This window comes from Thalassophryne amazonica, chromosome 23 (assembly GCF_902500255.1).
Source record: "Thalassophryne amazonica chromosome 23, fThaAma1.1, whole genome shotgun sequence".
Lineage (NCBI taxonomy): Eukaryota > Metazoa > Chordata > Actinopteri > Batrachoidiformes > Batrachoididae > Thalassophryne > Thalassophryne amazonica.
Genome location: NC_047125.1, coordinates 27533734 through 27605822, shown reverse-complemented (window position 1 = coordinate 27605822; position 72089 = coordinate 27533734). Strand labels below are relative to the sequence as shown.

At 40.4% G+C, this 72089-nt stretch overlaps 3 protein-coding genes across 6 annotated transcripts in view; 2 read left to right on the top strand and 1 right to left on the bottom strand.

Annotated features, from left to right (window-relative positions):
• Positions 1–20984, top strand: part of LOC117505473 (broad substrate specificity ATP-binding cassette transporter ABCG2-like) — a 37486-nt gene extending 16502 nt beyond the window's left edge. Inside the window, exons 2-19 of one of the 3 annotated variants that reach the window (XM_034165138.1) lie at positions 985–1052; positions 1176–1294; positions 4131–4190; positions 4262–4376; positions 4999–5151; positions 5285–5442; positions 6428–6530; positions 6643–6691; positions 6766–6855; positions 8790–8888; positions 9250–9395; positions 9816–9898; positions 10020–10109; positions 11090–11214; positions 11388–11542; positions 12360–12449; positions 19704–19762; positions 20657–20984. In XM_034165138.1, coding sequence (XP_034021029.1) covers positions 996–1052; positions 1176–1294; positions 4131–4190; positions 4262–4376; positions 4999–5151; positions 5285–5442; positions 6428–6530; positions 6643–6691; positions 6766–6855; positions 8790–8888; positions 9250–9395; positions 9816–9898; positions 10020–10109; positions 11090–11214; positions 11388–11542; positions 12360–12449; positions 19704–19762; positions 20657–20804 — 1899 coding nt within the window. In that variant the 5' untranslated portion in view covers positions 985–995 and the 3' untranslated portion in view covers positions 20805–20984. Of the gene's footprint in view, positions 1–970; positions 1053–1166; positions 1295–4130; positions 4191–4261; positions 4377–4998; positions 5152–5284; positions 5443–6427; positions 6531–6642; positions 6692–6765; positions 6856–8789; positions 8889–9249; positions 9396–9815; positions 9899–10019; positions 10110–11089; positions 11215–11387; positions 11543–12359; positions 12450–19703; positions 19763–20656 lie in introns of all 3 variants that reach the window. The other 2 variants (XM_034165139.1, XM_034165140.1) reach the window with 2 other exon arrangements.
• Positions 20985–28730: 7746 nt separating this feature from the next.
• txk (TXK tyrosine kinase) lies at positions 28731–47552 on the bottom strand. Its single transcript, XM_034165143.1, has 16 exons — positions 47272–47552; positions 43156–43204; positions 42935–43016; positions 42514–42645; positions 42376–42440; positions 42144–42203; positions 40037–40091; positions 38399–38478; positions 38191–38315; positions 38033–38107; positions 34156–34327; positions 33855–34071; positions 33560–33624; positions 31290–31408; positions 29739–29896; positions 28731–29496 (listed from the first exon to the last, which is right to left on the bottom strand). The coding sequence occupies exons 1-16, from the start codon at positions 47282–47284 to the stop codon at positions 29425–29427; spliced, it is 1539 nt and encodes a 512-aa protein (XP_034021034.1). The 5' UTR covers positions 47285–47552; the 3' UTR covers positions 28731–29424.
• Positions 47553–48770: 1218 nt separating this feature from the next.
• Positions 48771–69321, top strand: tec (tec protein tyrosine kinase). 2 transcript variants are annotated; one of them, XM_034165136.1, is made up of 18 exons: positions 48771–48863; positions 52075–52274; positions 54767–54871; positions 56904–56985; positions 58837–58965; positions 60465–60517; positions 60603–60793; positions 62584–62649; positions 62783–62837; positions 63034–63116; positions 63228–63361; positions 63511–63585; positions 66292–66463; positions 66542–66758; positions 67049–67113; positions 68240–68358; positions 68578–68735; positions 68885–69321. In XM_034165136.1, exons 2-18 carry the CDS (start codon positions 52137–52139, stop codon positions 68966–68968), a joined length of 1926 nt encoding a protein of 641 aa, XP_034021027.1. In that variant the 5' UTR covers positions 48771–48863; positions 52075–52136; the 3' UTR covers positions 68969–69321. The 2 variants fall into 2 exon arrangements, with proteins under 2 accessions (XP_034021027.1, XP_034021028.1); XM_034165137.1 differs by lacking the exons at positions 67049–67113; positions 68240–68358; positions 68578–68735; positions 68885–69321 and adding an exon at positions 66891–66968.
• Positions 69322–72089: the final 2768 nt, after the last annotated feature.

The window sequence follows — 72089 nt, the reverse complement described above, 5'->3', positions numbered from 1 at the left end:
GAAAACCTGATAAATATTCAGAAATAAATGAAATGTGTGATGAATGTCAACTTTAATGATAACTGATGTGAAAACTGGGTTCTATTTACATGTGACTTTCTGGAATAAAAGTTGCACCACAGTATAATTTGCAGGACCTCAAAAACTATTTCAAGAAAAACGTGAGGTAAAGTATGAGTAATTGCATTTTCCAGTCATTTGTGTGGTATTTTAAAATGGCCTGTAGACTTACAAAGAAATTATTATCATTTTTATGGAATAAAAAAATATAGCTCACATACTCACTTTTGTTAGAACTAATTTTGTGTTGACATGCCAATAACAAAGGGGGCAAGTGGCATCAAACATTACATCTATTATAACTCTGGGATGCCTAAAACCTTTGCACAGTACTGTACATTGGTTATATTTATAGTTATTTATAATAAAGTTCACATTTAGACTGTAAAACATCAAAGCTCAACTAGATTTCTTTGTCATAAGGGATTGATAATGAAATGTTTGGCATCACTGCCATTTTAAAGTATATATCGGTAACAGAAATTATATTTTACTCCCTAATAATCACTCCCCAAAAATCAGTATCGGTCAGGCTTTAATATGGATGCACTCTAATCCTAATCCCAGTCCAATTTATATGTATAGTTATTTATAATAAAGTTCACATTTAGACTGTAAAACATCAAAACTCATCTAGATTTCTTTGTCATGAGGGATTGATAAAATGTTTGGAATAACTGCTGTTTTTATGTATATATCGGTAACAGGAATGATATTTTACTCCCTAATATCACCCCCCAAAAATCAGTGTCAGTCAGGCTTTAATATGGATGTATCCAAATCCTAATCCAAGTCAAAATATGAGTACTTCTTGTACTTCTGGACTGGACTATGTTTTGGTGTAGTAAAAGCATGAAACATATGGAGTGTTTACCATCAATGCTGGCTTTGATCTCCAACATTTTCTCAGCGTTTCCTCTTCAGGGAGGTGGAGGATGTCGAAGAACCCAGTGATCATGGAGCTCGGCCTGAAAGCAGCCTCTGAACAGCAGGTGCCTTCCTACTTTTCTTCACTGACGCTAATTTTAGCAGCTCGAAAAGTCAGGGATGTGAAGTTATGCCGCCCATGTGCCTGATTTTTTTTAAAGTGATTTACCTTTTGGGTCCATGTCCAGTCTGCAGGTCCATCTGGTGCCACCGTTAGTTTCCACAACGTCTGCTACACAGTAAAAGTGGGGGGAAACCGCCTGTGTTGGAAGAAGGCTGTGACCAAAGACATCCTCATCGACCTCAAGTCAGTAGCCTCAAGAATCAGAGGAGAAACTTTGATAGAAACAAGAATAGATCACAATGTGTTAAAAGACCTCAATCTTCTTGTAGATGGTCAATGTGAGGACATGAAAGCTCTCATCAAACGCTTTAATGTACAATATCAAAAGGAAGGAAACTCTGTCCTTTGTCTCTGTGTATGCACACAACCTAAACCAACAAACACACACTTTTGAAAACTTCTGAAACATTCTCATCCAACAGACCTGAACAAACATTTTCTTTAAAGCTGCAGTGTGAAGAATTTAAGGACTGGAATGGAATATAACGATAATTACCCACAACAACAAATCAATGTGTTTTAATGTACGATAAAGGAAACAAATCAGGAACTGGCAAGGGCAAAATGTAATATGTAACCTCACCACTAGATGTCACCAAATCTTGCACAAAGTAGCCCCCAATTTATGACAACTGTGATGTTGGAAAATATGCAAATCAGTTTGCAGGTTTGCCGATATAGCTTACTGTATTTGTGTGTGTGTGTGTGCGCGCGCACATGCGTGCACGAAAAAAAAATGACTCTTTGGATGAACTCAATTCAATTATGTGCAGGATTTCCACCTAATAAATATATGTAGCCCCAACTCAAATAAAGCACATCCATGGAAGATAATTTAATTTAGTTGGGACTACATATATTTATTAGATGAAATCCTGCACATAATTGAATTGAGTTCATCCAAAGAGTCATTTGTTTGTGTGATACACTCAAAAAACTGACCCATTAGATTGGATTCCATCTAATAAATATATGTAGTCCCAGCTAAATTAAATTAAATTATCTTGCATGGACCTGCTTTATTTGAGTTGGGGCTACATATATTTATTAGATGGAATCCAATCCAATAAGTCAGTTTTTTGAGTGTATCCCACAAACAAATGACACATTGGATAAACTTCATTCAATTATGGGCAGGATTTCCATCCAATAAATAAATGTAATCCCAACTCAAATAAAACACACCTATGCAAGATAATGTAATTTAATTGAGTTGGGGCTACATACATTTATTAGATGGAATCCAATCCAGTGAGTCAGTTTTTGAGTGTATCACACAAACAAATGACTCACTCGATGAACTCAATTCAATTATGGGCAGGATTTCCATCTAATAAATGATCTTGCATGGATGTGCTTTATTTGAGTTGGGGCTACATATATTTATTAGATGGAAATCCTGCACATAATTGAATTGAGTTCATCCAATGCATCAGTTTTTTGAGTGTGTGTGTCTTGGGTTTTGGATGGTAGGCAAACCAGCAACCGGATGGACCATCTATCCGGTTGCTGGCCTGCCTACCATCAAAAATCCAAGACAGTTCCGCGGTGTCATGGATGCGGTGAAGCACAGCACCAGCACACACTCCTAGACTTGGCGTGTGTGTGTGTCTAGAGTTAATAATCGTCATATCGCTGGTATTTTATTATTTGCTGTGTGTAATCATTGACCAGTCTGTGTCAAAGGTGGAGACCACTTTAAACAGTAGAAGATCAGCTGACTGTTATGTGTCGACGCGGGTTGAGGAGCGGACCTGCGTCAGACAGGACCCAGCGCTAAAAATAACCAGAAAGCGGTTCCAAACAGAAACTATTTATTATACACCTGTGCTTAAAAGTGTAAACATAAAAACAACGTCCCTCTGGTGGAGTGATCTGCGGCTCGCTCTCCAGCGCCCGCAAGGATTAAAGCTGGCGCTCCTGGACTTCCTACCACCGCCAAACACCCCCCAGGTGGACATGACAAACTGATTCTCTGTGAAGCAAAGAGACGGTGAGGTAAGTCAACAGATACAACTATATCTTCCAATAAACACACGCTGTCAGCAACACACTCAGGTCAGTGTCCTTTTTTACTTTATGCAAATGAGCAGCTTCTCACAACAAGTGGAGGATCACTTATCCTTCACGCCACAGCAGTGAGAAGCAAACTGCGCAATTCTCTTCACAATTCCAGTATACTGTGTAACAAAACACCAAGTTACTATCAACAATTACTCAAACACTTAATTACCTTTCGTGTGTGCTGACAGCATGTGTCCTCACCCCTCCCTGCTTTACGGGCTCGATGTGTCAAAACCCAGGCGCGGTCCTCAGCGTCTCACAAACGAACGTCACAAGGTCGAGTTCCCGGCAGTTCTGCTTGAATCACACATGACTTAAATGCAGAACGCCATCCAATTATCTGCTTCAGCTGCAAGTCGTCCAGGTTGCACGTGAGCACCAATCACAGGTGCTTTCCATGATGTTGATGAGGGTGAAGACTCTTCAGCCAGCACCTTCTTAACAGACAAATCAGCCCTCATGCCACCTGGAGAGCAAAGAAAAGAAAAGAACACCAAAACATCCAGCTACGCCCCCCCCAACACACAACACTGACAACACATCTGGTGTCTCATCTGTATCTCTGACTTTATTAAAAAAATGTATTTGCCATATTTCATAACTAAAAAGTACCCGTTGACACCTTTACAAACATTTTAAGGCTGTGGAGGAGAAACTGTGGATTAGCGCCACTGCGTAACCAATAACAGCTGGCTCCCATATCAGTGTGGAAGTTCAACATTTGGTTTGTTGGTTTGATGGAATTTTGTAGTTTCACTCTCTTTTGTTCAGCTTCATAACTTTGCACTTGATTCATTTTAACAGCTGTGTTGTACCACCAGGGGTCACTGTTGAGTACAGTTTGAGGACATTATTTTCTAGTATTGATGCAACTTCATATTCATTCATTCAGATACTCGTACATATTAGTTTTACAATGGTGGTGAGAGAAAATCAATCATCTTGTCTATCTCAGTGGGATCATGAAGCCCGGACTGAATGCCATCATGGGAGCGACTGGAAGCGGCAAATCATCGTAAGTACCGAAGATTTACAGCTTCAAGTCTTCTGTTTGCCTATTGGCCTCAAATGATGACTGTCCATTAGGTTCCTGGATGTTCTGGCAGCCAGAAAGGATCCTGCAGGCCTGTCTGGAGAAGTCCTGATCAATGGAGCCCCTCAGCCTCCCAACTTCAAGTGTCTCTCTGGATATGTTGTGCAGGTGAGACTGATAAGATGATGGACAATAGCGACCTGCCGTATATGTCGATTTTGCTGCTGTCGTTGGAAAGTTGCTAACAGAATTACAGCGGCTTTGATGAGAAGATGGGACTGACTAGACCAAAACAGCATTTATGACCAACCTTCAATGCTTTTTGGGGGAGTTCATTGAGAACTTTGCCTAGGAGCAAATGCCATGTATGGTCTGCAAACAGGGCTAGGGAACATCTGGATTGAGAGAACCTCTGTGATCTCGAAAAAGAATTTCTCGACAGAAGCACTACGTTCCATCTGTCTTGAAACACAATTGCTGCCATCTTGGCCTTAGACCAGGATTAACAGGCGTAAACTACCTCAACTGGTTGGTGTACATTTTAGTCCTTTAGACAAAAGTTAGATAGGTCTAACTTGCCAAGTCTGTCCCCATAGCATCCCTCCATTTTAGTCTTTAACTAAAGTTTGAGTACTAAAGTCTTTGCCTCATCTCCCTTAATACTACTGTCTACATTAACCAATCCCAGCACATCAAGGGTAAAAAATACAGACTCTTATGACTCTGTCCTACCAAACACCATGAAAGCTAGTTTGAATAAAAACGTTTGGTACCATTTCCCTGTTTGCAGGAAGATGTGGTGATGGGAACTCTGACGGTCAGAGAGAACTTCCGCTTCTCAGCGGCGCTGCGTCTGCCGTCAAGCATCTCTCAGAAACAGAAGGAGCAGAAAGTGAATGATCTCATCCAGGAACTGGGACTGAACAAAGTGGCTGATTCCAGGGTGAGTGAGGGGAAGGAGAGGGAGAGGGGTAATAAAAAGCTTTTCCATACTTGGGTGAAGTTTTCACCTCTGCTCAGATCTGAGGGCTTAGATCTTGTTTTAGGGTTATGTTTGAACAAACGTGTTTGTTCAGGTTGGCACTCAGCTGATTCGTGGGATCTCCGGCGGAGAGAAGAAGAGGACGAATATCGGCATGGAGCTCATAATAGACCCGCCTGTCCTCTTCCTGGATGAACCCACCACGGGTCTGGATGCCAGCACAGCCAACTCTGTACTGCTGCTTCTCAAAAGGTGCCATGGGAACTCTCTCCATACATGATCTTTTGTTGTCTGGGTTAGCGTTACCTTATAAAGATGTTTTCTGACCGTGACAACATCAAGGATTGTCAAAGCAGATTTTGGTGGTTAGTGTAATTAACAGTTTTCACTTGCAGGGTGTAGCAAATATAGTATGTAAATATCAGTGGTGGGCACAGCTCGGCTAACCGGCTAATTAGCAAAGCTAACTTTGACGTTTGTGGATAAGCTTTTCAGATTGTTTCGTTTTATCGGACCAAATACCTTCCACTAAATTTAGTTCTGCTCACTTTAACTCAGCTAAAAATTTGATTTAGAACCCATAAAATATGCTCCTGTTGGAGATAACTGACTAATCCAGTGTGGCCTCATATTCAGGAAGAGTTGAAGCTGTAATTGCTGCCAAAGGTACATCAACAAAGTATTGAGCAAAGGGTGTGAATACTTACGTACATATATATATATATATATATAATTTTTTTTTTTTTTTGGGGGGGGGGGTATTTTTCATAAATTTGCAAATAAATAATAAAATAAATAAATAAAAAACTTTTTCATGTTGTCATTATGGGGTTCTGTGTGTAGAATTTTGAGGGAAAAATGAATTTACTCCATATTGGAATAAGGCTGTAACACAACATAACATAAATGTGGAAAAAGTGAAGCGCTGTGAATACTTTCTGGATGCACTGTAAATAAATACATAAATACTAGGACTACTTGAAACTAACAGTTTGCGTGATGGAAGAGATCGCAATGACTAAAAATAATTCCAACAATTTATAACAGTACTTGAGTACTACATTGCATGATAGAGAAATCTTGAAAGGTCCTCTAAGGAGGTATTGTTCCCTCAGAGTTCTGACCCAAAGTCCAGCGCATTGGCTCCATAAAGGTCCTTCTGTGTACAAGATACTTCAAAATGTACTTGTAGTGTGAAAGATACTTCACAGACCTAAACACACGCTTTTTCCTACAGGATGGCAAAGCACGGACGCACAATTATCCTGTCCATCCACCAGCCTCGATACTCCATTTTCCGCCTGTTTGACCGCCTCACCCTGCTGGTCAACGGAAAACAGGTCACCAACAACAACCCTCTATAAACATGATAGCTCCAAGCCCCTTGGTCGACACTCCCAATTACTGAATCTGTTATGATTTGTGGTATGTTTTAAACGGTTCTGTTTTCAGGTTTACCATGGGCCGGCACAGAGTGCACTGGAGTATTTCTCAGACATCGGTAAGGATTGAATTTCATTCCACGTTTCACCGAACATGAGCTTTGTACCTGACTGTAGAAATCTCGTTTCCAAGGATACGTCTGTGAGCCCCACAACAACCCAGCTGACTTCTTCCTGGATGTTATCAATGGAGACTTAACTACCATGGTCGTGGACAAAGAGGGTCAGTCCAAACATGTTTGTATTTTGAAAAAGACAGAGACAATTATTTAAAAAATGACATTTAAAGAGGAAATTTTTTAAACAACTTACTGCGTTATAAGAGAGGATTTCTGACTATATATATATATATATATATATAGTCAGAAATCCTCTCTTATAACTCTTATAAGAGAGGATTTCTGACTATATATATATATATATATATATAGTCAGAAATCCTCTCTTATATATATATAGGTGTCTCAAAAAATGTACCCAAAGTATTTTGACAGCACAATCAATATTCAACATTTTCTGCTTGACCACGTGGCCGAAGTTTTCCCCAATGCACTGTTTGTAGGTCAGTCTTTCCTTTTTGATGTTTTAACCCTTTATCTTTTACACCCAATGATCAATGTAACCTCCTTGTCTGAAGAAATAAATCATCCGTCTCCAGTTTTCCAGAGAACCACCTAGCAAATTCAAGTCTCCTTGTCATTTGCTGGGGAGTTAGTTCACTCTGAGACTGAATTTTGTGTGGAAAGAGATGCAAGCCAGCCCTTGGGATGTGTTGCACAGAACTCAAAGATTTTTGTTCTTTGAATTAGGTTCACTGTACCATTTTTCCTGTACTTTAATGTCTTGCAGAACAAACTTTAGGGTTCCTGAAATGAGAAAGACACCATTATTTCCCAGTAAACCCATTCCCTGGTATTCATATTTCATTGTACCGTACTTTTGGGTACATTTTTTTTGAGGCACCCTATATATATATACAGTGAGGAAAATAAGTATTTGAACCCCCTGCAATTTTGCAAGTTCTCCCACTTAGAAATCATGGAGGGATCTGAAATTTTCATCTTAGGTGCATGTCCACTGTAAGAGACGTAATCTAAAAAAAAAAAAAAAAAATCTGGAAATCACAATGTATGATTTTTTAAAATAATCTTTTTGTATGTTACTGCTGAAAATAAGTATTTGAACACCTGTGAAAATCAATGTTAATATTTGGTACAGTAGACTTTGTTTGCAATTACAGATGTCAAACATTTCCTGTAGTTTTCCACCAGGTTTGCACACACTGCAGCAGGGATTTTGGTCCACTCCTCCATACAGATCTTCTCTAGATCTTTCAGGTTTGGAGTTTCAGCTCCCTCCAAAGATTTTCTGTTGAGTTCAGGTCTGAAGACTGGCCAGGCCACTACGGAGCCCCTCCTTAGTTGCCCTGGCTGTGTGTTTGGGGTCATTGTCATGATGGAAGACCCATCTTCAATGCTCTTACTGAGGGAAGGAGGTTGTTTGCCAAAATCTAGCAATACATGACCCCATCCATCCTCCCTTCAATACGGTGCAGTCGTCCTGTCCCCTTTGCAGAAGAGCACCCCCAGAGTATGATGTTTCCACCCCCATTTTTTTCTTTAGATTATGTCTCTCACAGTGGACATGCACCTAAGATGAAAATTTGAGACCCCCTCCATGATTTCTAAGTGGGAGAACTTGCAAAATTGCAGGGTGTTCAAATACTTATTTTCCTCACTGTATATATATATATATATATATATATATATATATATATATATATATATATATATATATATATATATATATAGGGTGCCTCAAAAAAAAAAAAAAAAAAAATATATATATACACACACAACACACACACACACACACACACACACACACACACACACACACACACACACACACACACACACACACACACACACACACACACACACATACATGCAGCCCAGCCTATGGACAATAATTTAACAATAACTTGGATTTGGACTACTTCCTGTTCAGGTATGCTTGGTTTTAACCCAACAGTTTTTCTTTAGATCAAATGAAACCAGAAAATACGATGAGTTATATTTTCTTTTAGGAACTTAAAACAAATATTTAAACTTTTTGACAAAGTTTTTGTTCAAAGTTTACCTTTGATGCTTCCAGACTTGGAGCTCGACCCAAAGTCCAAGCAGGGAATAGAGGATAAACTGGTTCAGGAATACAAGAGCTGCAGCAACTTCAAACAGACTGAAAGAGAGCTGGGTAAGTAGTCATGGTTTGGATCCAGCCCTGGTCCCTGTGGGAAAAGGTAAAAATTACTAATTAGAAAATGTGGAGGTGGCTTTCTATGACCTATAATCTCTAGTATGAAGATGGTGCCAAATTCTGATGAGAGAAAAGACAAGACTTTTACAATTCTGTGATTGCACGTAGGGCATACCTTGTACATACAACTGAAAGGTATATCTAAAATGAGGAATCTTCCAAATGATATTGGGCAGGATCTGTAGGTACCGCTAGAAGGCACAACAAGCAGAATCAGCTGTGGCATCACTTTATGCTGATGATCTTGTGGTATTATGCTGACGAATGTGTAGCATTTATAAACTCTGTTCACTTCTAGAAAGGATCATTTATGGTAAAATGTCAGCTGCCTCCAGTCCCACCAGAACCATCACCTACAACACCAGCTTCCTAACACAGTTCAGATGGGTCTCTAAGCGGATGGTGCGCAACCTCATACTCAACCCTCAGACCTCTGTCGCACAGGTAGGAAGTAAGTAAATAAGTAAGTAAAGCTTATTTGTATAGCACCTTTCCAGCTTAGCTTGAGACACAATGTTTCTAAGGCGGACAATGTTCCGTAAATGAGAAAAACATGATTGCACAAGACGGGTAACATGTGCATCAAATTTGAGATCCTTGTCAAATGTAACACCCAATTTCTGACTGCTGACTGAACAAAAGAGGATAGAGAGTCAAGGTTCTTAATCACTGAGGGAACAAACTCCACAACACCATAAAGGTGTCAGTCATGTAGCAGCCCAGCATTACCACATAATCTGCTTGACCATGTGGCCAAAGTTCTCGCAATCGAGCTAGTTTCGCTCCATACTGTGAAAAACCATCTTGTCACCACATTTCTCATACCCACTTTCACTTGCTCTTCTGTGTTTTTATTTTCTGCAGCTGGCAGTAACCCTCTTCCTCGCTCTGATCACAGGATTCATTTTCTTTGACGTGCAAGAGGATCGGAGCGGAATGCAAAACAGGTTCTTGGGTCCTCCTCTAGCCTTTGTCACGTACCAAAACTCTGGTGGATAAAGTGATACTTGCAGTTTTTGCACTTGGTCAGAATGTGTCCTGGATCTTTTTTTTATTGTGTGTTCCCAGGATGGGTGCGCTATTCTTCATCACAGTCAATCAGTGTTTCAGTTCCCTTTCAGCTGCCGAACTCTTCATTGCAGAGAGAAAACTTTTCATGTGAGTCTGACATGACTGATGTAGACACAAACACTGTCCAACTCTTCAGATCTTGTCAGAATTGACAATGTGGGAATCCAACCCAGTCTCACGGCAGTTCGTGGGACAAAGTTGGGTTTACCCAGGCTTTACTGGGTGAACAGACAAAAAAACAGTACATGGAAAAGTAGTCCAGAATCAGTAACAGTATCAGAAACATTAGGCAAAAAAAGGTCCAAAAAAACCAAGCAGGTAGTCAAAAAAACACAGCAAGGCAAAAACGGGTTGAGAACAGAGCAAAATACAGAGCTGGAAGCGAAGGCATGAAGTGCAACAATCTGGCGGGGAAGTGAGGGAGACAAGGGGTTTAAATACAGGGAGTGATGAGTGGTTGATTGAGAACAGATGTGCAGAAAAGTTCCAGAGAGGAACATGGCAACAGGGAAAGAACCACCCACCACCAAAGACTCAAGAGACAGACAAGAGTGAGAAGTGACACTAAAACCCAAGCAAAAGGTAACAAACAAATCCAAAACAATACAACATATATCCAAACCAATAAAATACCAAACAAAACCCCACAATCCTGACAGTAACAGGGGCACAAATTCATTTTGTGACAGAGGGCACACAATGTGGTGTGAAGGGGGGGCATCTGCGGGGGTCATGGCTAACATTTGGGGCGGGCAGACACTTACACTATGGTTATAGTTTTTCAGTTTCAGTTCAATTTCAATTTATTTTCATTTATATAGTGCCAAATTACAACAAAGTTGCCTCAAGGTGCTTCACACAAGTAAGGTCTAATCTTACTAGTGGTAAGGAAAAACATACACAATATAGTTAGAGTTACGAGAAGGGGAAGAGTATAAACAGCAAAATAAAACTAAAAAACATGTCACGAAAAGCAGGCGCTTTGTGTGACGGGGCATGAAAAAAAAAAAGTGAGACCAGGTTGGGGAATCCAGATCAGGTTTATGGATCAGTTTCTCTCTCTGCAGTCATGAATACATCAGTGGCTACTACAGGCTCTCCGTTTACTTTCTGTCCAAGATGCTGTCTGACATCATCACGCTGAGGACCATGCCCGCCATCATCTTTAGCTGCGTGACGTACTTCATGATTGGTGGGTGGAGACAGTTACTTCAGGACACATTTTCAGATTGAAACATTTTGTTTACCCTATGCACAACAAGCTTATTTACTTTCAACTCTGATATGCAGTTGGCCTCGGGGCCTAAGTAGGATTTACTGTGAAAATAAAATAACCTTTCATGGCTAAAAAAAGTTTGTGTTTAGGTCTGAAGCAGACAGTCACCGCCTTCTTCTGTTTCATGTTGAGCGTGATGCTGGTTAGCTACACGGCCACCTCTATGACTCTCGCCATCTCAGCTGACCAGACCGTGGTGGCCATCGCCAACATCTTCATGACCATCACCTTCGTCTTCATGATGGTGACTCACTGCCACACCTGGTTATGATCCACATGGGTTTTTGTTCAAATCATACAAGTTACTGATACAGAGTGCACAAAAGAATAGCTCAGGTCAGGTTTGGGCCATGCTGTTGCTGCATCGACCATGTCTTACAATGTCCCAGGTAGTCCAAAGGTCCATCCTCCACAGCCAGGTGATTTGTGAGCATTCCTTTGGCCTTGCAAACCAGGTAGACAAGTGGGATAGAAGCTGGACTACAAATATGACTAAATTTTGATTCCTGGTTGTGGTACCTGTCTGTGTCTTTGGACAGGACACTTCTTTTGCATTGTGCCAGTCCATTACTGGTACCCATTTATAGCTGGGAGGTATCCAGGGTTAAGCACGGACACCAATGACCCTCATAGCCTCACGATAAGGCACCTGCATGCTGGATTGCACTACAGTGTCCATGTGCAAAAGCCACCAGTTGTGTCTTCAGTCACAGCAACAGAGATGTCAACATTGCCAAGCATCTTTGTCCAATGAAGTCAAACTCTTCCCAGATGTCTCAGTGTCAAAGGCCAAGGTCCCAAAGATACGAATGTCACTGTCAACATATGTGACTCTCTGAAAAAGTTCAACACTTTCACCTATAGAGACACGTTCTTGATGGATGACCCCCCAAGTACAGGACTCTTCGTAAAAACACTTCACCAGTTCTGGCACAAGAACCAAAACGAATTCTAAAATACAAATTTTTATTTAAAAAGGAAAATTGTACAGACAGTTTGAATTATTTGTCGTGCCTTGAATAACAAACAAATTAAATGTCTTAATTTCTCAAACTGTTTAGATCTTTGCAGGTTTACTGGTGAATCTTCCCTCCATCGCCAGCTGGCTAGTGTGGCTAAAATACTTCAGTATCCCACGATACGGCTTCAGTGTACGTAACTTTTTCACTCTGAAAATCCAACTTAAGTTATGCTTACATTGGTCTTCCACAATGTCAAGAATAAATGTTTATAATTTGATCAGCCTATAATCTGTTCAGACATCAATACTTGACCCATAAAAACTGTCTAAGAGCCCAACAGTTTCATTTAATGATAAATGACATAAGAACATATGAAGAAAATTATAAAACATTCCAACTCGGACGTCCTGACTAACATACCAGTCTGGTGTAATCATTGGTCAAGTGTGTCACAGTATCCATAGATAAATCAAATCAAATCAAATCAATTTCATTTATATAGCGCCAAATCACAACAAACAGTTGCCCCAAGGCGCTTCATATTGCAAGGCAAAGCCATACAATAATTACGTAAAAACCCCAACTGTCAAAACGACCCCTGTGAGCAAGCACTTGGCGACAGTGGGAAGGAAAACACTCCCTTTTAACAGGAAGAAACTTCCAGCAGAACCAGGCTCAGGGAGGGGCAGTCTTCTGCTGGGACTGGTTGGGGCTGAGGGAGAGAACCAGGAAAAAAGACATGCTGTGGAGGGGAGCAGAGATCAATCACTAATGATTAAATGCAGAGTGGTGCATACAGAGCAAAAGAGAAAGAAACACTCAGTGCATCATGGAACCCCCCAGCAGTCTAAGTCTATAGCAGCATAAACTAAGGGATGGTTCAGGTCCCTGATCCAGCCCTAACTATAAGCTTTAGCAAAAAGGAAAGTTTTAAGCCTAATCTTAAAAGTAGAGAGGGTGTCTGTCTCCCTGATCTGAATTGGGAGCTGGTTCCACAGGAGAGGAGCCTGAAAGCTGAAGGCTCTGCCTCCCATTCTACTCTTACAAACCCTAGGAACTACAAGTAAGCCTGCAGTCTGAGAGCAAAGCACTCTATTGGGGTGATATGGAATTATGAGGTCCCTAAGATAAGATGGGACCTGATTATTCAAAACCTTATAAGTAAGAAGAAGAATTTTAAATTCTATTCTAGAATTAACAGGAAGCCAATGAAGAGAGGCCAATATGGGTGAGATATGCTCTCTCCTTCTAGTCCCTGTCAGTACTCTAGCTGCAGCATTTTGAATTAACTGAAGGCTTTTCAGGGAACTTTTAGGACAACCTGATAATAATGAATTAAAATAGTCCAGCCTAGAGGAAATAAATGCATGAATTAGTTTTTCAGCATCACTCTGAGACAAGACCTTTCTAATTTTAGAGATATTGCGCAAATGCAAAAAAGTAGTCCTACATATTTGTTTAATATGTGCATTGAATTACATATCCTGATCAAAAATGACTCCAAGATTTCTCACAGTATTACTAGAGGTTAGGGTAATGCCATCCAGAGTAAGGATCTGGTTAGACACCATGTTTCTAAGATTTGTGGGGCCAAGTACAATAACTTCAGTTTTATCTGAGTTTAAAAGCAGGAAATTAGAGGTCATCCAAGTCCTTATGTCTGTAAGACAATCCTGCAGTTTAGCTAATTGGTGTGTGTCTTCTGGCTTCATGGATAGATAAAGCTGAGTATCATCTGTGTAACAATGAAAATTTAAGCAATGCTGTCTAATAATACTGCCTAAGGGAAGCATGTATAAAGTGAATAAAATTGGTCCTAGCACAGAACCTTGTGGAACTCCATAGTTAACCTTAGTCTGTGAAGAAGATTCCCCATTTACATGAACAAATTGTAACTATTAGATAATATGATTCAAACCACCGCAGCGCAGTGCCTTTAATACCTATGGCATGCTCTAATCTCTGTAATAAAATTTTATGGTCAACAGTAACAAAGCAGCACTGAGGTCTAACAGAACAAGCACAGAGATGAGTCCACTGTCTGAGGCCATAAGAAGATCATTTTGTGTGGGCCGCTGAAGAGGAGGTACTGCTGGCCCACCACCACCAGAGGGCACCCTGCCTGGAGTGCGGGCTCCAGGCACCAGAGGGCGCTGCCGCCTCACAGGAGCAGCCGGGGTGACAGCTGACACTCATCACCTATGACAGCTGTCACCACTCATCTGATCTGCATCGGTATATCAGCAAGACGTCATCTCCACCTCTTTGCCGAGATATCGTTCTACCGAGGAGGTAACGAACTCAGCCGTTGTGTTGTCTTTCAGACAGTGACTTTGTTGCTTGTGTTTTGACAGTGGTTGGTGAGTACTTGCAGCTGGAGACTGTACTGAACCTTTTTTTGATAAGTACTCACATTTTCCTGACAAGAGGTGGAGGTGGTTTTTTTCACCATCCGTGTTGCTGGGTGCAAACGCACCCACATCTAACTGTTTTTGTTCCTCGCCAGCAGTACCAGATCCGACAAGCGGAGGCAGTGGCCATCTGGGAGTTCGGGACTTGGCAGCTCCAGTATCCCCGGGGTTCGGTGGCGGAGGAAATCGTGTGGTTCCGGTTCTGCTTTGGACAGACGTCTTCTATCTTCGAGCCTGCCCACATGACACCTTTGTGAATTGACTTTATTATTTTCTATTGTGATCTGTCGTGCTTGTTGTGCTTATTTCACAACAGTAAAAGTGCTATTTGACTTCCTCCATTGTCCGTTCATTTGCGCCCCCTGTTGTGGGTCCGTGTTCCAACACTTTCACAACACATTTGTAACCTTCACTAATGCTGTTTCTGTACTATGATGAATTCTAAAACCTGACTGAAACTCTTCAAATAGACCATTCCTCTGCAGTTGATCAGTTAGCTGTTTTACAACTACCCTTTCAAGAATTTTTGAGAGAAAAGGAAGGTTGGAGATTGGCCTATAATTAGCTAAGATAGCTGGGTCAAGTGATGGCTTTTTAAGTAATGGTTTAATTACTACCACCTTAAAAGCCTGTGGTACGTAGCCAACTAATAAAGACAGATGATCATATTTAAGATCGAAGCATTAATAATGGTAGGGCTTCCTTGAGCAGCCTGGTAGGAATGGGGTCTAATAGACATGTTGATGGTTTGGGGGAAGTAACTAATGAAAATAACTCAGACAGATCAATCGGAGAGAAAGAGTCTAACCCAACTACCGGCATCACTGAAAGCAGCCAAGAGAACGATATGTCTTTGGGATGGTTATGAGTAATTTTTTCTCTAATAGTTAAAATTTTATTAGCAAAGAAAGTCATGAAGTCATTACTAGTTAAAGTTAAAGGAATATTCGGCTCAATTGTTGGGAAAGTGTAGGTACACGGACCCACAACAGGGGGCGCAAATGAACGGACAATGGAGGAAGTCAAATAACAACACTTACTGTTGTGAATGGGCACAACAAATGCAACAGATTACAACAATGGACAAAAAGCCAAATCACAAAAGGTGTCGTGTGGGTAGGCTCGAAGATAGGAGACGTCTGTCCAAAGCAGAACCGGAACCACACGATTTCCTCGCCACCAGACCCCGGAATACTGGAGCCGCCAAGTCCCGAATTCCCAGGTGGCCACTGCCTCCGCGTGTCGGACCTGGTACTGCTGGCGAGGAACAAAGGAACAATTAAATGTGGGCGCGTTTGCACCCAGCAATCCGCACGGCAGGAAAACTACCTCCACCTCTTGTTGGAAAAGGAGTCTGTTATACAACGCACAAAAGTCACAAAAGGTTACTGTCACACAGTTAGCTGAGAATGTTACCTTCCAGGTAGAACGATATCTCGGCAAAGAGGTGGAGACGTCGTCCTGCTGATGTACCCCTGCTGATCAGATGATTGGTAACAGCTGTTGCAGGTGATGCGTGACAGCTGTCACCCTGGCTGCTCCTGTGAGGCGGCTGTGCCCTCTGGTGCCTGGAGCCCGCACTCCAGACAGGGCGCCCTCTGGTGGTGGGCCAGCAGTACCTCCTCTTCTGGCGGCCCACACAACATCAATAGAGCTCTGACTCTTTGTCAGCCTGGCTACAGTGCTGAAAAGAAACCTAGGGTTGTTCTTATTTTCTTCAATTAGTGATGAGTAGTAAGATGTCCTAGCTTTACGGAGGGCTTTTTTTATAGAGCAACAGACTCTTTTTTCCAGGCTAAGTGAAGATCTTCTAAATTAGTGAGACGCCATTTCCTCTCCAACTTACGGGTTATCTGCTTTAAGCTGCGAGTTTGTGAGTTATCCCACGGAGTCAGGCACTTCTGATTTAAGGCTCTCTTGTTCAGAGGAGCTACAGCATCCAAAGTTGTCCTCAATGAGGATATAAAACTATTGACGAGATAATCTATCTCACTCACAGAGTTTAGGTAGGTACTCTGCCCTGTGTTGGTATATGGCATTAGAGAACATAAAGAAGGAATCATATCCTTAAACCTAGTTACAGCGCTTTCTGAAAGACTTCTACTGTAATGAAACTTATTCCCCACTACTGGGTAGTCCATCAGAGTAAATGTAAATGTTCAGACAGAAGGGGGTTTTCAGGGAATACTGTTAAGTCTTCAACTTCCATACCATAAGTCAGAACAAGATCTAAGGTATGATTAAAGTGGTGGGTGGACTCATTTACATTTTGAGCAAAGCCAATCAAGTCTAACAATAGATTAAATGCAGTGTTGAGGCTGTCATTCTCAGCATCTGTGTGGATGTTAAAATCGGCGACTATAATTATCTTATCTAAGCTAAGCACTAAGTCAGACAAAAGGTCCGAAAATTCACAGAGAAACTCACAGTACGACTAGGAGGACGATAGATAACAACAAATAAAACTGGTTTTTGGGATTTCCAATTTGGATGGACAAGACTAAGAGACAAGCTTTCAAATGAATTAAAGCTCTGTCTGGGTTTTTGATTAATTAATAAGCTGGAGTAGAAGATTGCTGCTAATCCTCTGCCTAGGCCCATGCTACGAGCATTCTGGCAGTTAGTGTGACTCGGGGGTGTTGACTCATTTAAACTAACATATTCATCCTGCTGTAACCAGGTTTCTGTAAGGCAGAATAAATCAATATGTTGATCCATTATTATATCATTTACTAACAGGGACTTAGAAGAGAGAGATCTAATGTTTAATAGACCACATTTAACTGTTTTAGTCTGTGGTGCAGTTGAAGGTGCTATATTATTTTTTCTTTTTGAATGTTTATGCTTAAATAGATTTTTACTGGTTGTTGGTGGTCTGGGAGCAGGCACCGTCTCTACGGGGATGGGGTAATGAGGGGATGGCAGGGGGAGAGAAGCTGCAGAGAGGTGTGTAAGACTACAACTCTGCTTCCTGGTCCCAACCCTGGATAGTCACGGTTTGGAGGATTTAAGAAAATTGGCAGATTTCTAGAAATGAGAGCTGCTCCATCCAAAGTGGGATGGATGCCGTCTCTCCTAACAGACCAGGTTTTCCCCAGAAGCTTTGCCAATTATCTATGAAGCCCACCTCATTTTTTGGACACCACTCAGACAGACAGCAATTCAAGGAGAACATGCGGCTAAACATGTCACTCCCGGTCCGATTGGGGACGGGCCCAGAGAAAACTACAGAGTCCGACATTGTTTTTGCAAAGTTACACACTGATTCAATATTAATTTTAGTGACCTCCGATTGGCGTAATCGGGTGTCATTACTGCCGACGTGAATTACAGTCTTACCAAATTTACGCTTAGCCTTAGCCAGCAGTTTCAAATTTCCTTCAATGTCGCCTGCTCTGGCCCCTGGAAGACAGTTGACTATGGTTGCTGGTGTCGCTAACTTCACATTTCTCAAAACAGAGTCACCAATAACCAGAGTTTGATCCTCAACGGGTGTGTCGCCGAGTGGGGAAAAACGGTTAGAGATGTGAACGGGTTGGCGGTGTACATGGGGCTTCTGTTTAGAACTACGCTTCCTCCTCACAGTCACCCAGTTGGCCTGCTTTCCCGGCTGCTCGGGATCTGCCGGGAGGGAACTAACGGCGGCTAAGCTACCTTGGTCCGCACCGACTACAGGGGCCTGGCTAGCTGTAGGATTTTCCAAGGTGCAGAGCCGAGTCTCCAATTCGCCCAGCCTGGCCTCCAAAGCTACAAATAAGCTACACTTATTACAAGTACCATTACTGCTAAAGAAGGCTGAGGAATAACTAAACATTTCACACCCAGAGCAGAAAAGTGCGGGAGAGACAGGAGAAGCCGCCATGCTAAACCGGCTAAGAGCTAGTAGCTGCGCTAAGCTAGCAGATTCCTAAAAACACGCAAAGTGAATAATGTGTAAATAATTTAGAGGTGATTCAGCAGAGGGAGTGCTTTAGTTAAGGCATGTGAAGATTACAGACCAACATTGGTTATTCTATACTCAGGTACAAATAATACCAAAAATTACCATCAGTTTAGATACTCATTTGCAACAGTTTCCTTTTGGTTCAGAGCAGATGAAGAACCAGTGCTCCGTAGCACCCATAGCATCTCGCTATGCCATACAGTGGAATCAGAGACAACCAGCCATGAGACAACACAACAGTTGGCAATAAAAATGAAAGCTGGCCAAAGAAAAAGTCACAGGGTGGATCATCCTTTGTCTCATTTAAAGGTTATCTGGTGTAGAACCCATGACTTCCAGGTCTGCTAACAGCTTCACACTTGTATCAATGTTGCAAATATGGCTCATAAAACATAAGTTCGTAACTTTCAAAACTGTTCATTTGAACTTGAAAAACAACGGGGGGGGGGGGGGGGGGGGTTCTCAGACAACCAAAAAAAATTTATTCTTTTTGTCCACGAGCTATATAAAATACAGGTAAGGTTTTCCCCCTTTGTATTTAAAATGGTACTGAATATTGAGTATTTTCTGTGGTATCGCTATTTGAAGTTCTAGAATTGGGATATCCCAATGCAACCCAAGAAACATGATGACAATGACAGGGAAAACGGGAGAACCTGTGCCCTTTCTGTGAGGACCACTTCATTCCACCAGTTGAGTCTAAACGTCTCTCTGGTCTTTAACCCGTTACTTCTTTTCAAAATAATGATGAAATAACAAACAATGCACTTCTCTGTTATTTGCTTTTAACCACAATTATAAAATTAAACTAAAGCATACTCCTACTGAAAATTTATCATGATTGTGATCCATTCTTCATTTACATCTGCTGAAGAAATGTGACATAAATCCAACCTGCACTTGGTGGAAGGTGTTAGATTAAATTTGTTGTTTCTTTAAACATCCATCTTTTGAAAATCTCTCCTCTACTGATGAAAGTTTAAGTGAATAAAATGCATACTTCACATTCCTCAACTTGGCTTTGGTGAGGTGGATTTTGAGTTGCGTTATTCAAACGCCTGATAATGTGTTGTGTTTTCGTCTCTTCAGGCTCTGCAGATTAACGAGTTTGTGGGGTTGAGATTCCGAATGGACCCAAATGACACCATGTAAGACACTCAAATGCAAAACTGATTGCTGGAGTTCATAGTCAGATGTCAAGTGAGACTTCTGCAATTAGCTAGTTACCAAGTGTTTAAGAAGGATCTGGCTAGATGAGTAGGGTGACCATATTTTGATTACCGAAAACCAGGACACTCAGCCCGGCAATGAAATACTCAAATGATACTCAGTTGGCAGCGGGTATTAATCATGGAACCGAAACGGTTGGCAGAACCAGAATGATAATACAATTGACGGAATGATTGACACAACAGCACCTTACTCTGCCCCCTACTCTCAAGGTATTGATAACCAGTCTCAAGATAATGCCCTCCCGTCATGTTCAAACACAAACTTATCTCTTTTCTGTCCCAATTAGCACTAATCACCGGAATAGCAGGTCGCCATATTGGAATATTTACCCTCACTTACACTAGAAGTCACCACACAAGTTCCTATTCTGCCATTCTGTCACTATTCTGTCAAGAGTTTGGGGCTTCTAATACGACCTAAAGCGTTATGTAGTGGCTAAATAACTTGATTATTTCAATGGTGAGACATGATCATCTCATCAGTACTTGTTTTGGGTGTAATATAAACAAAGATGACCCATTCCGCCAACTACCAGTACCAAAAACAATGACAACCAGGACACTGTCATCACTTTCTTAAAAAAAAACAAAAAAAAAAACAGGACAGCCGGACAAGACGTGAAAACAGGATATGTCCTGAGAAAACAGGACCTTTGGTCACCCTATAGATGAGTCCAGTCACAGTAGTTCTGCACCAAAACCAATTAGCTTGGATAGCTAACTGAAATTTGAGCTTGCTGAGTAAGATGACAGCCTGGGTAGTTGTAGTCTGACTGTGATTAAAGACAAATATTTGTGGCATTTGTCCAGTTACACAGGGGAACAACATCTGATGCAACAGGGAGTGGACTACTCCACCTGGGGCTTCTGTCAGAACCATGTGGCTCTGGGCGTCATGACCATCTGCTTCCTCACCATCGCTTACCTCAAACTGCACTTCATCAAGAAGTTCACCTGAACCTGCACCTGTCCACCAACCACAAACTGAGCCTCACCAAAAGGGTCCCAAACCATCAAACCAAGACCACCAACATTAAACCTTGATGGAAGTCCATCTTCTCTGGCAACAGCACCAAATCCTAGACCTGCTATCAAGCAATGAGGTCTGAATACCTCTTGGAACTGGAAAATCAACAACTCATCTTCCACTTCACGCCTTTGAGCAAGGCAAAGAGCCATACACGAGTTGCTTACATGACTACTATAGTACTAGTTCTTACAGTTGTGGCCATAAGTTAAGATACACTTTGGTGAAAAACGTTCAAACTCAGTTTTCCCCAACTGCTCATATTCCAGTGTATCAGTGACCACAATGATATGAACTCTACGATACATAGCTCCAGGTATCTTATGTTTTTGTGTATTAGACATACAGTTGTTCATGTAACCTTGAATTTTTATTTTATTTTATTTTTTGGAGAGAGGTTTCTTTGGAGGAACCATACCTGTGGAGATCTCAAACTTTGCTACGGAGTCTATCACTGGGTGATATGCTTTCAAATCAATATCACGATTACTTCAAACTCTTACCTTGATTACATAGGATATTTTTCTTATGAAGGAGTGCATATCTTAATTAATTTGATTCCCCCTACTGGCTTATAAAGGCAGAGAGGCACTTGTTATTCAGAAAGACCCCTAAATACACCCAAAGATTTCCCAGTTCACAACAATCAGCAATTCACATGTTTTTTAAAAGTAATTCCATCAATTTTTGGAATGTTCTAGAATTTTTCATGCTGTTTAAAGAGGTAGTTAACTTGGATTATATAAACTCTCTGAACACACTGAAAATATAACATTGAAGCTCTCTTAAAATGGAACATGTTCATTTTTGGAATATTGAATTTGAGAGCTTTTAGCTAAGGTGTATGTAAATGTACGCCCTTAACTGAGTTTTAACATTTCATAAATAATTTTTTTTTCCAAGATGAATTTAAAGTTTTTAACTGTGCTGATACTGTCACATAGTGTCATTTTCTATAACTCAGCTGTTTTGTTATTATGACCATATTTATTCCTTATTTACATACATGCATGCAATCCTCTGAATTTTCTAGCACTGAGATGAAACTTTTTTGCACATTAAGTAGCCATAGAACATTTTAACAAATATATTTTAGCTACATCAAAATAAAGTACTGAATTTATGCAACTAACAATTTAATTTTTTTTTTGTATTGTCACTTCCCATTTATTAATACCCAATGATTTCTGTCATTAAAGAAAAAAAAATGCTTCAGTGCCAAATCTTTATTTGTGTTGATATCAGTGATCGAAAAGGTGGAATTTAGCACAGATAATTACAAGGTCGCCGTTGAATAACTAAATTGTTAAGCAAAATGGAACAGTACAAAACTCTCATATCAAAAACAGACAACAAAAAACCCTTTGCAGAATTAACTGTTGAATTAAAATACAGTGATTGTGTGCTAATTAGAAAGCAAATTTATTTAGCTAGCACAGTAATTATCCATCAAACCTGCCAGTGAATAATAATAATAATAATAATAATAATAATCTAAAACTAGCCTTAAAATATGAGGCCACGTCACATAAGAAAAAACAAACAAAAACAAACAAAACAAACAAACAAGTGAAGATCAAGCTGTTCTGTGATATTTTCATGCACCAAATGACAAAAATATCACAAACATTCAATACCTGTATCAAAATGGCGGCCCGAGCTACTCGTTACTGTCTGGTTCAATCAACGGCGGTGACCACTTTAGTCCTTAAAATATTTGCACCTTTAAATCTGTATGTTCCTAAACATGTAACTGAACATTTGTGGGTGGCTAGTCACCTAGCATGCTAACTAGCCTAGCCCAGCAGTTAGTGGTTCGCTAAGGCAGCTAGCTAGCTTGGTTAGTTAGCTTGTTGAAGCCATTTTAAGATTCAAATGTACTTTAATAACATTTGTTGTTTGAGTAACACTAGGTATAATAAAAAATTCACAAGGTAGTTGTAATTTTGGATATTTATTATGATTAGCTCCACAATGCAAATATTGCTTATCTAATTTGTGACGAGCCAGTAAATATATCCTTTACAATTATAGTATCATGATTTATTCTTACAGCATTTTTCAAGGTTTGACTGAAGACTAAATAAAGATGGGTGGAAAAGATGTTTTAGTTGAATTGTGGTGCCATAATTAGGATTAACATAAATCTGTGGGCATGACAGCAATCACATGATGCATACTATATAGCCACACCTCTAAATTCCCAGAAGCTGATATGAGGAAAACCCCTGATTTACCTGAGTAACAGCTGAGGCCTGTAGACAGGAAGCTGTGTAGCAAGTAATCCACATTCCACCAGTTTATTCAGTGACTCAGTACTCAGAAACACCGCCGTGGCGCATCCAGAGGCCACAGATATCTGGTTGGCGTCGTGTTTGTGCAGTCAAAGTGGGCGTGCAAGTCTGCCTGTTCACTATCTCTTGAGAAAACTGGCTGAACTAATCATTCCTAAATTTAATCTCTTTAGCGTCTCCAAAACTGTAAATTAATGGTTAATCCATCATGCTGCAATGAACGGACACAAATTGTTTTGAGGTTTGGTAAGAAAGATAAAAAAAAAAGTCTGGTTGGGAAATTCCACATGAGCATGATTTGGAGAGTACAGTCTCAAATGTATACGATAACCTTCCCAGAGAGGTAGCCATAGTTGGGTACGGTCAATGAGGGATTACACAGCAGTCAGAACTTAAAAATGTTCCAGTCATGTTTAAATATGCAACATTATTTGTCACAAGGGTTCCAAAAAGGTATAGTATACTATCTATGAGTGAAAGTTACGGCGTTATGGGGTTACAACTGCAAAAATGGGCAAAAAAGGGACAATTTCAAGTTGAAAAGGGGTAGAAAATTAAAGCTGACCCAATATTTGGTAAAAAAAAAAAAAAAGAAAAAGAAAAAGAAAATTATGCTTATTGTTATTGCGCCTCATTTCAAAATCTATTTTAGACACATTGGGTCCAATCTTGACTATGTAATATCTTTACTAATGCATGTGCATTTGTGACGTGTCCAAATCCACTTTGGTATTTACACAGTAATTAAGTCACAGTGCACTGAATCATGGCTATGTTTTCAACGGAACATGAATTTAACCAATCAGACTGCCATCTATCATTGCCTTTAAGAGCTGGTTATGCTGGAGTCTGGTGTGTTGTTTAGGTGATGGATTTAACTGGTGAGCAAAAGAATATGTGCACAAAACATGCAAGTAGATCATTTATAGTTGCCGCCACCAAAGCTCCCAGAGGTGAAGCAGCTGAGCTGCCTCCTTCCTCCAGCACCACCGTGCTGTTACTCTTATTTCATTTATGAAATAGTTTGATGTGCTGAATATGTGAGTATATATGTGTCATGAGCATGCATATATTAGAGCAGGTGTAAAATCAAACATAATTTAAAACAATTATTTGAGTAGTTGATTTCAGATTAAATTATGTTAATCCACTGTGGCAGATTTGCTTTGCATATTCTCAGGTTGACAATAGAATACATTCTTTGTCTTGTTGGTGATTTTAGTCCGGTGCTTTGTCACTGTGAAGCCACACTGTGGTGTCGTTATGGGCGAACTTCAGATTAGAAGGGGAAAAAAGAAAAAAATAGTTTTGCCATTTTCATTTTGTTATTGTTCCAGTTGAGTATTTTCATAATTAAGCAGGTAATACAGTTAATCTGAGATCCTGTTCAGATTATCAGGAAAAATTACACCACCCTAGTTGCAAAAAATGCCCAAAAGAACTGAACAAAGTATCTAACAGTCAGCCGCCAGTAAAATAAATCATTGATAACATTATACATTACAGATATTGCCCCTGTGGTTGAGGCAGGTATTGCAACTTGTTGCCTCATTAATTTTGAAGTTTTGTTCCAGCCTTCTGTTGGTTTATATAACTTCCGTTCAGAAATTCTGCGATGTTTATTGTGACATTTGGGATAAATAAGTAATAACAGATCAGATATAATTAAAAATAAAGTGTTGCATTTGTGTGTGGAAGAACATCACCAAGGCAACAATCCGTCATCCTTCAGCAAATAAATAAATCTTGAAATGCGGTGAGGATTAACAGGTTTTACTGTGTTGAAACTCAGAACCACAAACCACGTTGGATCCGCTCAAACTAAACTTTACAGTCTAGACTTTTATCCATATCCTCCCGCCCTTTTTTCCCTCCATCATCATGTTCCTCCTCTCAGGTCTCCTTCAATCAGTTTGGAGTTGGCCCTCGTATAGTTAAGGTGTTAATTGTCTAGTGGGTAGTGATGTCCTACAGGCTGATGTTCTTCGTCTTCCTGCTCAGAGGTCCCGGCCACCACATGACTCCAGGTCAGTAAAAAAAAACAAATTAGATATAATACAAAAGGTGCATTTTGTTCTTTTTAAATTCAAGAAATTTGGCAGCTAGTGTGCACAGTTAAACATCTTTTCTTAGTTAGTTGGACATTTCGTGGTCACTCGACTTGCGCTGTAATAAAATGCAACAAAAAGTCTGTATTTTTCTGAGTTGATTTGAAGCTAAAAAGCACAAAGGTTTTCATGAAGAAATATGCAAAATATAAAACATAAATATGTATTAAAACACTTTAATCTGACAGATATTTGGTGGTGATTGGCTACAATAAAGATTTAGTTAATTGTTCTGTCTGTGCAACATAAACCCAAAAGAGGACGGAATCGATTATGACGCTTAATCAAAAGGAACTATCAAAGATGTCATCCCAGCAGAAGAAACGTTATCCAAAAGCTTAGCCAAAAACAGTTTAACTACTTCAGTCTTCAAGATGTTCCTCGGTCTAAAGAACAAGCTTCTACCGATCAAACAAAACCAAACACCAATCTTTGACTGAGGTGTAGTTGGATCATTAATCACAAAAACTACACAGTATACAACCAGCTGTTTAGGCTAAAAAAAGTCTCAGAGAGAAGCATGAAGCAGGCCTAAGCCACGTCCACGTTACCACCATCACATCACTCCTCACACGAAATCCTGCACAAATATCCAGCTTGACTTGGAAATACTGTTGGTCTAATTCCCGGCTCTTCCTCCTCCTCCTCCTACAGCTCCGCTCCTCCCAGCTCTGGTGGATTTTGAGTTTCCAGAGCTTGATGGTTGGGCTGTAGAAGAAACCTGCAGGAATTTCTCTACCGGCACACCCAACATCACGCCTCCTGCAACAACTAAAGCCAAAATCTCAGACTTGGCCACCACCGAGAAGGTATCGTTGAACTAATCATCACTTTAGACAAAAACACTTCTGACTAATAACCTATTATTCTAATCCAATTACATTTTTTTCTGCAAATCTGATTGGCTAATGGTGTGAGATTTCAGACCATATAACATCGGGGTAACGGTGGCAAAATATTCGACCGTTTTACATTTGGATGTATTAGTCCACACCCTCACCGGCGTTCTGATGAAATATCATTCCTGTCTTCTGCGCAACTGCGCATGTGCATGCATGCACAATATTGCCGCGGAACTGTTGATTTATGTGATGAGACGCATAATTTGACAGAACACTGGCTGCGCGCACTGCTAGCTGTTAGCATTGTTAGCTGAGAGTGAGAGAAAGTTGCATACCGCCACCGCCGCTGAAATGGGTGAATTCAAACTACCATAAAAAAGTATTGATGTGGATTCTGATACAGAATTACCTTTTCACATTTGATGGATTACTCTGCGCTATGACCGCTGTATGCCTCGCCGACCGAATTACCTACAGAAAAATAAACTGTGCAAGCGATGGAATTGGATTAGAATGGGAATAACCCCTTGTGTCTGATGATTTACCGACATTCATGCTGTTATAATGTTGCAAATATCCACAGTAAAACTCCTTTTAAAGCTCAATTTGTGACTGTATAACCAGCACAAACGTCCGCAAATCATAAGACACAACAGGGTTATTACCCAATGGATAGATGTTATAAGAATACCTGCTCTGCTTGCAAAATCTAGTACCAAAAACCTCATTTGTGAGCCAGTGAAAAGCTCCAAAACCAAGCTAGTTGAGCCATTGTATTAATTGGGCTATATAGTAGCTAGCTACCATGTTTGTTATGTTTGATGCATATTGACTGGTGTGTTCAATGTATCTCAATGTGTATCAGTTTGTGTAATCATATCCTGTTATTTACTGAATTGTGATATGTGATATATTGCAATATGTATCGAATTGTTAAGCTCGTGTATAGCTCCACCCCTAATGATGCAGCATTTTACAACTAGCTACAAGCTAAATTCATCTCTTTTTTTGAACAGATTACTTTTTGTAAAGCAAACTTTTATGTATTTATTCATTATTTTAATTGTATGACTTGGCACTGTTCACTGGTATGATAACAGTTGCCATTTTGGACACAGTTTAATCAGAATAATATAAATTTCCATCGATATAGTAACAGTCATGTTTAATATGAATGTCAAACCGCATACACAGGAAAACTAATTAACAAAATGAACTACCTTACTTTCCTTTTTTAAATCTCTTATTTGTAGGTGATGAACTCACCAACACAGCCAGCAACCCAATCACCACCTGTGAATCCGGCCTTGAACAACAATAACGCACCAATTAGACAGCATCCACCACCTGGGGGACCAATCACCATCAGTCGTGCCGTCCCTGAAGCTCATCTCCTCTACCACATCCTATCCAACAGTAGAAGGCGCACAGGCGGATCTTTTCCAAAGTTAAATATTTATGTTGCCCAGCCAATAGTAGGAGGACCTGCTTTTGACAGTAGCATGACATCACAGAGTGACGAGTTACCAGTGAGGGCCAAGAAGAACATCTGTCAATCCTGTGGTCAGAAAACAGACTTATCTTCAGACGAGTCGAGTGACTCCACTGGCTCTTAGAAATGATACCGTTACATTTTGATTCTCTGTATTAAAGCTGATCTCCTTATTTCTAGCACATCTATCCTGCTGATATTTGGTTGCAGACATTAGTGGAGTTCTTGATAACTTTGGCAATAGAGGTCCTTCGGATATGAACAATCCAGCAGAAACAACCAAACATGTGGTCCTCAGGTGTTCTTACATTCTGTTGGCTGAAGATCTGGTACGGGTACTGTTGTCTTAAATCTTCTAGAAGACTCGTAGTGCAGGTGCCTGATAGTTGGACAAATAAAGTAGAACCAGTATATGTCTCAGGATGTTTCACTTGAAGAACATATATGGAGGATTTCGTTGTGGGTGTTGGGTAAAAGAACCAAAACATTTCAAGCCATCACCAAAAACAGACACATGAAACTTGAATGTTCAGTGATACCTACCAAAAGCAGCATGATCTCTGTCAGGGGGATCGTGGGTTTTGTTATCATCAGAATACAAGAACGGGGTGCCAAAAAGGGGAGAATAAGGAGAAGGATTCTAGGGGCCCATGATTGACAGGGGCCCAGAGAGGCCCCCAATACAATTAAAATACTGACAAAATAATATGGGGGTGGCCCAGGAAGATTTCTTTTCATGGTGCCCAAAATCTTTGGCGGCACCCCTGTCCACAGACGCCCCATCCTCCACCAGTCCCAAAAAATCACTGTGCTCCATGAGACCATAAGTCCTCAGACCCGACACTCTCCACGGTGAGTGTCTGGTTTTATTTTTCCATGTGAGTTGAATCCTGACAATAAGTAACATTTGTCTGGTTACATATTGGTTCCAGATTTTCAAATATGAGGATTTGGTGACTGTGTATAAAGAATATCTTTGTTTTTAATGTTGGTTCAACAAAAGCCCAGAGTCCAAGTAATGTGAAGGGTGTTTTAAAAAAAATATTAAATCAACAATAATTATAAAACAAAAAGCAACATTATTATTGTAACATCAATTGAGAAGCCAAGTGAAATCAAAGAGGAAAACAATGAGTCAGTAAATCAAGAGAAAAATAACTATTTTGATTACAATTCAACATTTAGTCATTTTATCATGAAAAATGCCAAACTTAAACTTGGTTTCTTGAAAGTAAAGATTTGCTTTTGGTCTAAATAAATTTTTAATAGTTTCAAACTGTTGTCAAGAGCTGATATTGCAGTAAACAGTATGAAGTTGCTTTAAATGGGTTTCAAAATTATTCAAAGCATGCTTCTTATTTCACAGTAAACAGCTCTAAAAACAGCTAAATGTTTTAAAATGACTTAAGAACCAAATGTTATACAACACTATTTTGAAACAAAATGTATATTACATAAGATTTCACTTTATTGAAGAGGACATCAAAAGCAAAAATTCACGTAGCAAACGTCAAACAACTGCTTTTTAAAATGTTTGTGAGTTTTCTAATGCAGCTTAATGCTAAAATAAGTACAGTGTAATTTCTAAGTGGTGCAGATGTATGTACATAATTACATTTTTATCATGTTTCTGTGTTAATATAATTACAATAAAATCTGTTTTGTTTCTATGTCTGTATGAGGAACAAAAACAAGATTTTAAAAAATTGTAAAAGTATCTCTTTAACATATTAGAATTATAAAAATATAATGATGAAACAGAATATATGTACAAACATAACAACTAACAAGTTAGAAAAACAGCAATCTTCTGTGCTATTCGGGATTTTCGGCCAGTTTTCGGATTTCCTCCAACAGCTCTGAGAAAGATGGCCGACCCTGAGGTCTCTACACCACCACCACAGAAGAAGAAGAAAAAGGGTGGATGAGAAGACGAAAGAGAGAGACAAGAAAATCTGTCATCAAATGATGTGCACATCATTCATCAGTTTAACAGGTACAATTAGTTAAAGACACTTAAAGAAAAAGTGGGGAAACTAACTTTGACTAGGTTGAGTCTGTTACATCCCTGATATTTGGCTGAGATGATCAAAACAGCAACAAATAATGTGAATGACCTGAGTGCGTACCTCGTGCCAACAGCGGTACATGATGGTGTACAGCAGCTGTGTAGCGCGATACGGTCGGTAAAGTCTGACTCCTCTGGTGATGTTGTTAACCACTTCCAGGTTTGAGCTGTTTTCAAATGGAGTCTGACCCTCTGAGTAGACCTCCCACATCACCACACCTCCACAAAAACAGGTGTAAAATTAGAAAGGAAAAAAAAACCCCACAAAACACCAATAGCTTTGATTGTATCAAACTGAATGTAGTACGATATGCTACATAAATTGTATCATGCTTTTTTTTTTTAAAACCTGGAGGCTGTGAGACATGGAGAATGTAACTTTTGTGCCCTCTGTGTTTATTAAAAAAAAAAAAAAAAAAAATCACTGCTGTGAAATAATGTTCCTTTGCATTCATTTTTTTTTTTTTTTTTTTTTTTTTTTACAATATGTTGTTGCATGAATTGAGCATCAAGCTAAACCTAAAAAAGATGTACACTTCTTAGGTTTAGCTTTCAGGAATTTAAAAGATTTTAGTTTCAGAGATTTTTGTTTTCCACTTCTTTATTCTCTAAAAAGAATCATATTTATTGTATCATATTTAACACATTAAACAGCTACTTATGTATCCAAAATGGAGCAGTGTTGTACAGTGGCAGAAACAGAGGCCTTAGTACATTCCTATTATTGATGTACGTAAGTGTAACATATAATGATGCTATATGCCGATGATGTTTGTATTTATTTATTTATTTTTTATTTTCAGATCCTTATACTTCAGTGACTGGACTTGTTATAATGGATGAAGAAATTCTGTACATTTTCTGTGTTCATGTCAGAATTTCTCATTTTTTACATAATCAAAAAAACCTACTGATTTGTAACATTAGTTTTTAATGACTTCATTGTTAAAGTACAATATACTGTTCACGTTGTATTCGAAACACACAAGCCACAGAAATAATCCACTGTTCATTTCACAATGTGTAGGTACATTAAGATGGAATAAGTGATTTTAAATTACACTTTAATGCTACAATTTGGAATATTTTACGAATTCACATGATCCAGACAGTATAAAAATGTACCGTAAGTATTATTAATAGGCTTCTCAGATGAGATGTAGATAATGAGTGTAATGTGGTTCACTAATTCCTCCAAAATAATATTTGAAAATAAATTATATAAACATGTTTTTAAATACTTGCAAGTACTATACAATACTTGCAAATACTTCCAAGACAATACATCAATTCTGTTGTATTTTACAAAAATAAAGCAGAACGTGAATTCAAAGAATAACTTCTTAAAATCTTGTAAACTGAAAATCATGCCGAGATAATCTGGTAATGACTTAGTCGAGATTGTAAATTTGTTTTAAATATATGAAACATAATTTAGTTTAAGTAAAAAAGTTATAGTTGAAGCAGTTCTAAAACCTATACTGTTCAAACTCAGCTACTGCTAATACATTTAACATTATTACAAGTGGTACAAAGTTACTTGTAGCAGTAGTAACGGTAGGTAGAGGACTAGTAAGAGTGAGGATGGTGCAATCAGTCTGTGGTTCCTTACCAAAGGACCAGACATCAGATTTGCTACTATATTTACTGTAGTGGAGAACCTCAGGAGGGGACCACTTCACAGGGAACTTGGCACCGTTAGAACTTGTGTACTGGTTGTCTAGAACGTACCTGAGACAATGAACACAAAACCAAGAACAGATCATACTCTCATACTGCTGCATCAGCAATTAGAGCGTGTGAATTACAGTCAAAGTTTGATCTCTACCTTAAATACCACATCTATAAAAAATTTTTTGCTATGGTACCACACGGTCCTCACTGCTTCAGCAGCTTAGCCCTAAAATGTTTTTAGCCAAACTTCAACTTAGAAGAAGCTACGGTCTCTGTAGAACTGTCAGGTGGGGATTGTGAAACCCAACTCCTACTCAAGAGTACAACTGAGGTTTTTGTAATCTTTCAGTTTCTAACTGGTGTAACCTGTCCTTCAGGCATCTGCTTCCTCTTCACTACATCAGTTGTTTAGAGTTTTTTAGAGTTAGACAGGTATTGATGAACCTTTACACTTTAGTAATCATCTTGTCCACATGGACTTGCAAAAAGGGGTCCCTTGCTTTGCCTGTTACTAATTTGGTATCTGAATCTATGCAGCCTTATTGTCAGTGACAGTCTATAGTGGTTTCTGGCTCTTTTGGGTGAGTTGATGTTTAGAACGCTGGTCTTTCACCATAGTAAGTAGAAGACGTAGTAAGCCCAAGCCAGGTCTTGAGGACTGTTGAGCAGGTGCCTATCCCCAAATACTGTATCATAAAGTGGATAAGAGCCTATGAATCGTCTTGGATGGGACACCAGATGATCGCAAGTTACTTCCCCAGCCAAGACTACATACCCACCAACATTTGAATGTACTAATGCGGGACTCCCACACAAGCACCGCAAACTGTAACTAGGGAGGTCCGGGGGCATGCCCGGACCCACACAAGTGCGGGACTAATGGACGTCCCACACACACTCATGCGGGATGCGGGACAAGGGGGTAAATACCCCCAATGCGGGATGGTTGGCAGCTGTGAGACTGAGTGGACAGAATTCGAAGGTTTAGACCAAGGGTGCCAAAGTTCGGTCCTCAAGATCTACCTTCCTGACACTCTTAGTTGTCTCCCTGTTCCAACACACCTGAATCAATCAATCAATCAACTTTTTTCTTGTATAGCGCCAAATCACAACAAACAGTTGCCCCAAGGCGCTCCACATTGCAAGGCAAGGCCATACAATAATTATGAAACACAGTCTACGTCTAAAGCAACATAACCAAGGGATGGTCCAGGGTCACCCGATCCAGCCCTAACTATAAGCCTTAGCGAAAAGGAAAGTTTTAAGCCTAATCTTAAAAGTAGAGAGGGTATCTGTCTCCCTGATCTGAATTGGGAGCTGGTTCCACAGGAGAGGAGCCTGAAAGCTGAAGGCTCTGCCTCCCATTCTACTCTTACAAACCCTAGGAACTACAAGTAAGCCCGCAGTCTGAGAGCGAAGCGCTCTAATGGGGTAATATGGTACTACGAGGTCCCTAAGATAAGATGGGACCTGATTATTCAAAACCTTATAAGTAAGAAGAAGAATTTTAAATTCTATTCTAGCATTAACAGGAAGCCAATGAAGGGAGGCCAACACGGGTGAGATATGCTCTCTCCTGCTAGTCCCCGTCAGTACTCTAGCTGCAGCATTCTGAACCAACTGAAGGCTTTTTAGGGAACTTTTAGGACAACCTGATAATAATGAATTACAATAGTCCAGCCTAGAGGAAATAAATGCATGAATTAGTTTTTCAGCATCACTCTGAGACAAGACCTTTCTGATTTTAGAGATATTGCGTAAATGCAAAAAGGCAGTCCTACATATTTGTTTAATATGCGCTTTGAATGACATATCCTGATCAAAAATAACTCCAAGATTATGAATCTGAATCTAATGAAAGACGCATTAGCAGGCTTTTAATGAGCTTTTCATTGGATTCGGGTGTGTTGGAGCAGGGAGACAACTAAGAGTGTCAGGAAGGTAGATCTCGAGGACCAAACTTGGGCACCCCTAGTTTAGACACTACAGTATACCTTGTCCAAGGACACAGACAGATAGTGTGACTGGGAATCCAACCTCGGTCCACATATTGGCTGTTCAACTCTTCACCCCACTGAGCTTCATGTGTAGTTAGAATCCAAGAAGTACAGCACAAAGATTGGAAGATGCTTGAGTCTTCTGAAAGAATTCCAGAGGCTAGCTTCTGGATTCCAGGTTTAAAATGTGCAGACATTGTAGCAGCCATACCGAGTCATCCCAAAGTCGCTGACCTTCACCACATTGTGCTCATTAACAAGGCAATTCCTGGCTGCCTGGATGAAGGAAAGAAAAACATCAATTCCAAAAAATGCTTGTGTTCCAAGACAAGTTTGTTCAATCTGCAACATAAACACATTTTTTAATTTATTGTAGGGCCTGAATGAATTAATACCGCTCACTAATTAACATGAACAATTTTGGAATTACAACCATCTTTATATTTTGGCTTGCACTGTAAAAAGGGGTCTATCTTTGGAATAACTACATCCTAAGTCACACTCACCAGGTCTCTGTGGATGAAGCTGTGTGACTCCAGGTACTCCATCCCCTCACAGATGCCCTGACACGTGGACAGGAGCCACGCGTCCTGCAGCGTTCTGCCTTTCTGCCTTAAGATGTTCAGCAGGCAGCCGTTCCCCATGAACTCAGCCACAATCAGCAGAGGGCACTGCTGCAGACAAACACCATACAGCTGCACCAGCTTGGGATGACACAACCGCCTGAGAGGGACAACACGGAAACTTTTTTGCACTTCTTATGCTGATGAGTAGAAGTAGGACCATTTATTTTTCTGTCATGGTTACATCATAATCTTGGCCTCCTCGATGAAGTCCTCCTCATACATGGCTCCCTCTCTAATGGCTTTAATGGCCACTTTGTACTGACCCCTCCACTTTCCGAGTCTCACCATTCCAAACTGCCCGCTGCCCAGCTCCTTCATGAAGGTCAGCTCGCTGGGGTTGATCTCCCACTTCTCTGAAGTGAGGAAAAAAAAGCAAGAGAGGACACGCCGATGCATCAACAAACTGCATCTACAGTGTTTACATATATACAGGCATGCACCTAACTGGTGCGCCGCCACATGCACATATTAAAAATAAATGTTGTGCAGCATAAAACATTTGGCGTTTCAGCGTTTCCCATAATGCCCCTGGCGGCTGCCTGCGCTTCCCAGAATGGACCACGGTGCCAGCAGACTTCCGCTGTTTCACAGCGCATGTAAACAATGGCAAAACAGGATGTGGATGGCGTTGATTTAGCTACGCTCTCCTAAGAGGGTTAGGGTTAGGGTTAGAGGAGGGTGTAACACCTGTGATGGACCTGTTGTGCCTGATGTTGTCTTATTGTCCATACTTCACGAGATGTGTTTACACTGCGAGTACTGAGCTCCTGACATTGGACCTCTGCTGAAACCGACCTCTCGCATTATTCACGGACCGCCAGACGTCACGAGATTCACAACTGTGAAACACCGAATAAAGCAAAGCACTTCTCAGGAGGAATCAGTAACGACAGCTTGTAGGAAAAGTGCTTCCCTCAGTTTTTTTCTGCTGTGAAGCAAGCATTGTTAGCATGCATGTGCACCTGTGCACCATTTATGTGCACGCATAATTATATAGTTGTTTGCATTATAGAACTCACAAATGTGACAAATGAGTGGAAGTTAACCAATCAAATCTCAGGTATAAAGTCAAATCATCAGCATACGGTGACACTTTGTGTTCACCTCAACTTGTTCTTAAACAACATAAATGCTTGAAGGTTTCAAAAACTGAATAAAGAATTAGAAATCAGGGAGCTCTTTACCTTGTATTCTAACACAATAAAAAATAATGCCATTGTTATCTTACAATTGTGTTTTAAAAGATGAAAGATGAATTCATTTTGCTGAAGGTGCACAGTAAAGACTGCACCAAAGTCAAACTGAGTAATAAAACTCACAAAACATATATATATATATATATATATATATATATATATATATATATATATATATATATATATATATATATATATATATATATATATATATATATATATATGGCAAAAATTATGGAATCACCGGCCTCGGACGATGTTCATTCAGTTGTTTAATTTTGTAGAAAAAAAGCAGATCACAGACATGACACAAAACTAAAGTCATTTCAAATGGCAACTTTCTGGCTTTAAGAAACACTATAAGAAATCAAGAAAAAAAGATTGTGGCAGTCAGTAACGGTTACTTTTTTAGACCAAGCAGAGGAAAAAAATATGGAATCACTCAATTCTGAGGAAAAAATTATGGAATCACCCTGTAAATTTTCATCCCCAAAACTAACACCTGCATCATATCAGATCTGCTCGTTAGTCTGTATCTAAAAAGGAGTGAACACACCTTGGAGAGCTGTTGCACCAAGTGGACTGACATGAATCATGGCTCCAACACGAGAGATGTCAATTGAAACAAAGGAGAGGATTATCAAACTCTTAAAAGAGAGTAAATCATCACACAATGTTGCAAAAGATGTTGGTTGTTCACAGTCAGCTGTGTCTAAACTCTGGACCAAATACAAACAACATGGGAAGGTTGTTAAAGGCAAACATACTGGTAGACCAAGGAAGACATCAAAGCGTCAAGACAGAAAACTTAAAGCAATATGTCTCAAAAATCGAAAAATGTACAACAAAACAAATGAGGAACGAATGGGAGGAAACTGGAGTCAACGTCTGTGACCGAACTGTAAGAAACCGCCTAAAGGAAATGGGATTTACATACAGAAAAGCAAATGAAAGGCATCATTAACACCTAAACAGAAAAAAACAAGGTTACAATGGGCTAAGGAAAAGCAATTGTGGACTGTGGATGACTGGATGAAAGTCATATTCAGTGATGAATCTCGAATCTGCATTGGGCAAGGTGATGATGCTGGAACTTTTGTTTGGTGCCTTTCCAATGAGATTTATAAAGATGACTGCCTGAAGAGAACATGTACATTTCCACAGTCATTGATGGTATGGGGCTGCATGTCAGGTAAAGGCACTGGGGAGATGGCTGTCATTACATCATCAATAAAGTTTATGTTGATATTTTGGACAATTGAAAGGATGTTTGGGGATGATGAAATAATTTTTCAAGATGATAATGCATCTTGCCATAGAGCAAAAACTGCAAAAACATTCCTTGCAAAAAGACACATAGGGTCAATGTCATGGCATAGGGTCAATGTCAATGAGCAGATCTGATTTGATGCAGGTGTTAATTTGGGGGATGAAAATTTACAGGGTGATTCCATAATTTTTTCCTCAGAATTGAGTGATTCCATATTTTTTTCCTCTGCTTGGTCTAAAAAAGTAACCGTTACTGACTGCCACAATCTTTTTTTCTTGATTTCTTATAGTGTTTCTTAAAGCCAGAAAGTTGCCATTTGAAATGACTTTAGTTTTGTGTCATCTCTGTGATCTGCTTTTTTCTACAAAATTAAACAACTGAATGAACATCCTCTGAGGCCGGTGATTCCATAATTTTTGCCAGGGGTTGTATAGATATATATATATATATATACACTCAACAAAAATATAAACGCAACACTTTTGGTTTTGCTCCCATTTTGTATGAGATGAACTCAAAGATCTAAAACTTTTTCCACATACACAATATCACCATTTCTCTCAAATATTGTTCACAAACCAGTCTGAATCTGTGATAGTGAGCACTTCTCCTTTGTTGAGATAATCCATCCCACCTCACAGGTGTGCCATATCAAGATGCTGATTAGACACCATGATTAGTGCACAGGTGTGCCTTAGACTGCCCACAATAAAAGGCCACTCTGAAAGGTGCAGTTTTATCACACAGCACAATGCCACAGATGTCGCAAGATTTGAGGGAGCGTGCAATTGGCATGCTGACAGCAGGAATGTCAACCAGAACTGTTGCTCGTGTATTGAATGTTCATTTCTCTACCATAAGCCGTCTCCAAAGGCGTTTCAGAGAATTTGGCAGTACATCCAACCAGCCTCACAACCGCAGACCACGTGTAACCACACCAGCCCAGGACCTCCACATCCAGCATGTTCACCTCCAAGATCATCTTAGACCATCCACTCGGACAGCTACTGGAACAATCAGTTTGCATAACCAAAGAATTTCTGCACAAACTGTCAGAAACTGTCTCAGGGAAGCTCATCTGCATGCTTGTCGTCCTCATCGGGGTCTCGACCTGACTCCAGTTCGTCGTTGTAACCGATTTGAGTGGGCAAATGCTCACATGTGCTGCCGTTTGGCACGTTGGAGAGGTGTTCTCTTCACGGATGATGCGAAGGAGATGTGTTGCACTGCATGAGGCAAATGGTGGTCACACCAGATACTGACTGGTATCCCCCCCAATAAAACAAAACTGCACCTTTCAGAGTGGCCTTTTATTGTGGGCAGTCTAAGGCACACCTGTGCACTAATCATGGTGTCTAATCAGCATCCTGATATGGCACACCTGTGAGGTGGGATGGATTATCTCAACAAAGGAGAAGTGCTCACTATCACAGATTCAGACTGGTTTGTGAACAATATTTGAGAGAAATGGTAATATTGTATATGTGGAAAAGGTTTTAGATCTTTGAGTTCATCTCATACAAAATGGGAGCAAAACCAAAAGTGTTGCGTTTATATTTTTGTTGAGTATATATATAGGGTTTCATATTTACCTGAGCTGAATCCAGACGTGGCAGGAACACACCTTCCCATCGACCCCACTGCATACCGTAACCTGGTTATTAGACCTACACATGGATTGGACACATCTATCAAATGCTGTGATCACTGCAGAATGCACAGTAAAGTAAGTCTATAAAAAGGTATATACCTGCAGCATTGTGTTCGTGATAGTGTATGACTTCAGGTATTGAGTTGAAGGTGTATTTTTCAGCCAAGAAGTATTGTCCAGTGTCACTGAGTTTGATCTGATAATGTCTAACATCCCCGTTATCACTACATAAACAAACACAAGCTCAGTCATCCAGTTGGGAATTTAAACCTATGACCTTCGGGCTACTTGTTGCAAGACATCTTACCTTATTGTCTTGGTGTAGACAGAAACAGTGTAGACTCCCCTCTGGCTGGACTCTCGCACAACAAAACCACCCTCTTTGCACTGGAACACAACCAGAATAACAGAACAATTGCAGATATTTATTGTCAAAATCCCAAAATTCATCACTGTCGGATCTCAGGATGTTATTTATTTATTTAAATGGCATTTTGCATTTAGCAGTGCAGATGTCTGGTGTGAAACGGCAGTTACTGAGCATGCAAACGATGAGAGAATATTTCATGAAAAAAACAGGACATCTGTAGTGCAAAAATATATTCCAGGAGAGATGACATGGAGGACAACATCTGACTTTTGTTATGTTGATAGGAGTCAAAATCTGTGGCGCTGATGCCAGACATATGGTGCCTTCTGTTGAAAGCTCTGAGTGCTAATTTTAACTTCCCACTGCTGTCAGCGTATGGAAGAGCATTGCATTCACTGGATAAGAAAAAAACATAGACCTCTGATCTCGTAATTACGAGAAAAGATCTTGTAATTAATAATAATAATACATTTTATTTATAATGCGCTTTACATTTAGATGAATGTCAAAGTGCTACAGAACAGAAACAATAAGAAGCAGATAAAATACATCATTAAAAATGATAGTAAAAATAAGAATAAAAAAAAGTTTCCATCATGAAAAATAGTGGGTAAAAAGAAAAGTTTTCAGGCCCTTTTTAAAAAGTTGCATGGACTGTGGAGCCCTTAGATGAGGAGGCAGGTTATTCCACAGTCGAGGGGCTCCTGTGGTGCAGGATCGAGTCCTGGGAGTCAGAAGAAGGTGGGTGTCGGAGGAGCGGAGAAAATATACAGGACAGTGAGGGGTGAGGAGTTCTGCAAGATATGATGAGACGTTACCATATAAACATTGAAAAGTGAGCAGAGAGATTTTGTTATGTGATCCAGGCAGAAATGGGAAGCCAGGGAAGTGAGCGGAGGATGGGAGCGATGCACTCGTTCTTGCTCATCAGGACGCTGGCAGCGATGTTCTGGACATACTGAAGTCTTTATATGTTCTTGCCAAGAATCCCAATGAGAAGTGCGTTGCACTTCTTATTACAAGATCTCATAATTACGAGATCAAGATCTCGTAATTATGAGATCAGGTGTCTCCCGATCTCATAATTACGAGATTAGATGTGTCATTTTAAAATTTTTTTATTTTAGTATATAGCTTCCATACTTCCAATCCCTCAGTAAAAAAGCGGGCTAAGGTTAGCCGATAATAGCACACTGTGAGCAGACACAAAGTATGGATTTTCCCCTAAGGTGCTCCTGGATGAGTGAAGTTCCTTCACAGAGGAATTACAAGATCAAGATTGACCTTGTATTTATGAGATCTTTTCTCATATCTATGACATCAGGAATCACCTTATCTCGTAATTACGAGATCAGGGGTCTAATTTTTTTTTTAATCCAGTGAATGCAATACGCTTCCGTATCAGCTGACTGCTAGTATGATTTAAAAAAAATGGTGAAAAAGTACTATTAAAATAACTGTTACTCTATAGAAGAAAATATTTAAAAAAATAAAGCAATGCTCAGTAAACAAAAAAAAAAACAAAAACAAAAAAAACACTACAGGTGAAATGAACCCAGATGGAAGGTCTCTTACTTCCTGTCTCAGAAGCTGCTCGGCTTCAGTCCGAGTGATGTTCTTGCAGTACCACCTTCAGGAAAGAGACCAAAAGTACTCAATATGAATATTACTCATTCAAATTACATACACTCAACAAAAATATAAACGCAACACTTTTGGTTTTGCTCCTATTTTGTATGAGATGAACTCAAAGATCTAAAACTTTTTTCACATACACAATATCACCATTTCCCTCAAATATTGTTCACAAACCAGTCTAAATCTGTGATAGTGAACACTTCTCCTTTGCTGAGATAATCCATCCCACCTCACAGGTGTGCCATATCAAGATGCTGATTAGACACCATGATTAGTGCACAGGTGTGCCTTAGACTGCCCACAATAAAAGGCCACTCTGAAAGGTGCAGTTTTGTTTTATTGGGGGGGGGATACCAGTCAGTATCTGGTGTGACCACCATTTGCCTCATGCAGTGCAACACATCTCCTTCGCATAGAGTTGATCAGGTTGTCAATTGTGGCCTGTGGAATGTTGGTCCACTCCTCTTCAATGGCTGTGAGAAGTTGCTGGATATTGGCAGGAACTGGTACACGCTGTCGTATACACCGGTCCAGAGCATCCCAAACATGCTCAATGGGTGACATGTCCGGTGAGTATGCCGGCCATTCAAGGACTGGGACATTTTCAGCTTCCAAGAATTGTGTACAGATCCTTGCAACATGGGGCCGTGCATTATCCTGCTGCAACATGAGGTGATGTTCTTGGATGTATGGCACAACAATGGGCCTCAGGATCTCGTCACGGTATCTCTGTGCATTCAAAATGCCATCAATAAAATGCACCTGTGTTCTTTGTCCATAACAGATGCCTGCCCATACCATAACCCCACCTCCACCATGGGCCACTCGATCCACAACATTGACATCAGAAAACCGCTCACCCACACGACGCCACACACGCTGTCTGCCATCTGCCCTGAACAGTGTGAACCGGGATTCATCCGTGAAGAGAACACCTCTCCAACGTGCCAAACGCCAGCAAATGTGAGCATTTGCCCACTCAAGTCGGTTACGACGACGAACTGGAGTCAGGTCGAGACCCGATGAGGACGACGAGCATGCAGATGAGCTTCCCTGAGACGGTTTCTGACAGTTTGTGCAGAAATTCTTTGGTTATGCAAACCGATTGTTTCAGCAGCTGTCCGAGTGGCTGGTCTCAGACGATCTTGGAGGTGAACATGCTGGATGTGGAGGTCCTGGGCTGGTGTGGTTACACGTGGTCTGCGGTTGTGAGGCTGGTTGGATGTACTGCCAAATTCTCTGAAACGCCTTTGGAGATGGCTTATGGTAGAGAAATTAACATTCAATAAATGAGCAACAGCTCTGGTTGACATTCCTGCTGTCACCATGCCAGTTGCACGCTCCCTCAAATCTTGCAACATCTGTGGCATTGTGCTGTGTGATAAAACTGCACCTTTCAGAGTGGCCTTTTATTGTGGGCAGTCTAAGGCACACCTGTGCACTAATCATGGTGTCTAATCAGCATCTTGATATGGCACACCTGTGAGGTGGGATGGATTATCTCAGCAAAGGAGAAGTGCTCACTATCACAGATTTAGACTGGTTTGTGAACAATATTTGAGGGAAATGGTGATATTGTGTATGTGGAAAAAGTTTTAGATCTTTGAGTTCATCTCAAAATGGGAGCAAAACCAAAAGTGTTGCGTTTATATTTTTGTTGAGTGTATTTTAAGCAAAACAACTGACAACTATCCAACATGAACAGATGGAAGCCCCGATCCCACATACAGCATTTCTGACCACGACACCATGGGTTCTAAGGATAGTCTTGATAAGTCCTGATGGTACAAGATGTTTCAATAACATCTTTAATTAGTTTAAATGTGTCATGGAACTTTTATAAATCCTCACGCCATTTTCCTTTTGTCTCGACACCGTCGTGCTAAATGATGGAGCTTCTTAGTTCAGTCATGAAGAGTCTTCTACATTGCAATAAAGTCATGAGAAGTAATGTGAGAACTCAGGATGTGGTCTAGATTCACCACAATAACTGGAAAGTTGTGGTCAAAAAACTGTGTATGTGGGAAAGGCGCTAGAGACTCACGGATTTGCCTCGATCTGGTTTTTCTCCGTCACGTAGTTACTGGGGATGAAACCTTTATTCCTGATACAAGACAAAGATGGTGTTATTTTCCGAGACAGTGGTCGTCAGGGTCAGCTTGACATCATCAGAAATCAGCGAGACTTTGTTTGGATTTGAACTGAGGTATGCTTTGAGCTGAAAATGCTACCACGACGGACTACTGACTATTTGTTATGTTATTAAATGCAGGTACCCGTGTTTGTCCTGAGCTCTCCACCACAGCTGGTCCTGTTTGTGCAGGATTACGTACTCCTCCCCCTACAGATGCAAAAACGCTACCTTAACATTCTCTGATTGGATTGTGTACCCGTGCGTTTGTGCGTGTGTGTACCCGTTTGAGCGTGAGATCGGTCTCCTCTTTGGCGGTAAAATCGTACATGGCCACCACTGTTAACAAGCCCGCCCCTTCTCCATCCTCACCCTCAGGAGGGGGGAGAGGGAGCTTCTTTCTTGATCTGTCAACCTGATGCAGGAAGAGAAACAGCTCGTCTGAAATTAAGTTAAGGGTCACTTCCTGCAGAAAGCACGTTGGCTTGCACAAAAGCACCAAGCAGCGTGCCACGTGAAGAGGTGTTTGCAACACACTTGGAGCGCTGTGGTAACAAAGATTAGCAAAGGAACCAGGAGACGTACAGTATGTCACGCGATAGAGCACAGTGACACCAGTTGGCTGTCTGAACTTCACAACTTTATAAAAACTTGATGTATTTTGAATTTCTAAGGTCAGAAGAGCAGAAAAAACGTGGTCCTACCTGGCGGGCGTGTCCAGGGCGGCGTCTGCCGTGAAAGCAGAGGGAGGTGTCTCCTTCCAACTCCATACGGGTGGTAAACTCCCTGAAGGAAGAGACACATAAGGAAGGTTCAAGCAAACCTGAGTGGCCTTTTCACCGTGCAGTGATGGAAGCATGATTTTATACGTCAGGAAAGCAAAATACTGCAAAGTCCAAGTTTGTTTCTTGTAAGGACTGCGTACCTGGAGTGGACGGTGCAGCAGCAGCAGAACACCGCATAGATGGAGTGATCTGGAGCAGGAAAAACAAGAGTTCAGTTTATTACGTCAGCAACTTCTCTACTTCGTTGTCTCTGTGTGGTTTTTGAGTAGGTGGTCTTTGCCAGGAAGTACGGTTTCCTTTTCTACAGAAATAACATTCTCTGTGAAGCATCGTGTGTGCGCCCAAACCTACAGGTGTGACATTTATACATGAAGTTTATGAGTTTGTGCATTAGACTCATTTTTAGCAAGTCAAAGCAACCCAAGTGGTCCACAACTGAGTAGAATTTTGATTTCTCATTTGTATATCAGATTTTTTTGAGGTTGTAACAGAATGGAAGGAACTGCGTGTACAAACTGCAGTACTTTTTAGCTGACACTAAAGGCACGTGCAAGTGTACAGAAAAGTCTCAGGACAGCAGGTGCCACTTTGATGAGCAGTGGAATATTGAGCAGGTATGAGTGAACTCCTGGATACCTCAAAACGACTGAGCGGTCAGTTGATACAGGAACTTTACATCCGAGGAACTTGCTCTCCGAGTTGCAATGCATCTTGGTTTGTTGTTTAGTTGCAGCATGTTCTGCCAGTTCTGTCATGCCCCACCCAGTTCCAGGCTTCAGCCCTTATTTTTCCTCTTTATTTGGTTCTGTTCCTTTTGCCCCAGCCTTGTTTTATTAATTGCCTTCTTCATCATGTGTTTATTCTATGTTCTATTTTTGCTTTGGCACATTCTTCTGTTACTTTTATACTTCAGCCATGTTCCAGTTCCGTTCTAGTTTTGTTCTATCAGTCTGTGTTTTCATGGTTTATCATTTAGTTATTGTTTGCCTATTTTTGTTGCTCTCATCTCTGTAATATGTAGTACTGTGATGCCAGGTTTTGTTATCACTTAGTTTCTGTTTTTCTTATAGTTTTGTCTGTCTGTTCCACTTAGTTTTGTCATAGTATGTTATTTCCCATTATTCTGTTTATCATCTTCTGGTCTGCTTTTAAGTCCTCATCAAATTTAGATTCCTGTTCATGTTTTACTTTGTATGATCTCTAGTTGTCTTGTCTGTAATCTCGTCACCGCTCACTTGCACCTGCCTGTCATTCTCTCTTTGTCTGCACTCCTCTCAGGTCTCTAATTTGTCATGTCCAGTTTCATTGTTATCACAGTCTCTTTCTGATCACTGCACTCTCATGTCCCGCACCTGCACTTTCTCATCACTGTTGGCCACGCCCCATTCATCTGTCATTTACTTGCCCATTTGTCACCGCCTTTCTGCATCTCTTTTGCCTCTTAGTTGTCACCTGACCACGCCCCCTTCCAGGCCCTTCCTCCTCCACGTGCACCTCATTATCTTATTAACATCTGTTCTTATTTAAACTGCTTCAGTTCACTTCCTCTGTGCTCATTTGTTGAGTTCACTCACTTACCAGCACTTTGTCTCGTCCTGTTTTGCCAAGCCGTGTTTTTTGACTCAGCTCTGTGTACCGGATCCTGCCTTTTGCCTCAAGCCCTGACAACTCTGTTTGCTCGTGTACTGACCCTGCTTGTTTTTGACCACGTCCTCTGTCTGCCCGGTACTTTTGCTCTGCGGACTGCCTTCCTGTTACTAAACCCAGGTCTGAATTAAACCATCCTTTACGCATACGTCCTGTGGTGAGCCTGCATTTGTGTCCAGCCTCTGTCTGTGTCTCGCCTCCACTCAGTCCTGTCAAATTCTACTTTTTTTTTTTTTTTTTTTGTCAGTTTGACCAGAAATGATGGTCACCCCACTGAGTCGGATCTGCTTGAGGTTTCTTCCTGTAATAATAACATCTTAGGGTACGGTCACATTAGCTACAAATGACTGTGAGGTACATTGTGTTTTGTCGCCTGATGGGCCACACTAACATCTCCGTAAGACTTCTTAGAAATCACTTCAGAGGTGTTTTTAGATTTAGAAGTGTTTATTTCTTGCTTTTACAAAACATATGAGCAACATATTAGCTTTATAAAGAAACTCAGCTGTTTTGGAGTGTTGTCCACCATGTTGGATTATTTTAATCAAGCTCACAACCAGCTGACATTACGCTCCCTATTTACTCTGATTGGCTGTCGCCGTGTCGTGTCACTCAGTATTTGCATAATATAGAATTCAGGTCTATTTTGACCCCGCCTACCTGGCGGCAGAGCGACCGTTATCTCTTGCCAATGCGAAATTCCCACTTTGATTGAAAATGAATGGCAAGTCGTTGCTTTGCCTTGGTCACTTGTAGCTAATGTGGCTATAGCTTCATAGCATCGGTTGCACATTGTTCGATGTTGTGGAGGTGACGTGTTTCATAGCATTTTATGACAAATACCTGGAATAATCTGGCTTGTTGCCTGGTGAAATGTCCTAACAGATTATCTAAGACATCCCCTCTACAGTATTCACACTGAATAAAGCCTTATTGTTTTTTATGTCATATACTAATGGCGTGAGCACACAGCTAACTGTAGCATCGTACATAAAGTCCCATTAGTGCACGATTACTGAGAAAATAAGCAGCTCATAATTTTTAATGCCCACACCAAAGCAAATTGTGATGAGAACCACTGCACAGTCCACCAAAATATGATTTAATAAACACCCGAATTGAAGTTATCCTGTTAGCTTAGCGGGTTTAGATGCAAAGATAGGGGCATGTTCAGGCTTCTTTCATCATACAGCTGAGTCATCCGCGCTCCACCTCTATCTATTTATGGGTTTGTGGCAACATAGGCAGAGGTAGCACTGCCAACATGGCTATACACAGACACGGGCTTCATATCAGTTGTACCGGGTCTCTAACATAAACCTACAGGTGACGTCACACAGCTTTTGTCTAGTATGTGACCGCAGGACCTTTGTGGCCGGGACGGCGGTGGGATCAAACCCAGATGGTTTGCACTAAAGACCATTCCTCTACCAGGTCAGCCAAAGGGGAAATCCCCGTTAGCCAAGCTAGTGGGAACGTCTTTTCATTCAGGACCCGGGACCTTCATCCCGCTACATATCTCCCCACCATTTTTGACTTTGTCCCGAAGTCACAGGTGCATTTAAGCATGTTCTGTGACTACCCACATCCTGTTCGTGATGCCAGATTGTAACCGCAGGACCTTCGTGGCGGGACGGTGGTGGGATCGAACCCGGACAGCTCACACTAAAGACCATTCCTTTACCAGGCCAGCCAACGATTGTGACCAACCCCTAAACATTGGGCATTTCCTGTCCTGAGGTACCAATACTAGCCTCTCAGGGGGAGGGGCAACAGGAGGTCCAGCAGACACTGAAGTACTAGGGCCCGACCCAACTGCGGCCTGCTCCTGTCGCAACCCCTCATTGTCTGCCTTCAACTGAGCGACTAACTCTCTTAACTCCTGCAACTGTTCCTCCTGCAACTGTTACTCCTCTACATCTACAACTTAACCAATTGCGAACCCACTGCTGCTTTGCCTCAAAACAATACCAAACAAACAAACAAACAAAAAAAACAAAAACAAATTGAGGAACACAGGTCTCTGCTCTTACCCAATGAGAATCCTGTTCGTGACGCCAGATTGTGAGTGCAGGACCTTTGTGACCGGGACGGTGGTGGGATCGAACAGCTCACACTAAAGACCATTCCTCTACCAGGTCAGCCAAAGGGGAAATCCTCGTTAGCCAAGCTAGCGGGAATGTCTTTTCAATCAGGACCTGGGACCTTCATCCCGCTACAAGTATATACAGTCTATGGTCCATATCCTACTTGGATACAGGTCTTTCAGGTTGCCTTAGTTATGACTTGGCATTGTATAAATAAATGGAAGTTTAATTAACTTTGATCAAGCAACCTAGCTTTGTTAGCTAGCAAGAATTTTAAAACGGTTTAGGTGCCATCGCCCTATTTTGTTACTGTGGAATGACTCAATCAAATGTCAACTTCATATTAACTTTTATTTGGTTCACCTGGAGATACTTTCAACTGATAGTAAACCGATATACACAAAATCCACACAACAGTTGTAAAACGTTTTAAAGACGCTGTAAATTTGCCTGACTTTTGTCATCTCCTTGAGGTTTTAACTGACCCATTTATCAGAGTTTTGCATGTGAACAGCAACTTACTTGAATGAATCATAGTTGACTCTTTACGTGTCACCTTCTCGTCTTCGTCAGGTCCAGCTCTTCTTCTCCAGTTCTAGTTTTTGACGATTTCTGCATTGATTTTTCTTTTTTTTTATATGTTCACCAAGAACGCGATACGCCGCCTTTAGGAAACCTTAAAATAGCTGACAGACTAAACATAAAAACGACGGGGAGGTAGAGGAAGTCAAAAAAGTGAAGCTGGCTTGATTTTGATATGTGACCTGAAAACAAATTGTCTAGTGTTTAAAGAGAAAGGAAGAGTAGGAGGGAGACAGTGAGGAAATGAGCTCACAAATGAAACCAGAAAGCATCCGTCTCCCCGTGCGAGCAGACGACACAGCATACGTACCGCTGTGTCCACATCGATTTGATAATAACGAAATGGGGGTAAAATGTAACGAAATGGAGCAGACTCAATTAAGTACTTCTATTTAATTTAAGTACTTTTTAAAAATCTTTTTAGCGAAATGGGGCTAAATGGAGACTGATAATAACAAAATGGGGGTAAAACATAATGAAATGGAGCAGACTGACACATTACCTGAAATTTCATCTTTTGAACACCAGATGGCGTGGTTGCCCCGAGTACATGTACTGAGTGCATCTCACAAAAAACAATGCCCAACAATTAAAAGTACTTATTTGGAGTGCTCCATTTCGTTACATTTTACCTCAATTTTGTGATCATCAGTCCGCATTTCACTCCGTTTCGTCCATTTTGTATTTTAGTATTCTCAAGGGCATTTAACCTCGAGGGGCGGAGTTTCTCATGAAAACATCGCCGAACTCAACACAAATACATGTAATTTGGTCACTTTTTAAACAAGTCAGACTCATCAATAAAGTAAATTTAATGTATAACGGTTCACTTTAGGTCATCTTGGTGTATAAGTCTCATCGTTCCAGGCAATGATAGTTGTCAGCTGGCCGTTAGAAGTTAGAAGCAATTTAGAGACAACAAAAAACAGCTGATTTCAATGAAACAACATACAGCCCGAGCGTACACTTAAAAAAAAAAAAAAAAAAAAAAAAAAAAAAGACTCATTGAGTGAACTCAATTCAATTATGAGCAGGATTTCCATCTAATAAATATATGTAGCCCCAACTTGAATAAAGCATATTCATGCAAGATAATTTATTCAAGTTGGGGCAACATATATTTATTAGATGGAAATCCAATCCAATGAATCACTTTTTTGAGTACGAATTCTCGCCTTCAGATCGGTGACTTTGCCGACCTTTGCGGACTTAGCGCCAACCTTGAGAATGGCCCAAAAATGTGTGTACTGGTGCATCCAGGGGGGGTCGAGGCGCCCATCAGCCCCGCTGTGTTTACGCCCCTGCAGTAAAAGCACAGACAAAGCGCACTTTCACTGATCTGATCTGCCTTTGTGACTGCGCTGAGATACAATCAGAGTGTGTGTGTCTGTGTGTGTTTATTATTTGTAAGGTTTCGGTTTTGAACGTTGACCTCTGAACAGACACGCCTTTTTCTCCATTTCCTGAATCCGGCTCACTAAAGCCGACATGGACGATTTAAAACACTTCAAAACCTCACACTTGACAGAAAGGTAAGAGGAACATGTCGGCTTTTTAAAAATCATGACCTATCATTAGGTTTTTTTTTATTGATTTACTGCAGCTGGAAAACCAGCAATCAGTTCGTCAACTCCGCTGGAAAAAAAAACAAAAAAAAAAAAAAAACACACAACACAAAACTACAGGCTAATATAATAATAATAAAAACATATCGAAGTACTTCATAGTATTACTTATACTGTTAGATTTTATACTGTAACTGTTAAGGCAGGAAAAAAAGAAGTTAAAACCACTTGTCGGCAGGTTTAAGCGCGCCGCCGCCGCTGCGCTTCACCGCGGGAACGCGCATGCGATCCCCGTTCGCGTTTTTAAAGAAAAACATTTTGTCAAACCATCGCAAAACTGTAAAATTCCACACATCGACAAACAGGATCGCCCATACACGGATTCGTTTTTTTTTTTTGTTTTTTTTTAATACATGGAAGATCCCCTGAATATTGATCGATTTTATCGATCGGCAGAGCCCACATCTCGTTGTTGCTCGGGATGTGGTTGTACATTCAAGATCGTTAAAAATAAAAAATAATAATTTTTAAGATTTTTCAACATTTCAATCAATTTTTTTAAAAAAAAGTTTTCACATAAGCGCCATTAAAATTTGGAGAAATGATCAAATTTATCAAGACCATTAGAACAATTAGTGCTGATCAGTACCGACAGGTGGATTCTGAGCAGAATTTGTCAGATTATTTGATAGTTTCATGCATTTAATAGACTGAAAACCTGTCAATCTTACATTTGGATCCAGATGGGTTCCAGAACAGTCATGAAACAAAGCATCCAGACTAAAAGCAGTGACTCATAATTTTTCGACTTTGCTTGTTGTCCAGAGGTCAGCTCCAGCAAAATCAAATCAAATCCATTTTATTTATATAGCGCCAAATCACAACAAACAGTTGCCCCAAGGCGCTTTATATTGTAAGGCAAGGCCATACAATAATTATGGAAAAACCCCAACGGTCAAAACGACCCCCTGTGAGCAAGCACTTGGCAACAGTGGGAAGGAAAAACTCCCTTTTAACAGGAAGAAACCTCCAGCAGAACCAGGCTCAGGGAGGGGCAGTCTTCTGCTGGGACTGGTTGGGGCTGAGGGAGAGAACCAGGAAAAAGACATGCTGTGGAGGGGAGCAGAGATCAATCACTAATGATTAAATGCAGAGTGGTGCATACAGAGCAAAAAGAGAAAGAAACACTCAGTGCATCATGGGAACCCCCCAGCAGTCTAAGTCTATAGCAGCATAACTAAGGGATGGTTCAGGGTCACCTGATCCAGCCCTAACTACAACCCCTGGCAAAAATTATGGAATCACCGGCCTCAGAGGATGTTCATTCAGTTGTTTAATTTTGTAGAAAAAAAGCAGATCACAGACATGACACAAAACTAAAGTCATTTCAAATGGCAACTTTCTGGCTTTAAGAAACACTATAAGAAATCAAGAAAAAAAGATTGTGACAGTCAGTAACGGTTACTTTTTTAGACCAAGCAGAGGAAAAAAATATGGAATCACTCAATTCTGAGGAAAAAATTATGGAATCACCCTGTAAATTTTCATCCCCCAAATTAACACCTGCATCAAATCAGATCTGCTCATTGACATTGACCCTATGTGTCTTTTTGCAAGGAATGTTTTTGCAGTTTTTGCTCTATGGCAAGATGCACTATCATCTTGAAAAATTATTTCATCATCCCCAAACATCCTTTCAATTGTCCAAAATATCAACATAAACTTGTGCATTTATTGATGATGTAATGACAGCCATCTCCCCAGTGCCTTTACCTGACATGCAGCCCCATATCATCAATGACTGTGGAAATTTACATGTTCTCTTCAGGCAGTCATCTTTATAAATCTCATTGGAAAGGCACCAAACAAAAGTTCCAGCATCATCACCTTGCCCAATGCAGATTCGAGATTCATCACTGAATATGACTTTCATCCAGTCATCCACAGTCCACAATTGCTTTTCCTTAGCCCATTGTAACCTTTTTTTTTCTGTTTAGGTGTTAATGATGCCTTTCGTTTAGCTTTTCTGTATGTAAATCCCATTTCCTTTAGGTGGTTTCTTACAGTTCGGTCACAGACGTTGACTCCAGTTTCCTCCCATTCGTTCCTCATTTGTTTTGTTGTACATTTTTCAATTTTTGAGACATATTGCTTTAAGTTTTCTGTCTTGACGCTTTGATGTCTTCCTTGGTCTACCAGTATGTTTGCCTTTAACAACCTTCCCATGTTGTTTGTTTTTGGTCCAGAGTTTAGACACAGCTGACTGTGAACAACCAACTTCTTTTGCAACATTGCGTGATGATTTACCCTCTTTTAAGAGTTTGATAATCCTCTCCTTTGTTTCAATTGACATCTCTCGTGTTGGAGCCATGATTCATGTTAGTCCACTTGGTGCAACAGCTCTCCAAGGTGTGATCACTCCTTTTTAGATGCAGACTAACGAGCAGATCTGATATGATGCAGGTGTTTGTTTTGGGGATGAAAATTTACAGGGTGATTCCATAATTCTTTCCTCAGAATTGAGTGATTCCATATTTTTTTCCCTCTGCTTGGTCTAAAAAAGTAACCGTTACTGACTGCCACAATCTTTTTTCTTGATTTCTTATAGTGTTTCTTAAAGCCAGAAAGTTGCCATTTGAAATGACTTTAGTTTTGTGTCATGTCTGTGATCTGCTTTTTTTCTACAAAATTAAACAACTGAATGAACATCCTCCGAGGCCGGTGATTCCATAATTTTTGCCAGGGGTTGTATAAGCTTTAGCAAAAAGGAAGATTTTAAGCCTAATCTTAAAAGTAGAGAGGGTGTCTGTCTCCCTGATCCGAATTGGGAGCTGGTTCCAGAACAGACGTCTTGCAGAAAACCACGTTTCAAGATCTTGTCAACTTCCTGACATATGGTCATTAATGTATTGTAGACAATGACCTCTGATGTGACCTTGATCTCAGACTTATGACCCATCTTATGAGAAGACACTCTTCCACGTTTATCCACAAAGTTTGACTGAAATCGGCCTTTGCATTTTGAAGATATTGCCATTGCAGACAAAATAGACATTACATTTTTTTGCGTTTCCTCGCTTATAAACGACAGTGTGCACCCGATGTGTACTTTAAATTTAGGAACAGGTTCTGATGGTCAAAAAAAAAAAAGTTTATGTATTCTTTTGGCTTTCTTCAGTTGAGCGCCATCGTGCTGTTTTGTGAGGACACCCACGAATTGGCGGCGTGGGCGGAGTCAGGATGAGTGCCATGCCGCTGTTGACTGAGACGCTGATCAAGCAGTCGCAGCAGAAAAAAAAGATCTCGCCGCTGAACTACAAAGAGAGAGTTTTCGTCCTGACCAAGAGCCAACTGATCTACTACAATGGAAAAATCAAGGTCTCATAACTCAAGTTTACAAGACAGATTGTTGATTTAAAATCTAATAATTCAGTGTTGTCCAAAAAGCCAAGTCCAATCACCTTAAATGACCATTTAAAAAATAAATAAATAAATAAATAAATATATATATATATATATATATATATATATATATATATATACACTCAACAAAAATATAAACGCAACACTTTTGGTTTTGCTCCCATTTTGTATGAGATGAACTCAAAGATCTAAAACTTTTTCCACATACACAATATCACCATTTCCCTCAAATATTGTTCACAAACCAGTCTAAATCTGTGATAGTGAGCACTTCTCCTTTGCTGAGATAATCCATCCCACCTCACAGGTGTGCCATATCAAGATGCTGATTAGACACCATGATTAGTGCACAGGTGTGCCTTAGACTGCCCACAATAAAAGGCCACTCTGAAAGGTGCAGTTTTGTTTTATTGGGGGGGGATACCAGTCAGTATCTGGTGTGACCACCATTTGCCTCATGCAGTGCAACACATCTCCTTCACATAGAGTTGATCAGGTTGTCAATTGTGGCCTGTGGAATGTTGGTCCACTCCTCTTCAATGGCTGTGCGAAGTTGCTGGATATTGGCAGGAACTGGTACACGCTGTCGTATACGCCGGTCCAGAGCATCCCAAACATGCTCAATGGGTGACATGTTCCGGTGAGTATGCTGGCCATGCAAGAACTGGGACATTTTCAGCTTCCAAGAATTGTGTACAGATCCTTGCAACATGGGGCCGTGCATTATCCTGCTGCAACATGAGGTGATGTTCTTGGATGTATGGCACAACAATGGGCCTCAGGATCTCGTCACGGTATCTCTGTGCATTCAAAATGCCATCAATAAAATGCACCTGTGTTCTTCATCCATAACAGACGCCTGCCCATACCATAACCCCACCGCCACCATGGGCCACTCGATCCACAACATTGACATTCGAAAACCGCTCACCCACACGACACCACACATGCTGTCTGCCATCTGCCCTGAACAGTGTGAACCGGGATTCATCCGTGAAGAGAACACCTCTCCAATGTGCCAAACACCAGCGAATGTGAGCATTTGCCCACTCACGTCGGTTACAACGACGAACTGGAGTCAGGTCGAGACCCCGATGAGGACGACGAGCATGCAGATGAGCTTCCCTGAGACGGTTTCTGACAGTTTGTGCAGAAATTCTTTGGTTATGCAAACCGATTGTTTCAGCAGCTGTCCGAGTGGCTGGTCTCAGACAATCTTGGAGGTGAACATGCTGGATGTGGAGGTCCTGGGCTGGTGTGATTACACATGGTCTGTGGTTGTGAGGCTGGTTGGATGTACTGCCAAATTCTCTGAAATGCCATTGGAGATGGCTTATGGTAGAGAAATGAACATTCAATACACGAGCAACAGCTCTGGTTGACATTCCTGCTGTCAGCATGCCAATTGCACGCTCCCTCAAATCTTGCGACATCTGTGGCATTGTGCTGTGTGATAAAACTGCACCTTTCAGAGTGGCCTTTTATTGTGGGCAGTCTAAGGCACACCTGTGCACTAATCATGGTGTCTAATCAGCATCTTGATATGGCACACCTGTGAGGTGGGATGGATTATCTCAGCAAAGGAGAAGTGCTCACTATCACAGATTTAGACTGGTTTGTGAACAATATTTAAGGGAAATGGTGATATTGTGTATGTGGAAAAAGTTTTAGATCTTTGAGTTCATTTCATACAAAATGGGAGCAAAACCAAAAGTGTTGTGTTTATATTTTTGTTGAGTGTGTGTATATATATATATATATATATATATATATATATATACACATATATATATACACACACAATTCCCTTACAAACCCAAATCAGACAAAGTTGGGATGAACTCAAGTGATTTACAACACTCCGACCCTCACTTACAGTCAGGAGCTTTGGGTAAAGACTGAAAGGATCAAGATTGGGGATACAAACGGTAGAAATGAGGTTCCCCTGTCTGGTATCTGGGTTTTCATCCAGGCAACAAACCAAGAAACTGCTGCAGGTCAAAACATTGCTTTCTTGTCAGACAATCATCAGCCCGATGGCTCATTGGTGTGATCCAGCACATGGGTGCCTCACTGTTCCGGACCCCAGGGACTGTTGGGGCGCTATAAGCTGTTATAGCTGTAGTGGATAAATGGCTGTTTGTGGAGTTTTGGATGGACAATTGGTCTATATTGGTGGTGGCCAGTCAGCAACCATGGTTAGCAGTTAACCTTCTGAATGCTCCAAAAGGATGTAAAGATATGAACTCGTGGACTCAGGAAATCGGGTGAGGAAAACAAACACCTACATTTTCTGCCGCTTCACCTGCTAAGTAGATTAAAACAGAACAGGAAGTCTAGTCAGCCCATGGGGCAGTTAGGCGTTGGTGATAGTGCAACAGTTTGCAGACGATACTGCTGTTTATATTCATGACAAATAATCATTGTTGTGTTGGTGTTATCAACAGGAAAACTGCATAAAGGGCAACGTTGAGCTTAGCCGCATCAAATGTGTTGAGACTGTCAAAAATGAAGATGGAATCATCCCCTGCCAGAATAAATATCCATTCCAGGTACACAAACACACTGTATAAAGTCTGATTGAAGTAGGCATGTTGTCAAGGGTTTCCCTACGTACCGTCACACCTTATGAATAGACATCTGTTATTTCACACCACAATGTGATGTTAGTGTATCACTGTGGAAGAAAAACTCGAACCCCCATCAGTGAAGACCACATGATGGCTTGATACATCCTCATTACAGCAAATTTTCAAATACTTAATGAAGAGGAGTCTTTTTGCACATCACTACATTATAGAAAAACAATATGCTGCATTCACATGTTGATGGTGTAAAAACAACCCGACACTTATTGTTGAAGAACTATCAACTGCAAAAACAGACGGTACGAGGCGGGAAGACAATCATGTTGCCATGGTAATTTGGGAGGAATTAAATCATTTAATTACACCTGTGCACAGTGGTAGTGCATGCAGGGTATTGTCTTCAGTTCTGTTCAGCCATCAGACCATAAGTGTGCCAACAAAATAACTCGGAGAGTTTGATAAGATTTGGACCAAACTTGGTGGATTGATTGAGGATAAGCCAAAGTCTATATTAGGTTATTGATTTTTTTCCCTGGGGGAGCGGTGTTAAAAGTCAAAATTATGATCAAATGTCAAAATTTGAGCCCAGTGCTAATATTTAGGGGATACCTGGAATACTTAGTAACAAAGAATTGGTTGTAGAAACACGTGATTACTATTAAAACACTAAAGACCTGATTTACTAAGACCGCGGACATTAAGTGCTAAATTTCACAGGTAATCCAAACTTTTGCATGTTGGGGTGGAGACAATTTTATAAGTGATTTATTAAGAGTATATACACAATAGGTATAGCAGTAATGTGATGTAGACAGCAGATTATGCATCGGTTAATTGCCGTAAGTCCAAATGAAATAAAATCAGCTTTGTTATGCATGAACTATGACGCATAACTGAGCATGTTCACCACTAGCAATTAAAAAACAAAATACCCCCTCCTATTTCAGATATTTAATTCTTGTTCCATCCATGGTGTTTTGGCAAACTGGTGAATAATTTGATGAATAATTATTCTTGATTCTGCCAGTGGAACACACACACACCTTTGTGCGCAGTTCTCTGTGTTCCACTGGCAGAATGCATCATAATTATTCACATTTGCTAAAATAGCATGGATGGAACAAGAATTAAATAACTGAAATAGGAAAAATTTGTTTTTATTTGTTTTAAAAGCTAGTGCATGTTCATGCATTGTGCATCCTGTGTGCACCGTCTCTGGTGGAACACAAGCATAAGTTAACACCAAGGATTCAAATGTGCAAAATACAGGCACCATCAGATGTTGCGTGTGTGAACCTCACCTGTTTGCATGCTCCCTTCCATAATTTTGTACACTCGAGTAGACATACCCAAAATTGCATATGCATGAATGTGAATGCACTAAATGGAGAAAGCGTGTTATTTAGCGTGTCGACAGATGCTGTCCTTGTGTAACTTGGCATGCACGTGTATTTGCAAAAGCAATGGCTTTTGTGCATGTTTTTACACACACAAACTATTAGTAGATCACATGTTGACTTTATTTTTTGTGTCACATGACTTTTAACCTTAGGTGACCTTCAGTGGTCTATGTCATAACTGTTTTATTCAACCAGTTTGGAGCCAATATTGACTGAGATAGTGGAAGGATTATATGCTAAGTTGAGGGTAAAGTGGTTCAATTTAAATAATTAATTCATGATAATCATCAAACGCAGAGTGACCATCCTCGTCGTGATGTGATGATGTTATTCTTCTCACTGTTTTGTAGAGAATGAACTGACTTGGAAAGATTCATGTCCACTTTTTAAACTTTCTGCACACCACCAACATGTGAATGCAGCAGAAACAGAGGCTGATGGGAAATGTAGTCTCAATTTTATGAGGCAAATATGCAATTAGGGTTTAAATTCCTATTACATGGTAATTACAGGACTGTGGGAATGTGAGGTTTTTATATTACACACACACAAAAACATCGTAATTGATTGAAATCCTGATGTGTGTGTTTTGGTAGGTGGTGTATGACACATACACTCTGTACGTGTTCACTCCCAGCGAGAGCAGCCGGAGTCTGTGGGTCAAGACCCTCAAAGAGAGTCAGTAACTGTTGGTGAACACGTGCGCGCGCGCACACACACACACACACACACACACACAATATTGAGTAACTTGAGCAGAAGTACAATAGAACTTGTCTTCACCAGCTCCATCACAGCGTACAGGCCAAAGTACAATATTTACATAAGCATACAATCCAAAGTCCAGTATTTATGTAACCATACATTACAAAGTGAAATATTTATGACACTATATATTGCACAATGCATTTTAAGACATTTACAGTGCCCTCCAAAAATATTGGAATACTTGGTATTTCACACATTTTTATTTGTTTCTGCTATTTCAAATACAAAAAATTACAAAAACAAATGTAAACAAAAATTCTAAAATATCTTCCTTAAACTAAAACTGAAAGCAAATCTTTACAATTTTATATAAATTAATTAAAAATATAAAAGATGATGAGTTGCAAAAGTAATGGAACATCTTGATATAATACCTGTAAATCAGTTTTCGTTAGACAAGTCAGGGGATGGATACATGTACATTTCCAAGTCACTGAATATGTCTTGAACTTTATTTACATCAATTACGAAGAAATATACAGTATGGCACTCTATGGTAAAGCTGTGTGGAGTGGACAGTTCTCAAAAAATGAGTGACTGTGCAAGAAGGAAAAGAGTGAGGAAAGCCACCAAGACACCCAGACAACCCAGAAGAAGTTACAGATTTCTCTGGCTGGAGAAATTGTGCACAGTGCAAGTTTTGCATTTTGTATCCCCAGTTATACAGCTTCATGATGAAGTGGTATAGAGGAGAATTTTCTTAAAAAAAAAAAAAGACCTGAACGTTCAGCTACAATTTGCCAGAAGGTACATCTGATGAGAGAAACAACCCATCATTTTGGCTTTTATATTTTTAATTAATTTTTATTAAGTTGTAGAGATTTGCTTTCAGTTTAAGGAAGATAATTTTGGAAATCTTTATTTTTTGTATTTAAAATGGCATAAACAAATCAAAATGTGTGAAATACCAAGTGTTCCAATACTTTTGGAGAGTATTGTGTACAATTTCAAACTTTCTTTAATTTTAAATATTTTAATAGTATTGTGTCATGGAGGACCAGAAAAGTAAAAATTTCATCACTTTGTGTATGACAATAAATACTCTTGAAACACACAAATTTTCACTGGTCCCTTTGCCTTTAAAATTTTGGAAATGATTCACATTGTAAAAAAAGTAAAAACGATTTATGGTCAGATGACTACCATTCAAATTCATAAAACTCAATATTAAATAAGTCATTTTTGTATTTTTGACTAAGTAGTTTATATAATTGAAAATGCTCCTGAAATAATCTGAATTAATACTCTGAATTTAGATACAAAGTCAGATCTAAAAATTCAACTTTCATATGTTCAAATTCCAACATTCAGATAAAAAAAAAAAACAGATCACATTTTTAAAATCTGAATTTTATCCTTCATCTGTTCAATGTTTCAGCACTAACATATTTAAAAGACGATTACACTTTTAAATTAGAAAATACTTGTGCACAGGCCAAAAAAACAAAACAAATTAAACTAAATAAAAAAAATTACAAATTCTTTTTAAACTTCAACCATTAGTCTTGCTAATTTTTTTTTTTAAATAAAAATGTCTTATTATCAAACTGTGCACACACACACACACACACACACACACATATATTAGTTTAACTTAACATTTTAATTTAAATAAACACAACCAGAATTTTTTTTTTTTTTTTAATGGGGAGTTTCACAAAATCTATTGATGTACAGAATCATTAAACTCACAAGATTAAGTGTAACTGTATGTGACCAGTAGGGGGCAGGTTACTCATCGTCCTCTGTCTATGCATCCAGAGATCAAAAACAACTCCACCATCATGCCAAAGTTCCACCCAAAGTTCTGGCTGGAGGGGGCGTGGCTCTGCTGTCGCCAGGTGGATAAACTGGCTCCCGGCTGTGAGGAGTACAATCTTTTCGGAGAGAGTAAGACACAAACCCTAACCTTTGCCGTTAGTCCACAGTAGTTCCACCACGATCAACCAGTTTGAATTCTATATTGTCATATGAAAATACGCCATTCATTAGGGCTTTACACCGCTTTGCACACTTCCAGAAGTTTTGAGCGGTAGCAGAATTCCGATTTCCAAACAGTGTTGAACAAATAACACACAAGGCTCATCAAACTCACATCTCATTAATGGAGCATTTCATGACAGTCCGAATTTCCAAATTATGCCTTTAGTTTATTTCAAATTTTAAAAATTGCAGAATTTCACCTGGGAATATTTCAGTTGCATATTTTATGTCAGTGGTAATTTGCATTTGAGGACTGAGCATAAAACAGCTGCTCTGATTGTTCAATACTGCTGATTTTTTCAGGGAAGTGAGAAAAGTTTCCAAAATAAGAGAAGCTGTTATATGGGTGAGTTGCTTCGTAAAATAATATTTTATGACATCCTGCTCTCCTGATGCAGAATCAGTATGAGAAAACTGCAGATCCCAGGTCAGTTTCCTCTCTGGTTAAAAAGACCAACCAGCATCTACACTTTCTCCACAGGTTAAAGAGTGCCCATCTGAGCCTGGCTGTCCTCACCTTCTATAGAGGAACAATAGCGAGGGTAGCAACCAGTAGTATCTCTCTGTGGCATGAAAGTAGCACCCTTGCAGGCAGGAAAGCACTGGGGGTCATGAGGGCAGCAGAGAAGATTATTAGGGCCAGGCTGCCAACCATTGGTGAACTGGCAGAACAGCACTGCTTGTCCAGGGCAAGAAGTATAATCAGAGACACTTCACATCCCTTTAACAATCTGTTTTCCCTCCTGCCATCAGGTAGACGGTACCATAGCCTGAGTTGCAAAACATGCAGCTTCAGGGACAACTTTTACAAACCACCAAAAGATAGTTAAATAAAAGAAAATCAATAGAAAAAACTGTGCAATATAGAATACACTGTAGCATCTGGTAGCAACTTGTAGCATCGTCATATGTGCAATATCACGTGTCCTTTATTTATTGTATGTTGCATATACACAAATACAGAGACAGTTATTGATAATGTTTTGTTATAAAAAAACCTATTTATCACTATGCAGTGTATCGATATTTTATTCTGTGACAGCAAGTATGATGTTTTTTACTAAAAGACAAATAAAATTGAGTGTAAGTCTGTTTTCTGTTTTTGAATGTGCAATAATGCAGCCTTTTTTTTTAAACACCATAATCAGGGTATATTCATTTTTTTTTTTTTTTACATGAATGAAGTGTAAACAGACCAAAAAGAGGAAGCTACAATGGGTAACTCTTCCTTTTTGCTGACTTGTGCAGTTGGGGAAGAAAAAGTGGTTGTTTCTTAAATACAAGCCCTCAGCAGTAAAGATGCCAAAGGTCACAGTCTGTGAAGTTCTAATGAAGATTTAAAAAAAAAAAAAAAAAAGAAATTTGTTCAGTTTTACTGATAGCGCTTAACTGTTCCTCTTCTCTAGGTTCTAAAAAAGCTATACTCCCAGTTCCTAGACAGGAGCGTTCAGACAGGAAGGTAATCACCAACACATGAACAACTTATTAACTGTAACCAAAGTGTATAGAACCAAAAACGGTCATTTCTCCTCCTGCTGCTGCAGCGGCGGACGCCTCCTCCCCTCCCGCCGGCTCCGGAGCGAGAAGAGGGTCGTGACCTTAAGGAGGAGGTGGTGGTGGCGTTGTACAATTTCCAGGGAACAGAACCCCATGATCTGGGTTTGGTCAAAGGAGATGAGTATGTCATTCTGGAGAAATGTGACGTCAACTGGTACAAGGCGCGCGACAAGCACGGGTGAGCGTACACTAGAGGCGTTCGGATCTGTTTTAGACATTTAAGATAGAATTTTTAAAAAATTTACGTTTACAAATGTGGCTGTACTTAAACTGTGCCCATGGTTCCACAAATACCTCTATATATTCAAACCAAACCTGTATACATATTATATATATTTAATAAAGAAAAAAAGGGACTTTTAGAAAAGATATGAAACTTTGTTTTCTAATTTCCTTTTTGTTATACTTAGTTTTTAAATTTACTGCCACAAATTGTTGTTTTAAATGTTTAATTTTACTACATTTTACCTTATTTTAATGCATTATGATGGTTGAGGTTTTTTTTAAGTTTGTCATCTTACTTCAATGTAAACTGAATTATTTTTTAACTGTCAAGTGTTTTGAATGCAAAGAAAATAAATACAAAATTATACTTATTTATTTAGTTATCCATTATGAATATTAGATTAATTGTCCCAGTGATGGAGATATACAGCTTTGTGTAAAAAAAAAAAAAAAAAAAAAAAAATTGTCCTATGTTGACGTATCTTTAAAAATTCCTGTAATTTGCAAAAGCATTACAACAGAAGACATTTTTATTAAAAATACAGATGGATATGTTTAGGAAAATGTGGTCAAAACTAATTGGGTGTATCAGATCACAGAGACCAGACCTGTTTTAACTGAGATTTCCATCGTCAGTGGACAATCATGGAAAGCGTGTTTTTGAGATTGTTTTTATGGATAAGGATGCGTGAAGTTTGTGTTCACATGTTCAGTTTTTATTTTCTTTTTAAGTAAAATGAAGAGAATAATGGAAGGGAGAAGAATATTATTTTGTTAAAGTTTAATGCCATAATTTGAGTTGCTTTTTTATTACCTCTGCCAACAAAGTTTGTTTGTCTGTTTGTGAACAGCCTGGAGCTCATAATTTTTCATGTATCATTATGAAATTTTTACTGAAGATTCATATCCTGATAGGCGAGAACAGATTCAATTTTCAAGGTCATAGCTCAAAGTCAGGAATAATCCCCATCTTTAACATTGAACAAATATTAAAAAAAATTCATAACTCTGCCAAAAAAAGATCAAATTTCTTTCACCTTTGACAGCATTATGTAGGATGGCATCTTTTATGAACTGACTGAAATTTAATCCAGATTACAGATTTTGTGGGCAGTTAAATTTAAAAATTGAATTTTGACCCCCGAAGGGGAGAAATTCAAGTGATTGGACACCATGACCTACAGTTGGTAGGGACGTTATAGATCACGTGGGGGCTAAACCTGATCTGCACGAGGGAGGCTGAAAAGGACACGGCGACAGAGGCAGTTTGATGTCAATCGGCTTCCAGCTCAAACAAAATACACCAAGATGGCGGAAAAACACCTTATTACTATATAAATCTAATATGTTTCTCATATATTTTGTAAAAGTTAGCAAGAAATAAACACTTTAAAAATGCTGTTTTTTTTGTAACCAGATAACACCTCTGAAGTGATCGCGCATCAAGCAAGTGGGTCGGGTCACCTCATGCATGTGCATTCGTGCTTCCTCCTGCAGTTGGTTTGCATGATGTCGTAAGAAGGAAAAGACAGTGGAATTCCACCCCACATAAATATGTTCTCTTCATTAAAATGAGCTGTAATTTTTCAACATGTTACGAAAATAAACCGACATTAACAGTTTTGTGAAATTTGAAAGGCCGTAGAGCTTTAACATTTGCAGTGGATGTTATTACCTTTACCAAATTAGCAAATAAATAAATAAACAAAAATCCTTACACATTCCTGTGTCTGTTTTCCACAGCATGGAAGGCTACATCCCAAGTAACTACGTAACGGAGAAGAAATCCGGGAACCTAGTGCACTTTGTGTGAGTTTGTTCATCATTTCTCTGAAGCTCAATAATTGATACTGTAGCTTGGAGCAGCCATTTGTTACAGTTCCAGTTCCTGATCTGAACAGGAACCATGTTGATTTATTATAATCAGGCTGTTTGTTTGTAGTTGGTACAGTAAAAATATCAACAGGAACAAGGCAGAAGAGCTGCTGAGGAAAGAGGCGAGTCTTCATCATTCCCTTCTATCCTTTTGTCTTCCTTCCATCTGGCCTCCTTTATTCTTTACTTATATTTTCCAGCTCGTCATTTCTTCCCTTCTTCATTTGTGTTTTTATAGTTTTAGAACGTCACTGTTTTTGATTTATGGGCTCAAAGATCCATCTAAACCACATCTGCTGCCTCTGTCGCCCCCTGCAGCACAAAGAAGGAGCCTTCATTGTCAGAGATTCCAGCATTCCAGGAACCTACACGGTCTCCGTCTATGCAAAGTCCGCTGCAGGGTATGTCTTCAGTAAAAATAAATAAACTCTGTACACGAGTTAGTACTACAGCATGTAAGACACTAGTATTTAGCACTGTGAGTGTGTTTAATGCCGACGATGTCTTTGCAGGGAAGGAGTTTCTGGTATAAAACATTACCACATCAAGCAGACGCGAGGCTTGCGCAGCCAGTTTTACCTGGCTGAGAAACACCTGTTCAGTTCAATCCCAGACCTCATCGAGTACCACAAACACAATGCAGCAGGTAGACGGCGTTTAAACAACTAGGGAATAACCCTGTTGTGTCTAATGATGTGTTGGACGTTCGTTCGTGACGTGTTGTGGATGCAGGGATGTGTGGCAGCAGCGCATGGTCCCAGATCTGATCTTTCTCTTCATTTGCCTCTTTGTTAGGTCTTGCAACCAGGTTAAGATACCCTGTGGGACAACAGGACACGTTTGCCCCATCCACTGCCGGATTTAGCTATGGTAAGTCCTCACATACCCTTTTTCTTTATTTTTTTTTTGCAGGGACTAGTGCTGGTGGTGGTATTAGAGCCAAACTATCAACCGACCCCCACCAGGTTGCGTACAGGGCAAACCAGTCTACGGAGGACACCATCTGCCTCACTCTCCACACAGCATTGAACCACCTGGAGAACAATCAATCAATCAATCAATCAATTTTATTTATATAGCGCCAAATCACAACAAACAGTTGCCCCAAGGCGCTTTATATTGTAAGGCAAGGCCATACAATAATTACAGAAAAACCCCAACGGTCAAAACGACCCCCTGTGAGCAAGCACTTGGCTACAGTGGGAAGGAAAAACTCCCTTTTAACAGGAAGAAACCTCCAGCAGAACCAGGCTCAGGGAGGGGCAGTCTTCTGCTGGGACTGGTTGGGGCTGAGGGAGAGAACCAGGAAAAAGACATGCTGTGGAGGGGAGCAGAGATCAATCACTAATGATTAAATGCAGAGTGGTGCATACAGAGCAAAAAGAGAAAGAAACACTCAGTGCATCATGGGAACCCCCCCACAGTCTAAGTCTATAGCAGCATAACTAAGGGATGGTTCAGGGTCACCTGATCCAGCCCTAACTATAAGCTTTAGCAAAAAGGAAAGTTTTAAGCCTAATCTTAAAAGTAGAGAGGGTGTCTGTCTCCCTGATCTGAATTGGGAGCTGGTTCCACAGGAGAGGAGCCTGAAAGCTGAAGGCTCTGCCTCCCATTCTACTCTTCCCTGTCAGTACTCTAGCTGCAGCATTTTGAATTAACTGAAGGCTTTTCAGGGAACTTTTAGGACAACCTGATAATAATGAATTACAATAGTCCAGCCTAGAGGAAATAAATGCATGAATTAGTTTTTCAGCATCACTCTGAGACAAGACCTTTCTAATTTTAGAGATATTGCACAAATGCAAAAAATCAGTCCTACAGTTCAATCCCAGACCTCACAACAAGAAGAAGATGCTCTTCGTGGACTACAGCTCAGCATTTAACACCATCATACTGGACATTTTCATCACCAGACTGCTGAAATGACAAATTCCCCTCCCCACCTGTAACTGGATTAAAAACCTTCTGACGAGCCTCCCTCAGTCTGTGAGACTCGGCACCCACCACTCCTCCACACTCACACTCAGCACTGGTTCACCTCAAAGCTGTGTTCTGAGTCCTTTTCTGTATGCCCTGTACACCTACAACTGCTCTCCAACCCACCCAACCAACCGCATTATAAAATATACAGACGATACCACAGTGGTTGGACTCATCTGCGATGGGGACGAGACGGCGCACAGGGCCGAGGTGGAGAAACTGTCACTCTGGCGCTCAGAGAACAACCTGACCCTGAACGTTCAGCAGACAAAAGAGCTCATCATGGACTTCAGGAAAAACAGACAGGACCCCTCCCCCATCACTGCCTTCAGGTTTCTGGGCACCCACATCTCCACAGACCACACCTGGATCTCCAAACCAGGGCTCTGGTTAAAAAGGGTTAGCAGTGGCTACACTTTCTGAATGTTCTCAGGAAGAAAACCTGGACACGAAACTGCTCCTGGCTTTCCTTCACTCCTCGGTGGAGTGTGTCCTGACATACTGCCTGGGTGTGTGGTACGCAAACTCCACAGCCGAGGACAGAAAAGTGGTGCAGAGGGTCATGAACACTGCCCTCTGCCCATCCTGGAGAACATCGCCACATCCTGCTGCCTTTGGAAAACCAAGGCCATCACAGGAGATGCCTCACACCCTGCCTACTCCCTGTTTGACTTGTTGTCCTTCGGGAGATGCGACAGGTCAACAAAGTCCCACACCAGCAGTCTGGCAAACCGCTTCTTCCCCTGGACCATACGTACTGCAAATGCCCATGGACACACACACACACACACACACACACACACACACACACACACACACACACACACACACACACACACACACACACACACACACACACACACACACACACACACACACACACACACACACACACACACACACACACACACACACACACACACACACACACACACACAGACCTACTCCCATAAATCCCCCCCCCTTCCATACCTCCTCCAGCCTTTAGCACCTTAGCAACACTGGCTTCTGTGCCCCATGTGTTCAGTCATTGCCCTAAATGTTTACAGACACTTTTTAAACTGTAGTTTATTCATATTTTTACATGCACACATATACACACCTCCATTTTTTGCACTACTCCATTGCTTACAGTATATATAAGTATACTTTACATATGTCACATTTAAACAGTTTTTGTGGCGTATAAGATGTCTTTTTTTGTGGTATATAGTTGCTCTGTGGGAGCACCCCAATTTCGTTGTACCTCCCCACGTACAATGTCAATAAAGGGGGCTCGATTCCATTTTCACTGCCCAGGATGAAGACAACCTGCAAAAAAAGTCTGGCTTCCATGGTACTTTTTTTTTTCAGTGCCAAAAACTGCCTAGGCTGGAGCCAGGCAAGGGCCTGGAGTGAGGAGACGTCAGTTTCTGTTTGCATGAAACCATTCCAAAAAAACTTGTAGCAGTGGTTACCAACATGCCAGTGTACTGGTTTAAAACTGAAATGTCTAAAACAACCTAGTAATGTGTCAGATACACAAACATGTTATTGGTAATATGTAGCAAAATCAAACAAACTTTGTCTTCATTCTCACCTTCCTTCAAACTCCAGAGAAGTGGGAGATCAACCCCAGCGAGCTGACCTTCATGAAGGAGCTGGGCAGTGGTCAGTTTGGTCTGGTGAGACTCGGCAAGTGGAGGGGTCAACACAAAGTGGCCATTAAAGCCATCAGAGAGGGAGCCATGTATGAGGAGGACTTCATTGAGGAAGCCAAGGTCATGATGTAAGGAACACAAAGTGCCAAGAGTCCGCTTGTCCATCACTTCCAAAGGATGAATGCATATTTTTGCATCTTCTCCAGGAAACTCTCCCACCCCAAACTGGTTCAGCTGTATGGCGTGTGCAGCCAGCAGCGGCCCATTTACATCGTGACTGAGTTCATGGAGCTCGGCTGCCTGGTGAACTTCCTTAGGCAAAGGCGGGGTAAATTCAACGTGGGGTCCCTGCTGAGTATCTGCCTGGATGTCAGTGAGGGGATGGAGTACTTGGAGAGCAACGGCTTCATCCACAGAGATCTGGTAACTCTTGCACCTCCTGCTAAACACTGCTGGTGTTTAAATTCAAGTTTTCTCGGTTTGTGGCTCGGCAAGATTGAAGTTAAAACCAGGTCTTTACGCCGTTGTATTCATTGACGTTCAATGAATTTCCAGATACTTACTTTTTCCAGCACTCTGGGAGATCTTCACAAAGCCTGTCACTGCATGAGCTTCTAGTGTTGCACAATATTTGGTTAGGACCAACAATATTTTAGTTTCCCTATTCTTCTTGCTCCTAGTATTCCTGTTCCTTGACTTAATCCTCTTTGCAGGCTGCAAGAAACTGTCTGGTGAATGAATCTCTGGTCATCAAAATCTCTGATTTCGGCATGGCCAGGTACACGCTGGAACCACACAAACCGAAACTTCGACTTGTCGCATGAATACTGTTCGGTAGCTAATAACACGTCCAGATGAAGACAAATCTAGCAAATGCAACAAACTCTGGCATCACTTCAACAAGTTGTACCAAAAACTGATTTAATTTGAAAAAAATTGAAACATTGTGATGCAACTACCCGTTGTTGATCTGATGCAGGTACGAGGGGCGACTGAGATGTTTTGAACTTGACCCATAAAACGTCAGGCGTGGTTCTCCATCTTTTGCATTCTGAGAAATTAACATTTGAGAATGTGTGAAGTTTTGACTCACTGGGTGCATTGTTGAGAAATGTTGGACTGTAAACGATAGAGAACCATGCCCTACTTTTTAATGGGACAGGCTCCAAAGTTCTCAATCACCCCTTATAGCTTCTGCGTTTGTGTTTTATCGTTTTGCTAGTGTCATCTTAAACTGGAAATGCCACTGCCCCAATTAGCCACCGTAATATTAATATACAGGGTGACCCCCCCCCAACAATAAACCACAGAACCCATAAAAAGTGTAATAAATCCTACAAAGGTGGTCATGTTTTTTTTTCCAAATTATGCTCCAAATGGTCTGACGAAATGTCTTTTCCTTGGTTGACCAAGACATATTGGAGAAGACTATCTTCCCCAACATGTCTTGATCAACCATGGAAAAGATATTTTGCCTGGAGGCCTATTTCACCAACAAATCATACCATTTGAAGCATAGTTTGGAAGAAACATGACTTTCATGCAAATCGACCAAGATAACTGAAACTTTGAGGGAATGATCATGCACAGACTGAAGTTCCAGAAATTTGCTGGACCTTTGTAGGATTTATTAGAACATTTGTGGGTTCCATTTGTTTGTTTGTTTGTTTTGGGGGGGGGGGGGGGGGTCCCCGTGCACTTATTTATTTTTAACCAAAAGTGACTTAAAATATTATTTCTTTGCAATTTCACTGGTCATTGAAGCCATGATGGAACCACATTAAACTGGTGTTGGTGGGTTTCTGTGTGGGTGGAGCCTGAAGAACCAGGCAATGGCATTGGAGTTTGGCTAAGTGATGCATTTAATACTTTTTTAAAATGATTTTTTTTTTTCCTCCATGTAGATATGTGTTAGATGACCAGTACACAAGTTCATCAGGTTCCAAGTTCCCGGTGAAGTGGTCACCTCCAGAAGTCTTTAACTTCTGCAGATACAGCAGCAAATCAGACATCTGGTCGTACGGTGAGCAGTCATCAATTTACTTCACTGTGCCATCATAAATTAGACTCACAGAATCTTCAACTTCCCTCAACTCTTCAGTTTTTACTGCAATCCAGCAGGACGGATTTCGAAAGAAACGTACAAAATGCATTGAAAGCACTGAGGAAAAAAATGTTGGGTTTGGGGAAAATCTAAACAAAAACAACATCTTAAAGCAAATTTTTGATTGTCTTTTTCCAGGTGTATTGATGTGGGAGGTTTTCACGGAGGGTCGGATGCCGTTTGAACATAATCAGAACTTTGAAGTTGTTAGTTTGGTAACCAAAGGTCAGCGACTCTACAGGCCCAAAATGGCCCCACCCTGCATCTATGACATCATGAATCTCTGCTGGCAGGAGGTAAGACCTAAAGAGACAACAACACTGACACAGTTCTGACTCCGCCCTTTCGTCCTGTTAGCCACACGCCTTAACAGAACTGTTTGTCAAACTAGTCTCAGTTTCAGCAGAGATTTTGATGACTTCTAAATGGTCTGTTACTCCTCCAGAGACCAGAGGAGCGCCCATCATTCTCTCAACTCTGTTTGACGTTCTCAAATATGCTGGAGGCTGATACGCCGCCTTCCAACTGATCAACTATCCAATCTGACGCTCCCACAGTCCAAGAGGTGGTTAAAGTTTGATGTTCTTCTGGTGTTGCGGTAGTTGTTGCTGAAGATAAAAGCACAAGTATCAAGATGACAACAACGAGAACAACGTAATGCAATCGCCTGGAACTGATCAAGGAGGTGGCAGTGTCAGACCAGACCGCTGAAGACTACTCATGGACCAATCACATCTGTTAATATTTTTAAATGATGTCAGAGTTCCTGGCGTGTGTTCGGCCACAAGAGCTTGTAAATGTGAGAAGATCGTGTGCTGGTTTCAGGTGGAAGCCACAAAACAGAAACTGCAAACACAGATACAGCAACAACCCAGATAATACCTGAAATAATGGAAATCCATGTAATGTTGTCTCAGGATGAACATCCATCCATTCATTTTTTTTTAAACACACTTATTCCAAGTAACGGTAATGGGATGGCTGGAGCTGATCCCAGCAGTCGCTGGGTGAGTTGGGGGGTACATCTGCCAGTTGAGTGCAGGGCCAACAGACAGACTAACAAACGCATCCACACTCTCTCACACCTGTGTCCAATTTTGAGTCACCAGTTCTCCAAACCTGCATGTCTTTCAAATTGGGAAGATGCTGGAACTCCCAGAAGGAACCCATCCAACCACGGGGAGAACATGAAGGCTCCACACAAAAAGGACCAGGCAGGAAGGGAACCTGGGACCTTCTTGTTGTGTTGCAACAGTGCCAACCACGAAGCCATTTTCCATCATGACGTCACTTTGGGGGGAAAATTCCTTGGAATAATTGGAATGGAGTTATGCTGAGTGTGGGGAAAGAATGTGACCTTTTAACCCCGTACAATAGGTCAAAGTTACCCATCTTTGAAGTTGTCCAAGGTCTGTGTCCAAAGAATGCTCCCTGTGAATTTGAAGACCCTGGCAATAATAGGACTGGAGTTATGCTGAGCACAGACGGATGGACACAAAGCCTTCGCAATACCCGATTGCCATATCTTGGCCTCGGGTAAAAATGATTGCCCTGAAACCTTATTTTAAAATTAAGTTGATTAATTAAGTCATGGTTTTTATGGATTAATTCCAAAGTATATTCTTGTCCTCTGTGGAGGTTCTGAGCCATGTCAGGGTCACAGTCACATTTGTCAGCACATCTTCAGAGTGAATTCCAATTTTGCTCTATAAATTGGTGGAAATATTGCTCGAATATTCAGCGTGGATAATTCACATTGATCGTGATGACTTTTGAAGTGATGGATGAAAGCAACGTCCAAATTTAAGAGAGACTACACTGACGAAAAAGTTCCCAAAACACAAGAGTTGAAAATACAGACACATTCCCTTTGAGTAAACCTTCTGGTAGGAATACTACGGACTAGTCGACAGCTAAGTAGTAAGTCGTCGACTTGATGAAGGACTTGTTTAGCACTGATCATTTGATTCCTGTCTGGTGATTGTTTGACAAAATATATCAGCGATAGTATTACATGAAGGATCAACTGGTGTGGTTGAGTTTGATTTTTCTCACCAACACAATTTTTTGTACAACTGAAACTTTAATGCATTGTGAAGACTTTGGTAAAATATTTTAATGACAACTTATTAGAATACTATGCTTATAATGAAAATGCTGTTGATGTATTGGTAGTTTTTTTTGGGGGGGGTGGGGGGGGGGTAGATCTCTCAATTCAATACTTCCGCAAGTCTTATAAATAGTCTTTGTTGGTATTAAGCAGCTACGGCCTTGGTGGCCATTGGATCTTGGCTTTATAAATGAAAGTAACTAACAAACTAGCTCATGTTAAGAAGCTACTTCCAGTTTCTAAACCACACAGAGAAAGAAGGAACAAGTATCTGTTTTGGCTACACTCAAACAGAATCCTTTCTGCTGGGTTGTATGGACTTGTGACCATGTTGTTTGAGTTTGAAAACATACACACGTTTAATTTGCAAATTTATTCATCCACTTTAGTACATTTTTTGTGAAGAAACTTGATTCAGTCAATGCTTCACTCAACCGCCTCCTTGTTTCCGTTTTGTTTCATGGCTAAATTCATACAAATCCTTTCCACTGGGTTGTGTGGAGGTAAAAAAAACAAACTTATGACCCTTTAATTAGTTTTTCAATGCAACCGCTGTGACAAAATGTCCATTCATCTGTCTGTCATTGCATCCACACCTGTTTCTAATCCATCATCAATCCAGTATCCACTAGCCATGACATAATCAGAAAGCAAAGGTTTGCTTCTTTGATTAAGTGCATTCATCCGACTCTCATTGTAACCACGCCTGTTCTAATCCATCATCAATCCAGTATCCACTAGCCATGAAATAACCAGAAAGCAAAGGTTTGCTTCTTTGATTAAGTGCATTCATCTGACTCGTACTGCATCCACACCTGTTTCTAATCCATCATCAATCCAGTATCCACTAGCCATGAAATAATTAGAAAGCAAAGGTTTGCTTCTTTGATTAAGTGCATTTTCTGTCTCTCATTGCATCCACACGTTTCTAATCCATCGTCAATCCAGTATCCACTAGCCATGAAATAATCGGAAAGCAACACACCTGTTTCTGATCCATCGTCAATCCAGTATCCACTAGCCATGAAATAATCGGAAAGCAACACACCTGTTTCTGATCCATCGTCAATCCAGTATTGACTAGCCATGAAATAATCAGAAAGCAAAGGTTTGCTTCTTTGATTAAGTGCATTTTCTGTCTCTCATTGCATCCACACCTGTTTCTATTCCATCGTCAATCCAGTATCCACTAGCCATGAAATAATCGGAAAGCAACACACCTGTTTCTAATCCATCGTCAATCCAGTATCCACTAGCCATGAAATAATCAGAAAGCAACACACCAGTTTCTAATCCATCATCAATCCAGTATCCACTAGCCATGAAATAATCGGAAAGCAATACACCTGTTTCTAATCCATCATCAATCCAGTATCCACTAGCCATGAAATAATCAGAAAGCAAAGGTTTGCTTCTTTGATTAAGTGCATTTTCTGTCTCTCATTGCATCCACACCTGTTTCTAATCCATCGTCAATCCAGTATCCACTAGCCATGAAATAATCGGAAAGCAACACACCAGTTTCTAATCCATCGTCAAT

Bases quoted from the DNA above. Each gene is read 5' to 3' on its own strand.
- txk (XM_034165143.1), bottom strand. The intron at 43,017-43,155 runs GTACGCAGTCCT...CTCTTCCTTCAG, and splicing joins TGCTGCACCGTCCACTCCAG to GGAGTTTACCACCCGTATGG. The intron at 42,646-42,934 runs GTAGGACCACGT...TTCCTGCATCAG, and splicing joins GCCCTGGACACGCCCGCCAG to GTTGACAGATCAAGAAAGAA.
- tec (XM_034165136.1), top strand. From the start codon at position 52,137: ATGAGTGCCATGCCGCTGTTGACTGAGACGCTGATCAAGCAGTCGCAG. The intron at 54,872-56,903 runs GTACACAAACAC...GTGTTTTGGTAG, and splicing joins AGAATAAATATCCATTCCAG to GTGGTGTATGACACATACAC. The intron at 62,650-62,782 runs GTGAGTTTGTTC...GTTTGTTTGTAG, and splicing joins GGGAACCTAGTGCACTTTGT to TTGGTACAGTAAAAATATCA.